The 69,950-nt window shown below is 48.1% G+C and overlaps 4 protein-coding genes and 2 non-coding genes across 7 annotated transcripts; 4 read left to right on the forward strand and 2 right to left on the reverse strand.

Annotated features, from left to right (window-relative positions):
• Positions 1 to 4,328: 4,328 nt before the first annotated feature.
• On the reverse strand, positions 4,329 to 6,891 carry LOC123050560 (transcription factor MYB80). The gene is made up of 3 exons (XM_044473339.1): positions 6,473 to 6,891; positions 6,253 to 6,382; positions 4,329 to 6,149 (listed from the first exon to the last, which is right to left on the reverse strand). Exons 1-3 carry the CDS (start codon positions 6,717 to 6,719, stop codon positions 5,915 to 5,917), a joined length of 612 nt encoding a protein of 203 aa, XP_044329274.1. The 5' UTR covers positions 6,720 to 6,891; the 3' UTR covers positions 4,329 to 5,914.
• Positions 6,892 to 11,847: 4,956 nt separating this feature from the next.
• On the forward strand, positions 11,848 to 16,271 carry LOC123055123 (receptor-like serine/threonine-protein kinase SD1-8). Its single transcript, XM_044479061.1, has 7 exons — positions 11,848 to 13,347; positions 13,431 to 13,759; positions 13,850 to 14,063; positions 14,232 to 14,469; positions 14,572 to 14,722; positions 14,820 to 15,078; positions 16,017 to 16,271. The coding sequence occupies exons 1-7, from the start codon at positions 12,003 to 12,005 to the stop codon at positions 16,085 to 16,087; spliced, it is 2,607 nt and encodes an 868-aa protein (XP_044334996.1). The 5' UTR covers positions 11,848 to 12,002; the 3' UTR covers positions 16,088 to 16,271.
• A 12,019-nt stretch (positions 16,272 to 28,290) lies between these two features.
• On the reverse strand, positions 28,291 to 28,364 carry TRNAN-GUU (transfer RNA asparagine (anticodon GUU)). Its single transcript has one exon. It is a non-coding gene; the product is annotated as a tRNA-Asn (tRNA).
• Positions 28,365 to 30,390: 2,026 nt separating this feature from the next.
• LOC123050561 (cytochrome P450 89A2) lies at positions 30,391 to 33,251 on the forward strand. Its single transcript, XM_044473340.1, has 2 exons — positions 30,391 to 32,590; positions 32,695 to 33,251. The coding sequence occupies exons 1-2, from the start codon at positions 30,673 to 30,675 to the stop codon at positions 32,727 to 32,729; spliced, it is 1,953 nt and encodes a 650-aa protein (XP_044329275.1). The 5' UTR covers positions 30,391 to 30,672; the 3' UTR covers positions 32,730 to 33,251.
• A 721-nt stretch (positions 33,252 to 33,972) lies between these two features.
• TRNAN-GUU (transfer RNA asparagine (anticodon GUU)) lies at positions 33,973 to 34,046 on the forward strand. The gene has a single exon. It is a non-coding gene; the product is annotated as a tRNA-Asn (tRNA).
• Positions 34,047 to 57,137: 23,091 nt separating this feature from the next.
• On the forward strand, positions 57,138 to 60,575 carry LOC123050562 (peptidyl-tRNA hydrolase, mitochondrial). Of its 2 annotated transcripts, none has more exons than XM_044473342.1 (9): positions 57,138 to 57,362; positions 57,799 to 58,010; positions 58,095 to 58,179; positions 58,275 to 58,342; positions 58,513 to 58,563; positions 58,639 to 58,716; positions 59,341 to 59,426; positions 59,505 to 59,581; positions 60,211 to 60,575. In XM_044473342.1, exons 2-8 carry the CDS (start codon positions 57,843 to 57,845, stop codon positions 59,563 to 59,565), a joined length of 597 nt encoding a protein of 198 aa, XP_044329277.1. In that variant the 5' UTR covers positions 57,138 to 57,362; positions 57,799 to 57,842; the 3' UTR covers positions 59,566 to 59,581; positions 60,211 to 60,575. The 2 variants fall into 2 exon arrangements, with proteins under 2 accessions (XP_044329277.1, XP_044329276.1); XM_044473341.1 differs by having other exon boundaries at positions 58,639 to 58,712; positions 59,368 to 59,426.
• The last annotated feature ends 9,375 nt before the right edge of the window (positions 60,576 to 69,950 follow it).

Consider the following 69,950-nt stretch of genomic DNA (forward strand, 5'->3'; position numbering starts at 1 on the left):
GTCACCTGCCAGATGCCTGGACCTGCCATGTATGCATCACAGTACTTAGCCCACTTCTTGCCTTCTTCTAAAATTTCTGAGTAGGTTGGTGTGATCTCCCATCTACATGACTCTGTTTTCTCTCTGGTTTTCTGACACTTGATCATCAACTTTGTTCTTATGCCCTCCAGCATAGTCCTGATTGGCTTGTTCCTAACATCCAATATCATTCTGTTGAAAACTTCACTGAGGTTGTTAACAACCAGGTCAGTTTTGCAAACAGTATCCATTTTATATCTTGCCCATGTATGGTCTGGTATCTGTGACAACCACTGCCAAGCTTCAAAACTTTCTTTCTTCAAATTTTCCATCCCTTTTTCATGACCACTCTTAGTGAAGGAATAGGCAGCCTGATCTAAGTGTTTCTTGAGTTCCTCCCCTCTAAAACCAGCAGATTGAAAGTTGGCATATTTATGTCTAAGACAGAACCTCTGTGGGGAGTCAGGGAATACATCATTGATTGCATTCAACAATCCCTGTTAATTATGAATTAATGATGGCTTAGAATGATGGATAAGTATGATGGTAAGTTTAAAGTGTGGTTGTCATGAGTACTGGAGCACATACCTTTTGCCTGTCAGACATAATTGTGTACTTGCCAAACTTGTTCCCACTTCCAATAACAGTTCTTAGTTGTGTGAGAAACCATGTCCAGCTACCTGTGTCTTCCTTGTCAACAACACCAAATGCAATGGGGAAGATGTTGTTGTTCCCATCCCTGCCAGTAGCTGCCAATATTTGTTGTCCAATGCTGAGCTTGATGAAGCAACCATCTAAACCTGAAAATATGATCACCTTAGTTGTAAATAACATGAATCCAACCATCTTAGATATATGTGTAAGGATCATGTACCTATAAATGGCCTGCGTCCATTCAGAAAGCCCTCTTTGCATGCAAAAAGGCAGTAGAACATGTAGTGGAACCTGGGGGTAGGAGCTGGATTTTCTAGGTCCTCTTTGGTTGTCACTATGCATCTACTGCCTGGATTAGTATCTAGCACACACTATAGATAGTCCCTTAGTCTGTGATATTGGAGTCTGTGATCTCCTTGCACAACTTCAACTGCTTGCCTCCTTGCCCTATATGCCAAGCTTTTAGGCACATGAACACCAAATGTTTTCTTTGTGTATGACATAATTGTCTCAACACCGGCTCCAGGGTTTGATCTAATGGTATCCTCACAAACCTTGGCAACCCAGTTTACTGTAACCTTGGTGCTCTCTCCACTTGCTCCACAAGTGTGATCCAAATTCATCTTCTTGATGCTGAAAGTAGACTCATTAGCTATTCTAGAGGCCACTATATAAAACTGACAACCTTGCTTTCTATCAGAGCACCAAGCAATAACCCTAGTTGGTTCAGTTCTGTGATACTCAAAATTCCTAAGTGTCCTGACATGGAAATTTCTTAGTGCTTCTCTGAACTCCACAACATTTAGGAAGCACAAATGCAATGCAAACTGCTCATGTGCATCAGGGACTGATGGATCATACCACCTCCTCTCCTTCCTCTTCTTCAACCTTCTCTTCCTACCAGAAGGCAACCTTGGAACTTCTTCTTCATCACTAAGACCAAAATCACCTGGAAAGCAGTATTCATCAGGTTCAGGCACCCAATCTTCAAACTTGGTGTGTTCAGGCTCACTGTGTGACTTGCTAGTTGGGCCTGGTTTTCTGACAGGATTAAGCTTCTTTGCTCCTTTCTCTAGTACAACTGAGGGTTCTTCATGTTCAGAAAGGATTTGGTCTTCCTCCCAAAACTCAGATGGTTCTGAGTTTGCTCCACAATAGTGATCTGCAGGTTCTTCCTCTCCCCTAGTCTTATGGCTTGTCCCTGCCTCATCTTCACCCCTACATCAAGCCTTGTATGATATATTCTGCCCTTTGTAATCACCCCTAAAAAACTCAAAATCTGAAGAGGATTTGTCCATCTCATCTTCATCTTCATCTTCATCATGTTCTACTTCTACATCTTCTTCTTCTTCCACAACAATTTTCCCCTTGTTGAAATTACAACTATGTTGTGTGTTAAGATAGGGTTCCTCAGGGATTGCTGGTGCCGAAGTTGCATTATGGAGTGGATACAGGACACCTTGTTGGGAAACACTATAAACAACAGGTTCACCAACATGATCAATGGGGATCTGCTCCTCAAGCATGATGTGATCCATGTTAACATCTGCTGGGCTTGGATTAGTAGGCTTTCTGACAGTGATGTTCAGGATCTTTTTATCAACAAACAAGTCAAGCATTTCCTCTAATGCCTCCTCACTATCCAGGACCTCCACCCCCTCCAAGCCCTCTCCCTCTTCCTTTACATAAGTCAGACAAGCATCCATTCCATAACCCTCCAACTCACCAATGCTAATATGGTCAGATAACTAATGTCTGAAGAAACGGAATACTTTCTCTCCATGTTATCTGTTCCTTGAAAATGTAGCCTCATGTCCCAAATCTCATCATCTAAGCTGTAGGATTAAATTGACAAATAATTAATCTTTAACTCACTAAAACTTAAAACAATGACCAAATGTACTGAACATTACTGAACTTTCTACTAATTACAGTGAATGCACTCACCAAATGAACTAACCAAATGCACTTTCTTCTGCAGTGACTTAACCAATAAAATAAAGTACCATGCCAAGAACAAACAATTACTAACCCTAGTTCTAAAATGAACTAAAGGACCCAGAAATTTGTAATTTGAACTAAAAGTATGAAGGGCCCAGAAATTTCTTACCTCACTCCACCAAAGGATGAAGCCCAAGTGTGGCCGCCATCTGGATCAGCGTGGATGGACTTCGCCACTGCCCTAGCCGCGCGGACTGCCGGATCGACCTCAGCCGCGGGCGGTGATGGCTGCTGCAACCGTTGCGCCGGGAAGCTCGAGCTGCCTCGCCCTGGGGCCACCTCTGGATGTCCACCGCCCTCCTAGCCGGTGACGCCTTGGCTCAATAGCTCGCCGCCGACGGCATTTGGCTGCGCCGCCGCCATCGCCAACCTAGGTCACTGCGGGGGAGAGGGGAGAGGAGGGGGAGACTGAGAGAGAGTGCGGCCCGACCAGCTCCTTTCGTTCCGACCGGACCGCGAGGGCTAACGGCCGTCAACGGCCGCGCCGTGAGCGCGCGTGGCCAGGTGGCCTGACATGTGGGTCCAGACGGTCAGAAAAATGGTTCAATCGCTAGTCACGGGCGTTTTGGGTTTTTTGAAACAGCGGTCCGCGCGGCCTGTAGGTTTCTGAGAAAAATTAAAAAGTAGTAGCTTTTTGAAACTATAGCCTGTAAACTAGTAGTTTTATGCTATTTACTCATCGTAATTAGAGATATACTAGTTGTAGCTAGGCAACGTGGAAAGAGATATTAGTGTTTCTCTTTTTTATTAGAAAATACTACTAGTGTTGAGAACAAATGTTGATTGATTGGTAATTGATAGCAGATGAAATAAATTAGGAAAATAAATATACTTGTGAAAACAGTTTGCTTTTCGAATTACGGCCGTAATGGGTAGTATCATAATTAAGTTAGTATCATGGAATGTTCATTGATTGGCTGTAGTGTTGCATATAATAATTAATAAAAGATGAAATAAAGTATGAAGATAAATATAATTGCTAAAACAGTTTGCTTTTCGAATTACTGCCTGTAGTGGGTAGTATCATAATTAAGTTATTATCATGCATATGATACTATATTCGTAATGCATAGTACTATAGATCAATATCTGAGATGATTTTATTTGTCGCCGCCATGCAAAACCTATAGTAGTACAATATTATTATGATACGCAACCCCTTTCTTTCTTCATTTAATTCTATGACACCTCATCAAAATTATCTCATTGGCATGCATGATACTCCCTCCGTAAAAAAATATAAGAGCGTTCAGATCACTATTTAGTGATCTAAACACTCATATTTCCTTACGGAGGGAGTACTAGCTATGATGCTCCCATTACAGGTAGCCTTATATGAATTCTGTATCGACGCTCATTTCATTGTTAACTAGTTACAACGTGGAGTGCGTTATGTACTCAGAGGAAATGAGGCAGGTCATTTTATTCTATATGATGGAGCTTTATTCATTTAAGTTGTCGCTTTGATCGATACAAAATCAATGAGCACACACCATGCTTCTACATGATTAGGATGCACATAGCCAGACACACGCATACACAGTTTGTAATTTTCTAGGATGAATTAGCTCACGGGCTTGCAACATCAGCTACAAGAGAAACGTGCACCAAGTAGCACTTACAATTGTTCATCCATTTTCTTAGTTTCTCTCACTTGCAACCGATATTCTTTCAAATATAACATCTCAAGGAACGCAACAGGCCAAACGTATCATGTCTTGGAAACTAGTAAAAGTATATTTTAAATTGTAAGACTGCCCATGGAAACCAAAACTGTGTTAAACTACCCAGCGAGCTACTTAGACTTGACCGTGAGAGTTGCAATTTTTTTTTTCGAATGGTCACCCGGGGGGGGAGGGGGGGGGGGAGGATCCCCACCTGAATATATTCAATCGAATTTTCCTAGAAGCCTCGCGGCTCCATACAAGATAGGTTCAAATGAACCAGAGTACACAGGGAAAACAAGAGAAGAGATGCAACCAAAACACACACACACATCCAACAGAACCATCGGAAGACCCGCCGAGAAAAGGGCACACAGGGAGAAGAAGGCCTTTCAACGATCCGAAGCTGGACGCACCAACACCACCGACCGCCATCACAAATCTCATCAGCACAACCTGCCAGGAGGAGGACCTCAACTTACATCTTCATCTGACCAAGTAAGGAGAGCCTTGAACGTTGGTCGTCTGGTCGCCATCCAACAACACCCAGCAGAGGTAGAGGTGTCATATGGGAACGAGGTGATCCATTGAGTAGGATAACGACCCCGCTAACCTGGCTTCGGATGAAAATCAGAACCAATCCAGAGCAAGGCTGAGCCATGATCTCGCATACAGAGCACCACCTCCTCGCCAACAAAGCGCAAACCACCATCAACGCCAAGCCGGCCGCACCACCACAACCGTCAAACCCGCAGCGAGCAGCCACCACAGAGACCAACCGAGCCTACCCCAGACGATGACTTCAAGAAGGGATGCGACACGATGACCGCCGCCATCGTCCGTTCCAGATGGACTTGGAACATGGGTTTCCCCTGGGATGTGAAGGAGTAGTCACCATGACAGCGCCGCCTCCAAGGAGGTTAGCGGCGCCCGCAGGCGTCGCCGGCGCCGGCTCCGGCAGGAGCAGGGCTTTCGCCCAAATGAGCAGACCACCTCCAATAAGCATCAAATTGATCTCGTAGCACCGCTCCCTGCACCACCACAGAGAAGGGTCACTGCAGCCCCATCGCCACACATGACCAAATCCGGGTCGCCGCAGGCCAGATCCGGCAGGATCCAACTTGCCCCCCGCCGCTCCCCACCGGATCGGGCCAAGCCGAAGCCGACAGGCGCGCCGCCCACGCCAGCGCCGCCAGAAGGCAGAACCACAAGCCAGAGCGGACGGCGGCGCCTCGGGGAAGGGCGAGCACCACCACCCCGCGCCTCACAGCGCCCTCCGCTGGACACATCTGAGCCGCAACCAGCAGCCATCCCCGACGCCCACCGGTCGCCAACACAGTAGGGAGACGCTGATTCGGGGAAGGCCAGCGGAAGGGAGCCGCGAACGCATCCGCCCCACTGTCTCCAACCACAATCAGCAGAAGCGACGCACGCCGGAGTTACGCCGCGCCGCCCGCCGCCCCACGGAGCTCCCCCGGCCCGCGAGCGGTCTGCACGAGGAAAGACGGCCCGCCGCCGCCAGATCCGCGCGGGCTTCGCCCGGCAGAAGCTTTTGGCGGCGGCGTCTGCCCATTAGTTCAGGCTGTTGTTGCACCGGATGTGCTACCTCCTGCACCTCGTCGGTTCCGTCGGAGATTAGAGGCCGCGCTTTCGTTAAAAAAAAAAACTAGGGTCCGCCGCTGCTGCTCCTGCAACGCCGCTGCCCCACGGGGTGTCTCCATCCCGGACAGCTTCTTCTTGAGCTTGATGTTCCAGTGGTTCTTGACGTCCCAGCTCGTCCGCCCCGGCAGCTGGGCCGCGATCACCGCCCACCTGCATGCCAACGCCAACGCGCTGATCAGCAAAACACAGAGAGGTGCAGCTAGCTAGCTCTGCTCGGACGAGGAACGAGACGGCGTGGATCATCGTGGGGTACCTGTCGCTCAGTACGGAGTGCAGCTTGATGATGCACTGCTCCTCGGCGTCAGTGATCTCGCCGTGCTTGAGCTTGAGCCGCAGGTAGTTGGCCCACCGCAGCCGGCAGCTCCTCCAGCACCGCTGCAGCCCTGTCACGCGCGGCAAGCAGTGCAACGACCTCGTTCAGCGGCAACGACATTCCACTTCACTTAACCAGAGCGCTCCGCGGACGTACTGACCGGCGTTCTTGGGGATGAGACGCCAGTTGCGCGCGCCGTACTGCATGATGTAGGAGAGCAGCTTGTCCTCCTCCTCGTCCGTCCACTGCCCGCGCTTCACGTTCTCCTTCTCGCAGCATGGGATCCGGCCCATGTCGGCGCCTCCACCACCTCCCGGGCCGCCTTTCGCGCCGGTGGGCGGTGCGTCGCGCGCCCGCGCTGCCTTCTTGCGAGTGTGTGTCTGAATTTTCGATCGGCGTGCGGCCATTGTATCTGCCGGCGAGCTGGGAAGTACATAGATGTATAGGTGCGGGCCGCGCGCTCGGGTGCGTGATGCTGGCGGCACGGGATGGGCGGGCCGGGGCGCTGGGCGAAGGAGGCAACGCCCGCCCAACGCGTGAGCACCCTGGGGGACGGGGCAGGTTGCCCACCCGCACGGCGCCGGGTGTACCCCCAGTCCAAGCAAGCACGGCGGCGTCCGTCGCGTTTTCGCCATCTCGTTGATGCTCCGCTCTTCTCTGCTCGGTCCGCGTGCAAAGTCCCGTGCCGAGTGCGTGCGTGCCTAGAATTGTATACTTACACGTACCCCTTTGTGTCAAAGCTGACCTACAGTCAATTCAGCTCGCGAACAAGCAAGAGAATCGCCGGAGTAGTATCGGATAGGTTTGAGAGATGTTTTCTGCTCTCTTTGTAACGCCCACTGGCTATTACTGAATAACAGAAATATCCTGAATTTTCACAGGTTTCTCGGCAAGCACATTCATTCAGAGAGAGCGAGAGAGACTCCAGATTTTATTTTATTTCAAATACTTTCAGACGTGAATTGATCGTCTACGTGGTTGGCTGGCCAACTGGATTGTGGATTGGTCTATTTTGCAGAAAAAAACCAGAACAAAGCCTACTGACGCTGGGGACAAGCTAATCGAACGAGTAGCAAGTGAGATTTACAAAGCATCACAGGGATGGAGGGCTGGGGTGCTACGGCTGACAGACTGAAGCAGATCGACTTCCTTCCCTGAAGCTTGTCTTTGATCTTATTGCTCTTCTCTGATGAGGCTGCGCCCTCTTGGTCTCTTGCCGCTTGTGGCCCTGATGCTTTGGAAGTTTCTTTGTTATGCTTTGAACTGCTTAGAGCATTTTCAACAGCCGCGCCAAACTAGCGCCGCGACGCAAAATTGCCCGTTTTAGCGCGCGCGCAACTGGTATAGTCGCTCCAGCGGGCGCACAAAAATAGCGCGCGGCATATCTAGTTCAGCGCGCGGGCCAAAACGGGATCACGCGCCGCTTATTTGCTGCGCCCGCTCCCGCGCGCTCGCTCGCAAATCCCCCCCCCCCCCCCCCCCATCCAGCCGCGCCGCCGCCGCCGCCCGCGCCACCCGGCGACCGTTCCGGCGCTTCCCCGGCCTATCCCCGCGCCGCCGCGGCTTCTCCGCCCCCCCTAGTCCTGCCGCCCCTCGCGCGCGTCCGTCGTCCGACGAACAGCGCCCGCAAGGTGTTCGACAAAACGCCTGCAAGGTATGTATTGCTCAAACGTCATGAATTTGGTGCATGTTGATTGTAGTTTTTATAGCATAGTATTGAACATTGTAGATGAGTTCGTCGTATGATTCTTCCGAAGAAGAATTTGATATGGAAGAGGAGGAGGATCTTGCAATGATCCTAGCTATGCATATCAATAAAAAACCGAAGCACGGTGGTTCGGTTATGGGTCGGCAGAAAATTTGGAGGGATAGGATCGATGCCCATAACAGATTGATGAGGCACTATTTCGTGGAGAATCCCACATACCCGGAGTCGTACTTTCGTCGCCGGTTTAGGATGAGCACCGAGTTGTTCAGGCGCATTGCAGAACTAGCGAGCCATGACCGGTTTTTTAGCAAAGGAGGAATGCCGCCGGAGAGCTCGGGCATAGCACCTTTCAGAAGGTGACAGACGCTTTGCATATGTTGGCATACGGTATCCCGGCTGATCTAGTTGACGATCACTTGGCTATGGGTGAGAGTCAAGCCATCATGTGTGTCAAGCGCTTCGCAGTCGGAATTGTGCAAGTGTTTGGCGAGGAGTATTTGAGATCTCCCAATGCTGAAGACGCCGCAAGGCTATTGGCGATGAACAAAGCTCGCGGCTTTCCTGGCATGCTTGGCTCAATAGATTGCATGCATTAAAGTTGGAAGAATTGTCCAAAGGCATGGCATGGGCAATTCCACATGCAAAAAAAAGGTTCCACTATAATCCTTGAAGTGGTGGCCGATCAAGAGACTTGGATTTGGCATGCATTCTTTGGAATGCCTGGATCTTTGAATGACATCAATGTTGTCAACCGGTCACCACTGATGAGTAAGATTGCAAATGATGAGTTGCCACCGGTGCAGTTTGTAGCAAATGGCCGTACATAAAACTATGGCTATTATCTAGCGGATGGCATCTATCCAAAGTGGCAAACCTTCGTGAAGCCGTTGAAAAAGCCGGAAGGTAAGAACAATCTTGATTTCCACAATGCTCAGGCGGCGGCTAGAAAAGATATGGAGAGAGCTTTTGGGATTTTGCAAGCCCAATTTGCTATTGTGAGATGACCGGCTAGATTTTGGGATTAAAAAATGCTTTGGTACATCATGCACGCTTGTGTGATCATGCACAACATGATCATCGAGAATGAGCGTGGCCAAGATTTAGACTACTCACAGTATGAGCTCTTGGGACATCCCGTGCGAGTGCGACGGAGGGCTGAAAGGGTGGCCCGTTTTGTTGCCTCCTATCATGCCATTCGGCGTCTCGCAGCGCACAATAATCTTCAGAAGGATCTCATTGAGGAGTGGTGGGCATGGCATGAACGACAAAGAGCATGATTTGTGCGTTCGACATTGTATTTTTCATGAACTATTTGTTGTGTTTATTGCACTATTTGTTGTACTGAACGATAAACTATTTGTTTGGGTTGTAATAACGAAATTGAACTATTTATTGTTGATTTATTTTGTTATAGTTTGATCATTTTTGCTTCTATTTGAAATGCATATGTTGTTTGTGCGAGTCGCGCGCTGTATTTTTTGCGCGTTGCTGGAGCTGCGCGCGCTGCATTTTAGCGCGGCTGCTGGAGCCAGCGCTGCCCGCCGCGCCAAATCAGGCGATGGGCGCGCGGCAAAGACGGCTGTTGGAGATGCTCTTGGACTGATAGGTCGTTGTTCGATCTAGGGTAACTTCTTACTTGAACTTGGGTTCATGCGCTGGTTTCATTAATGAAATCGGAGGGTGTCCCCCCACCCACCCACCCTCTTTTGCTCAAAAAAATGGGGTTGGCTGGCACATATCATATGTCCAACAGTCCAAGGTTAATCTAGTCAAGCCAGAGTACAGATCTGATATAGAAAGTCAGAGCGATGCCGACGTCGAGCGATGATCTGAAGCCCGTCCATAATGGCCTCAAGCGTGTCTAGGTCCCGCTGGTTTTACTTTAGTGTTTACGTTGGTTTTTTAGTTAGGCCGTTGCTCATCGAGATAGAAAATGTGCAATCTCGGGAAATGCCCTGTCTACAGCCCAAGTTTGCGCATTTCCGGTTTTCCAATTCTAGGCTTGGAATGTGAAATTGGGTGGCCTGCACATTATGACACATGAAATTGCATGCAATTTTTTGTTGCGCAATTTAGTATTTTGCATATTTTGAAAGTTGAATTCTGCACACAAATTTTGTTCAATTGTGGTAAGAAATGTGCCATTTGGCACTTAGAAAAGAAGCCTAATGTTGGTCTTATTTTTATCTAAATTTAGGTATAGAAATAGTATAGGTATTTGTAGCATTTGTATTTGTAGCATTGATAGCATGAAAGGTTCTTGAGTGTGAACAAGAGGAACAAAAGGTAAAAAAACGTTCGACGACAAGTTTAGTTACGCAGGGATGTCAACTTTAATTTTCAAGCATGACAACTTTAGTTTTGCCGGAGTGCCACACACTTGACGTGTAGCACTTATCATTTGGAGAAAAAAGAACGACGAAGTAATCAAGGTACTGCCGATTCATCTCAGGTAGGAATAACACTTGTTACGAAGAACAGAAAAGCACATGCTGGACCAGGTGTCTGTCTTTGTTAGTTGTCAAACCACATTGTACACTCAACGTGTTCTAACAAAGTGAGTAAAAGAATAGTTGAGGAGCAGGTGTTTCTTCTACCGTTGCCATGTATATCCTTATGTTGTTTCCACTCCTCCGATGACTCCTGACCAATCTTGTATCCCTCGCGGCTCTTGCTTCGATTGCCAACTATGATGAGAGAGTGGGCTAGGTGGAGAACTTCAATGGTGTGAATTTAAGGTTCTGTGGTGGTCTCTCTAGCTGCTATTGAGCGGGAAGTTGAGGGTGACACCGTGGCCAACATATAAGATTTGTTTGTCGAGATCACATCCTAAAAATTCAGCTCAATCGTGCACCCTCTACCATCAACACATTCTCCTCCCATATTTGATAGTTGAACTTGAACTCTGATGGGTTGAAATATCATTGTCCTCCTAATTATCCAAGTACAGTTGGCTCGTAACTAGCCTAAATAATTAGTACTAACATTTTTTACACACATTTGTGGGGCCACGGTGCTAGTTTAACGTTATTTAGAAAAGCTACCATGTCAGGTTTGGTGGTTCCAAGCCTACCACAGGCAAAGACAAGAGACAACGGGGGATGAAAGGGAGCATAGACAATAATGCAATGCTGACAGGAATTTAATGAACAAGGTTTCACATGCACCCCTTATGAACAGTATAAATTTAAAAAGAAATACAAGAAAAGGTAAAAATAAAACTGAACTTTTTTTAGCATACATATAGTCAACTCATATATTGGTGTATGAACTTTTACGAAGAAATGACATTCATGGTATTTTTGGCTAAAATGACAAAATAGACGCTATATTAAAAAACATTGTTTCATGAACATTAAGGTCTCGATTGTATTTCTTCACTAAGGATACCACGAGTGTCATTTCTGTACGAAACTACATATGAATAGAATGGTCAACCAAGTTTGATATCCCAAAAGTTCAGAATTTTTCGAATATTTATAGTATTTTTAATTAACTATTCACATGGATACGCGTGGAACCATGTCGCATTTTCGTGCTACTACTAATCTACTCCAATCCAACCAATTTTTTACTACTAGTCAAGCCCATCTCGTACTAATCTACTCCAATCCAACCAAATTTCTACTACTAGTCAAGCCCATCTCGTACTAATCTACTCCAATCCAACCAAATTTCTACTACTAGTCAAGCCCATTTCGTCTCGCTCTCTGCTGCTCCTGCACCAGCGATGGACCCTCGGCGCACAGTGAAGTTCAGTTCCCTGCAGCTACGCCGTCGCCGATGCCGCCATATACCTAACGTCGAACATGTGCGGTCGCGGGTCGGTCGACATACATCACGGGCGCGTAGCAGCCATTTCTCCCAGGATAACCACCACGCGCGTGCGCGCCCATACAGGTCGGCATCCAGTCACACAGCCATGTCCTTACTGGCCTGAGACGGAGAGAGGCCACACTCCATCCAGAGAGCGAGAGAGGGGATGAGGGCGCCGCCGCCCTCCCTGCTTCCTCTCCTGCTCGCCACCGCCTTCCTGTCCCCGTCCCCCTCGATCGCCACCGACAAGTTGGACCAGACCGCGTCCATCGCCGGCAACCAGACGCTCGAGTCGGCCGGCGGAGTGTTCAGGCTCGGCTTCTTCGTCCCACCCGGCAGCTCCGACGGCAGGGCCTACCTCGGCATATGGTACGCCAGCATCCCGGAGAAGACGGTCGTGTGGGTCGCCAATCGCCGGAATCCGGTCGTCAGACCTCCCGGCGTCCTCACTCTCTCTTCCGACGGCCGGCTTGTGATCCTCGACGGCCGTAACGCCACCGTGTGGTCCTCCGACAACGCTGCCGGCTCGGGCGGCGTAGCCACCCGCGCCACCGCGCAGCTGCTCGACAACGGCGACCTGGTCGTGAGCCACGGCGGGGAAAGTCAAAGTGGATCGACGACGGGTCGGACCAGCGTGGCGTGGGAGAGTTTCGACTACCCGACGGACACGCTGCTCCCCGGCATGAAGCTCGGGGTGGACGGCAGGAGCGGCATCTCCAGGAACATCACGTCGTGGCGCAGCGCGGCCGACCCCTCGCCGGGGGCCTACACGTTCAAGCTCGTCAGCGGCGGGCTGCCGGAGTTCTTCCTCTTCCGGGGCCTGTCCAAGACGTACGCCAGCGGGCCGTGGAACGGCGCGGAGCTCACCGGCGTGCCCAACCTCAAGTCCAGGGACTTCATATTCACGGTCCTGTCCAACCCCGACGAGACCTACTACACCTACTACGTCAGCGACCCGTCGGTGCTGTCGCGCTTCGTCCTCAACGGCACGACGGGGCAGGTGCAGCGCTTCTCGTGGCACCGCGGCGGCGGAGGCGGAGGCGGCTGGAGCGGCTTCTGGCACTTCCCGCTCGACCCGTGCGACAGCTACGCCAGGTGCGGGGCGTTCGGGTACTGCGACGTCGGCCAGTCCCCGCTGTGCAGCTGCCTGCCGGGGTTCCGGCCGCGGTCGCCTCAGCGGTGGAGCCTCGGGGACGGCTCCGGCGGCTGCGTCAGGACGACCAACCTGAGCTGCGGGGCCGGAGACGGGTTCTGGACAGTGAGCCGGATGAAGCTGCCGGAGGCGACCAGCGCGACGGTGCACGCCGGCGTGACCATGGACCAGTGCAGGAAGATGTGCCTCGGCAACTGCAGCTGCAGGGCGTACGCGGCGGCGGACGTCAGCGGGGGCATCAACCGCGGGTGCGTCATCTGGGCCGTGGATCTGATCGACATGCGGCAGTACCCGGAGGTCGTGCAGGATGTGTACATCCGGCTCGCGCAGTCCGAGGTTGATGCCTTGACCGCTGCCGGTTAGTAGCACTACAACTCTGCCTCGACTAACTTTTTTTCCAAATTTCTCATTTCAATTCGAGAGCCATGTCGATTTCTTCAGCTAACCGGCGAAGCCATGTCGTGGTTGTGATCGCCGCCGTGGCGGCTATCTCCGGCGTGCTTCTTCTGGGGGCCTTTGCCTTTGGCTGTCTTTGTTTCTGGAGAAACAGGGCGGCGCCGGCCGGCAGTCGGGACAACGAGCTTCCATTAAGGGCCACAAAACTTAAACGCCCACGGGACGATCAGCGGTTCTCCGAAGAGAACAAGATGAGCGGCGAGGAAGATGATCTTGACCTTCGGGTGTTCGATCTGGCAGTGATTCTGGCCGCCACAAACAACTTCGCTGCCGACAGTAAGATTGGACAAGGTGGATTTGGCCCTGTCTATCTGGTAACTAGTAAGATCAAGTAATAACAATGTCGATCACTCAGCTCTCCGTTGTGCTTGCAAATAAAAATGAGCACGTACGTACATGCGCAGGGAAGGCTTGAGGATGGGCAAGAAGTGGCTGTGAAGAGGCTGTCAAGGAAATCAGCACAGGGGGTGGAGGAATTCAAGAACGAGGTGAAGCTCATAGCCAAGCTCCAGCACAGGAACCTGGTGAGGCTGCTCGGCTGCTGCATCGACGGCGACGAGAGGATGCTCGTCTACGAGTTCATGCACAACAACAGCCTCGACACCTTCATATTTGGTGGTCAGTTCATCTTACACACGGTGGTCTGCTCATTCCGCTCTGATGCTACATTTTGAGTTAATAAATGCGTTCTTTTGTTGAAAAGAAGTTCATCTTGAAGAAAGAACTTAATTTTAACCATGCACCCTTAGTTGAATCAATGACAACGTACTAATTTTGGTCATGCAGATGAAGAAAAGCGCAAGTTACTAAGATGGAAAACGCGCTTCGAGATCATCGCAGGAATCGCACGGGGCCTGCTCTATCTCCACGAGGATTCAAGGCTCCGGATCATCCACAGGGATATGAAGGCAAGCAACGTGTTGTTGGACAGAAACATGATCCCCAAAATCTCGGACTTTGGCATTGCGAGGATGTTCGGTGGTGACCAGACAACCGCATACACCTTGAAAGTCATTGGGACATAGTACGTGAGAACCTATTTCTAAACCAGCTGTGTATAGTACTATTTTCAAGCTGGGTGTGTTATCAGAGATATGTGCTGACTTGTGAGATGGCGGTGCATCAGCGGCTACATGTCACCAGAGTATGCCATGGATGGCGTGTTCTCCATGAAATCCGATATCTACAGCTTTGGTGTCATGGTGCTAGAGATCGTCACCGGCAAGAAGAATCGAGGCTTTTACGACGTCGAGCTTGATCTAAACCTCCTCGGTTATGTAATGCACTGCACGAGCATGATTAATTCCCTCGTGTGATTCTTATTTGATTAACTGTGTTACTAATATGCAATCAATCATGTTGATCGTTTTACAGGCGTGGACGTTGTGGAAGGAAGGCAGAAGCACTGAACTACTTGATGAGGCGATGATGGGCAGTAGCTGTGATCACAGCCAGGTGCGGAGATGCATACAGGTTGCTCTCTTGTGTGTTGACATGCATCCTAGGAATAGGCCACTCATGTCTTCAGTTGTCATGATGTTGGTTGCCGAGAATGCCACGCTGCCAGAGCCAAATGAGCCTGGAGGAAACATCAGAAGGAGCACGTCGGACGGAGAATTGTCCCAAACTCAAAGTGAGTTGACCGTAACTATAACGGATACTCGGTAGTTTGGGTGGACTAGTTGAGATGGAGCGGAAGAGGGCATGCTTTCTGTGTGAAGCATACAAATCTAATTGTGAATTTTCGATCACATAGTTGTTGATAGGTTGTTTCTATAGACATATCCTTTACATCGTGCTACATATTAATATCGTTTTTGTATAACTTGATGAGAAAAAGAAAGAGACTCAAAAGCAGTAGTTGTCATAATTTTCTTTACGGTGCTATATGGTGGGCTTACGCCGGCCTGAACCATTGCATTAATAAACCAGAGCACATTTACAACGAAACGGATTGGGGGTAGGGTAAGAAAGTGAAATAGATAAAATTTAGATTAGAATCTCATAGATAAGTGAAACAACATGGTACTCTAGCATATTCGATGCCTGCTCATTGGTGCATCTGTTAGACCAAAGCATGATGCCATCAGCAGCAGAACAAGCGATTAGGTGGGTTAGTTGAGTGTCGTCCCTGATGTTCGTGGAGCGAACTTTATTATGAAGGCCAGTGCGTCAAAGATGACTCATGTCATGGGGAATCACCGGGGCGATAGAGAACAATTCTTCGCATGGAGAGCATTGATTTTGACAGTGAAGCAGCTGGTGGTCTCGAAGCAGCAAGTAGTTGTCATAATACAACAAGAGGATAGCAAATCCTACAACATAGATATGTTACTAAAGTGGAATCACTAGAAGGAGGGCTCAAACCTTGTATTGTCCTGCTATCTCCAGCGTCGGTGTCATGGTGCTAGAGATCTTCACATGCAAGAAGAATTAAGGCAATTAGGATGTCTAGCTTGATATGAACCTCACCGGCTATGTAATACACTACACGAGCAAGATTAACTCCCACATGTGATCCATATTGACTAATTATGTTACTAATATGCAATCATTTTGGTCGTTTTCTAGGCGTGAATGTCGTGGAAGGCTGGTGGAGACTAGAGATCAGAGGAGGTGGGGTTGGACGAAATTATGTCTAAAGATTTTTCGTGATTGCAAGAAGTTCTGACTAGTCTAAGGAAAAGGTTCCTAAAGAAATAGTAACTTTTCGGGACAAAGACCAAGAAGATACATTGTACTATAGCATCTATTATTGACTTCTTGTAAGGTTCAGAATAATTAGGATATGTGTCCTTGTTATTCAAGTTGTTCAACACAAAGAAGAATATAGCATTGAAAAATAAAATTAGGCCATGTTTGAAATGCACAAACTCAAAAGAGTAGAGGTATAACATGAACATATATTTCAATTTCATGTATCTTAAATATCTTTAAATATTTGTAGGAAGCAAACCCATATGAAAACTACAAAAAATGTTCTTTCACGGATAAGAAAAACACATAAATTGTAGGTGAGGACAGAATGTCAAATGGGACCTCATGTTTGGTTTACTCCATCCGGATGAAAATTATTGGAAGTAGGGATAGCCATTTCATTCAAACATATCAGAAGGATTTTTTTTCTATAGAAATTATATCTATAAAAATTCCTAAGTTTGTTTCCTTTGTTCCAAAATGGGAACACAAAAGAGTACCTTTCAAAAACTATCTTGTTTTATTAAAACGTCACCATACATGCAATGCGCTCGCAAAAATATATTTTATCACAAACGTCACCATAACTTTTTTTTAGAAGGAGAAGTTCTAATTTTGGGGGGATGTACGTTGTGTCCTCGCGTGTTCTAAATTCATGGAAATGACAATATGTATCTTGAAGAGAGGCAAAAAAATCACAAATTTAACAAACACTTATTATTTAACTGAGTTATACAATAGGAAAATATTTTCAAATGATATCATCCATGTGCATGCGTGCATGATCATAGTATTCCATTTTGTTTCAGTATGATTATGGCAGGAAAACATTAGATCGAAACAATAAGTAAAAAAATTAAAATGATATCATACGTTTGCTCAGATGCTAATAACATATTTAATAATAATACTAATAGGAAACGCTTAACATCAACCGGCGGATTGCAGCGGCGGTTGGGGAACGTAGTAATTTCAGAAAAATTCCTACGCACACGCAAGATCATGGTGATGCATAGCAACGAGAGGGAAGAGTGTTGTCTACGTAACCTCGTAGACCGTAAGCGGAAGCGTTATGACAACGCGGTTGATGTTGTCGTACGTCTTCACGATCGACCGATCCTAGCACCGAAGGTACGGCACCTCCGCGGACTGCACACGTTCAGCTCGGCGACGTCCCACGAACTCACGATCCAGTAGAGCTTCGAGGGGGAGCTTCGTCAGCACAGCGGCGTGATGACGGTGATGATGAAGTTACCGACGCAGGGCTTCGCCTAAGCACCACTACGATATGACCGAGGTGGATTATGATGGAGGGGGGCACCGCACACGGCTAAGAGATCAATGATCAACTTGTGTGTCTATGGGGTGCCCCCTCCTCCGTATATAAAGGAGTGGAGGAGGGGGAGGGCCGGCCCTCTACGGCGCGCCCTGGAGGAGTCCTACTCCCACCGGGAGTAGGATCCCCCCCCCCTTCCCTAGTTGGACTAGGAGAGAAGGAAGGGGGGAGAGGGAGGAAGGAAAGGGGGGCGCCGCCCACCTCCTAGTCCAATTCGGACCAGAGGGGGAGGGGCGCGCGGCCTGCCCTGGCCTCCTCTCTCTCTATCCACTATGGCCCAATAAGGCCCATACATTTACCGGGGGTTCCGGTAACCTCCCGGTACTCCGGTAAAATCTCGATTTCACCCGGAACTATTCCGATGTCCAAATATAGGCTTCCAATATATCGATCTTTATGTCTCGACCATTTTGAGACTCCTCGTCATGTCCGTGATCATATCCGGGACTCCGAACTACCTTCGGTACATCAAAACACATAAACTCATAATACCGATCGTCACCGAACGTTAAGCGCGCGGACCCTACGGGTTCGAGAACTATGTAGACATGACCAAGACACGTCTTCGGTCAATAACCAATAGCGGAACCTGGATGCTCATATTGGCTCCTACATATTCTACGAAGATCTTTATCGGTCATACCGCATAACAACATACGTTGTTCCCTTTGTCATCGGTATGTTACTTGCCCGAGATTCGATCGTCGGTATCTCAATACCTAGTTCAATCTCGTTACCGGCAAGTCTCTTTACTCGTTCCGTAATACATCATCCCGCAACTAACTCATTAGTTGCATTGCTTGCAAGGCTTATAGTGATGTGCATTACCGAGAGGGCCCAGAGATACCTCTCCGACAATCGGAGTGACAAATCTTAATCTCGATCTATGTCAACTCAACAAACACCATCGGAGACACCTGTAGAGCACCTTTATAATCACCCAGTTACGTTGTGACGTTTGGTAGCACACAAAGTGTTCCTCTGGTATTTGGGAGTTGCATAATCTCATAGTCATAGGAACATGTATAAGTCATGAAGAAAGCAATAGCAATATACTAAATGATCGAATGCTAAGCTAACGGAATGGGTCAAGTCAATCACATCATTCTCTAATGATGTGATCCCGTTAATCAAATGACAACTCATGTCTATGGATAGGAAACTTAACCATCTTTGATTCAACGAGCTAGTCAAGTAGAGGCATACTAGTGACACTCTGTTTGTCTATGTATTCACACATGTACTAAGTTTCTGGTTAATACAATTTTAGCATGAATAATAAACATTTATCATGATATAAGGAAATATAAATAACAACTTTATTATGGCCTCTAGGGTATATTTCCTTCAGTCTCCCACTTGCACTAGAGTCAATAATCTAGTTCACATCGCCATGTGATTTAACACCAACAGTTCACATCACCATGTGATTAACACCCATAGTTCACATCAACATGTGACCAACACTCAAAGGGTTTACTAGAGTCAGTAAACTTAGTTCACATCGCCATGTGATTAACACCCAAAGAGTACTAAGGTGTGATCATGTTTTGCTTGTGAGAGAATTTTAGTCAACGGGTCTGGCATATTCAGATCCGTATGTATTTTGCAAATTTCTATGTCAACAATGCTCTGCACGGAGCTACTCTAGCTAATTGCTCCCACTTTCAATATGTATCGAGATTGAGACTTAGAGTCATCTGGATCAGTGTCAAAACTTGCATCGACGTAACCCTTTACGACGAACCTTTTGTCACCTCCATAATCGAGAAACATATCCTTATTCTACTAAGGATAATTTTGACCGCTGTTCAGTGATCTACTCCTAGATCACTATTGTACTCCCTTGGCAAACTCAGTGTAGGGTATACAATAGATCCGATACACAGCATGGCATACTTTATAGAACCTATGGCTGAGGCATAGGGAATGACTTTCATTCTCTTTCTATCTTCTGCCGTAGTCGGGCTTTGAGTCTTACTCAATTTCACACCTTGTAACACAGGCAAGAACTCTTTCTTTGACTGTTCCATTTTGAACTACTTTAAAATCTTGTCAAGGTATGTACTCATTGAAAAAACTTATCAAGCGTCTTGATCTATCTTTATAGATCTTGATGCTCAATATGTAAGCAGCTTCACCGAGGTATTTCTTTGAAAAACTCCTTTCAAATACTCCTTTATGCTTTCCAGAAAATTCTACATTATTTCCGATCAACAATATGTCATTCACATATAATTATCAGAAATGTTGTAGTGCTCCCACTCACTTTCTTGTAAATACAGGCTTCACCGCAAGTCTGTATAAAACTATATGCTTTGATCAACTCATCAAAGCGTATATTCCAACTCCGAGATGCTTGCACCAGTCCATAGATGGATCGCTGGAGCTTGCACATTTTGTTAGCACCTTTAGGATCGACAAAACCTTCTGATTGCATCATATACAACTCTTCTTTAAGAAATCCATTAAGGAATGTAGTTTTGACATCCATTTGCCAGATTTCATAAAATGTGGCAATTTGCTAACATGATTCGGACAGACTTAAGCATCGCTACGAGTGAGAAAATCTCATCGTAGTCAACACCTTGAACTTTGTCAAAACCTTTTTCGACAAGTCTAGCTTTGTAGATAGTAACACTACTATCAGCGTCCGTCTTCCTCTTGAAGATCCATTTATTTTCTATGGCTTGCCGATCATCGGGCAAGTCAACCAAAGTCCACACTTTGTTCTCATACATGGATCCCATCTCAGATTTCATGGCCTCAAGCCATTTCGCGGAATCTGGGCTCATCATCGCTTCCTCATAGTTCGTAGGTTCGTCATGGTCAAGTAACATGACCTCCAGAACAGGATTACCGTACCACTCTGGTGCGGATCTCACTCTGGTTGACCTACGAGGTTCGGTAGTAACTTGATCTGAAGTTACATGATCATCATCATTAGCTTCCTCACTAATTGGTGTAGGAGTCACAGGAACAGATTTCTGTGATGAACTACTTTCCAATAAGGGAGCAGGTACGGTTACCTCATCAAGTTCTACTTTCCTCCCACTCACTTCTTTCGAGAGAAAACTCCTTCTCTAGAAAGGATCCATTCTTAGCAACGAATATCTTGCCTTCGGATCTGTGATAGAAGGTATACCCAACAGTTACTTTTGGGTATCCTATGAAGACGCACTTCTCCGACTTGGGTTTGAGCTTATCAACATGAAACTTTTTCACATAAGCATCGCAACCCCAAACTTTAAGAAACGACAGCTTAGGTTTCTTGTTAAACCCCAGTTCATACGGTGTCGTCTCAACGGATTTAGATGGTGCCCTTTTTAACGTGAATGCGGCTGTCTCTAATGCATAACCCCAAAATGATAGTGGTAAATCGGTAAGAGACATCATAGATTGCACCATATCTAATAAAGTACGGTTATGATGTTCGGACACACCATTACGCTGTGGTGTTGCAGGTGGCGTGAGTTGCGAAACTATTCCGCATTATTTCAAATGAAGACCAAACTCGTAACTCAAATATTCTCCTCCACGATCAGATCGTAGAAACTTTATTTTCTTGTTACGATGATTTTCCACTTCACTCTGAAATTATATGAACTTTTCAAATGTTTCAGACTTATGTTTCATCAAGTAGATATACCCATATCTGCTCAAATCATCCGTGAAGGTCAAAAAATAACGATACCCGCCGCGAGCCTCAACACTCATCGGATCGCATACATCAGTATGTATTATTTCCAATAAGTCAGTTGCTCGTTCCATTGTTCTGAAGAACGGAGTCTTAGTCATCTTGCCCATAAGGCATGGTTCGCAAGTATCAAGTGATTCATAATCAAGTGATTCCAAAATCTCATCAGCATGGAGTTTCTTCGTGCGCTTTACGCCAATATGACCTAAACAGCAGTGCCACAAATAAGTTGCACTATCATTATTAACTTTGCATCTTTTGGCTTCAATATTATGAATATGTGTATCACTACGATCGAGATCCAACAAACCATTTTCATTGGGTGTATGACCATAGAAGGTTTTATTCATGTAAACAGAACAACAATTATTCTCTAACTTAAATGAATAACGTATTGCAATAAACATGATCAAATCATATTCATGCTCAACGCAAACACCAAATAACACTTATTTAGGTTCAACACTAATCCCGAAAGTATAGGGAGTGTGCGATGATGATCATATCAATCTTGGAACTACTTCCAACACACATCGTCACCTTGCCCTTAACTAGTTTCTGTTCGTTCTGCAACTCCCGTTTCGAGTTACTACTCTTAGCAACTAAACCAGTATCAAATGCCGAGGGGTTGCTATAAACACTAGTAAAGTACACATCAATAACATGTATATCCAATATACCTTTGTTCACTTTGCCATCCTTATTATCGGCCAAGTATCCAGGGCAGTTCCACTTCCAGTGACCATTTCCTTTGTAGTAGAAGCACCCAGTTTCAGGCTTGGGTCTAGCTCTGGGCTTCTACATGGGAGCAGCAACTTGCTTGCCGTTCTTTTTGAAGTTCCCCTTCTTCCCTTTGCCCTTTTCTTGAAACTAGTGGTCTTGTCAACCATCAACACTTGATGCTTTTCTTGATTTCTACCTTCGTCGATTTAAGCATCACGAAGAGCTTGAGAATCGTTTCCGTTATCCCTTGCATATTATAGTTCATCACGAAGTTCTAGTAACTTGGTGATAGTGACTAGAGAACTCTGTCAATCACTATCTTATCTGGAAGATTAACTCCCACTTGATTCAAGTGATTGTAGTACTCAGACATTCTGAGCACATGCTCACTAGCTGAGCTATTCTCCTCCATCTTGTAGGCAAAGTACTTGTCAAAGGTCTCATACCTTTCGACATGGGCATGAGTCTGAAATACTAATTTCAACTCTTGGAACATCTCATATGCTCCGTGGCGTTTCAAAAACGTCTTTGAAGCCCCGATTCTAAGCCGTAAAGCATGGTGCACTAAACTATCAAGTAGTCATCATATCGAGCTTGCCAAACGTTCATAACGTCTGCATTTGCTCCTGCAATCGGTCTGTCACCTAGCGGTGCATCAAGGACATAATTCTTCTGTGCAGCAATGAGGATAATCCTCAGATCACGGATCCAATCCGCATCATTGCTACTAACATCTTTCAACTTAGTTTTCTCTAGGAACATATCAAAAATAAAACAGGGGAGCTAAACGCGAGCTATTGATCTACAACATAGATATGCTAATAGTACCAGGACTAAGTTCACGATAAATTAAAGTTCAATTAATCATATTACTTAAGAACTCCCACTTAGATAGACATCCCTCTAATCATCTAAGTGATCACGTGATCCATATCAACTAAACCATGTCCGATCATCACGTGAGATGGAGTAGTTTTCAATGGTGAACATCACTATGTTGATCATATCAACTATCTAATTCACGCTCGACCTTTCGGTCTCAGTGTTCCGAGGCCATATCTGCATATGCTAGGCTCGTCAAGTTTAACCCGAGTATTCTGCGTGTGCAAAACTGGCTTGCACCCTTTGTATGTGAACGTAGAGCTTATCACACCCGATCATCACGTGGTGTCTCGGCACGACGAATTTTTGCAACGGTGCATACTCAGGGAGAACACTTGTACCTTGAAATTTAGTGAGAGATCATCTTATAATGCTACCGTCAATCAAAGCAGAATAAGATGCATAAAGGATAAACATCACATGCAATCAATATAAGTGATATGATATGGCCATCATCATCTTGTGCCTTTGATCTCCATCTCCAAAGCACTGTCATGATCACCATCGTCACCGGCTTGACACCTTGATCTCCATCGAAGCATCGTTGTCGTCTCGCCAACTATTGCTACTACGACTATCGCTACCGCTTAGTGATAAAGTAAAGCAATTACAGGGCGATTGCATTGCATATAATAAAGCGACAACCATATGGCTCCTGCCAGTTGCCGATAACTTTGTTACAAAACATGATCATCTCATACAATAAAATATAGCATCTTGCCTTGACCATATCACATCACAACATGCCCTGCAAAAACAAATTAGACGTCCTCTACTTTGTTGTTGCAAGTTTTACGTGGCTGCTACGGGCTGAGCAAGAACCGTTTTACCTACGCATCAAAACCACAACGATATTTCGTCAAGTTAGTGTTGTTTTAACCTTCAACAAGGATCGGGTGTAGTCACACCCGATTCAGCTAAAGTTGGAGAAACTGACACCCACCAGCCACCTGTGTGCGAAGCACGTCGGTAGAACTAGTCTCGCGTAAGCGTACGCGTAATGTCGGTCCGGGCCGCTTCATCCAACAATACCGCTGAATCAAAGTATGACATGCTGGTAAGCAATATGACTATTATCGCCCACAACTCACTTGTGTTCTACTCGTGCATATAACATCTACGCATAAACCTGGCTCGGATGCCACTGTTGGGGAATGTAGTAATTTCAAAAAAAATCCTACGCACACGCAAGATCATGGTGATGCATAGCAACGAGAGGGGAGAGTGTTGTCTACGTACCCTCGTAGACCGTAAGCGGAAGCGTTATGACAACGCGGTTGATGTAGTCGTACGTCTTCACAATCGACCGATCCTAGCACCGAAGGTATGGCACCTCCGCGGACTGCACACGTTCAGCTCGGCGACGTCCCACGAACTCACGATCCAGTAGGGCTTCGAGGGAGAGCTTTGTTAGCACGACGGTGTGATGACGGTGATGATAAAGTTACCGATGCAGGGCTTCACCTAAGCACCGCTACGATATGACCGAGGTGGATTATGGTGGAGGGGGGCACCGCACACGGCTAAGAGATCAATGATCAACTTGTGTGTCTATGGGGTGCCCCCCTCCTCCGTAGGGGGGAGGGCCGGCCCTCTATGGCGCGCCCTGGAGGAGTCCTACTCCCACCGGGAGTAGGATTCCCCCCTTCCCTAGTTGGACTAGGAGAGAAGGAAGGGGGGAGAGGGGGGAAGGAAAGGGGGGCGCCGCCCCCCTCCTAGTCCAATTCGGACTAGAGGGGGAGGGGGCGCGCGGCCTGCCCTGGCCTCCTCTCTCTCTCTCTCCACTATGGCCCAATAAGGCCCATACCTTTACCGGGGGGTTCCGGTAACCTCCCGGTACTCCGGTAAAATCCCGATTTCACCCGGAACTATTCCGATGTCCAAATATAGGCTTCCAATATATCGATCTTTATGTATCGACCATTTCGAGACTCCTCGTCATGTCCGTGATCATATCCGGGACTCCGAACTACCTTCGGTACATCAAAACACATAAACTCATAATATCGATCGTCTCCGAATGTTAAGCGTGCGGACCCTACGGGTTCGAGAACTATGTAGACATGACCGAGACACGTCTCCGGTAGTAACCAATAGCGGAACCTGGATGCTCATATTGGCTCCTGCATATTCTACGAAGATCTTTATTGATCAAACCGCATAACAACATACGTTGTTCCCTTTGTCATCGGTATGTTACTTGCCCGAGATTCGATCGTCGATATCTCAATACCTAGTTCAATCTCGTTACCGGCAAGTCTCTTTACTCGTTCCGTAATACATCATCCCGCAACTAACTCATTAGTTGCATTGCTTGCAAGGCTTATAGTGATGTGCATTACCGAGAGGGCCTAGAGATACCTCTCCGACAATCGGAGTGACAAATCCTAATCTCGATCTATGCCAACTCAACAAACACCATCGGAGACACCTGTAGAGCACCTTTATAATCACCCAGTTATGTTGTGACGTTTGGTAGCACACAAAGTGTTCCTCCGGTATTCGGGAGTTGCATAATCTCATAGTCATAGGAACATGTATAAGTCATGAAGAAAGCAATAGCAATATACTAAAGGATCGCATGCTAAGCTAACGGAATGGGTCAAGTCAATCACATCATTCTCTAATGATGTGATCCTGTTAATCAAATGACAACTCATGTCTATGGCTAGGAAACTTAACCATCTTTGATTCAACGAGCTAGTCAAGTAGAGGCATACTAGTGACACTCTGTTTGTCTATGTATTCACACATGTACTAAGTTTCCGGTTAATACAATTCTAGCATGAATAATAAACATTTATCATGATATAAGGAAATATAAATAACAACTTTATTATTGGCTCTAGGGCATATTTCCTTCAGCGGCCGTGTCCGCCACCTTCCCTGGATGGATGCGTCCAGTGAGGGCCTATATACCATCCTTCATGCAACGGGGGCTATGCTTCTGAAATATATGCGGTGCTGCAATGGTCTACGACGGGTTTATGTTTTACAATAAAAACTCTCTTGCGAAAAATTTCTGCAACAAGACCTTAGTTGGAAAAAAAAATTGCAACAAAACCTCAGTTGCAAAAATGTGTGTGCAACAAAACAGTTGTTGCAATATACATGTGTTGCGGAAATATTTCTGCAACAAGACCTGTGTTGCAATGGTGGAGCCACGCTAGGCCGATCGATGCGGCAGATCTGACGGCTCGCGACCCGGCTGATATTTTAAAAAGATTAGCCGATGGACGCGTAGCACGCCCTTATTACTATACACGTGGAAGCTAATTTCAAACCTCTGCTTGCGACATACCCAAACTTTTTGTCATCGCGTCTGATCTGGATATCCTTGTTAGCAATGTGTTTGCCGAGGGCCAAATCAACTTGGCTTTTCTGTGCAACTTAACTGGGCTAGAGCGTGCTTTCTTTAAGGGAAGACCATCATAGCTAGCTTGATCAAACTTAAATAGCGATTGCATAATTTTGTATTTCTTTCAATAGGAAGTTTGGAGGATCATCGTCCCAAAAACCAGAAAACTTTTTCAAAAATCTGAACTTAGCTAGCTCATGAGCTACACCATTAGCTACCCTATTAGAGTGCATATATTTGACGCTCCCAATCAAATTGGATGTATCAAGACCACTGAGTCCCACCATTGTGGATGGCCATTACAGAAATTAATGACTTCAAGAGAATCCGACTCCGCTTCAACATTATTAAACCCCAAAGAATTAGAAAGAATTAGCCCATCTTTCATAGCAAGTGCTTCCGCAGTAGTAGCATTGGCTGCATGGGTTAGATAACAACACTTAGCTGCCAAAACTATACATTATGATCTCGAAATATTGTCACAGCTGTGTCAGGCCCTTCATCAAAGTAGGAGGATGTGTCAACATTCAGTTTCAATGCTCTGGGATTAGGCCTGGACCGTCGTTCATCCATAACTGAGCTAAGCATGCTGCTTGGGAAACACTCCAAACTCAGTTGGGCTACACTCATGTTTTTGCAAACAGGGAGTCTGTCAAATTGGAGCTTCAGGCGTCTGGGATTTTTTTTGTCAAATCTCTATACCCCAAATTGTGCCAAAGTCCTAGGGTGCAATTCATGAAGGCCCTCTGGTCTACGAGGGTTCCACTAAAATTCACACTTTTTTCTGGCGGGCCTCTCTTAACCGCCTACCAACATCGCTTAACCTTCAGAAACGGCGAGGCCTTAGCATCGGTTTTTGCGCCCTCTGCAGTTGCCCGAAACACGTAACACCCCTACCAAATTTCGTCTCATGGACCATAATTTCAACATCACTCTCACGGAGTGGTACAACTACTTTGGCTTCCAAACAACAACGAAAACCTCCGTTACACCTATGACACCCTAGAACCACATACAACTGACTTGTTTGATCAGATGAGCTACCAAGGCTATAAGCTTAGGACAAGTTGCATTGAGTGTCCTGCTATTCGATATTTTTACTATGTTATCACTAACTCGTTGCAGGCACGAGGAGAATTTCCAAAGGTTAATGAAGAGAATATGCTCATTCTTGGGAAAGCTATGATTCCCGACATCACTACTCTCCCAACTTGGGCATGATACTTTTGCTTCACCTTGCATAACAAGGAAATTGTGCACAAGGAGACATCGCTTGCGATGGAGTGATCATTATGTTTGGCCAACTCCCTTCACTTGAACTTCACTCACCTTCGCCCGCTTGTCAGTAATACCCTTGTTAATTTATGTTTTCGCTACGAGCCCGTGGATTTGACTCCGCTCCGCCTGTCGCTCTGAGATCCTGGTGTCTCGGCTTCGACTAGTAGATAGATAGGGTATTAGTCCTCGCAGGGGGAAGCTCGGACGAATGGTGATACTTATTCTTCGACTTAGTCTTTCGAGCTCCAATCCTCCTCAAGCTCATATGTTGGGATGGATTAGACGAAACTCCAATGTAGATTCCTGTCAGCTCCCAAGGGCAAATAGGTTGGGGTTTCTCACCGAGCATACTCAACAACAATATTTGATGTCGGTTTCTTCAAATCGAGTCAAGGATTCAACAACGAAGACTAGGGCTCCGTGGTGATAGTCCTTAGGGGCACATGCACGAAGAGTTCTCGGCTGTTATCGAGAAGGCCAGGCCGGCTCCGGTATGAAACGGCAACAACGGCGTGTTTAGACAACAATAATGGTTGTTCAGTGGTCTATGGACCTCAATTTAATTTTTATTATTTTTTTGAGGTGCTTTGTACTTCCGGTGGATCTTTGAAATAGATTTGTTCCATTTGCGAATAAAAAGAATAGACCTTGTGACATGTCTGTGGGCTTTGTTAATTTAAAGCGGGGTGTTCCTTGCTCCTTTTATATCTGTAAAAGAAGCAGAAATTAACTCGAAGCCAAATATACCAGGAAAACGTCATATGATTTGGTTACAAAATGGGCAATCGATAACTCAAATCAGATGACAGTTTGACAAAGAAAAAAGTACTTAAGAGGAAAAAAATCAAAAAATTTGAAAAAAAGTTAATAAAATCGCTAGAAGGAGGGCTCGAACCTCCGACCTTGTGGTTAACAGCCACACGCTCTAACCAACTGAGCTACTCCAGCTTTGTGTTCAATTAAATATTACTATGCTACATAAATATTTGGTCTACTGCGTGATTAGAAATTGAGTTAGGCAGTTCCAACTGGAGCAGTTCCTGAACCGCGGGGAAGAGTCTGCCACAGCCGGGGAGGTTCTTGCGTCCCTGGCGGCCCCGCGGGTGCAGTTTCCTGATTTGGTTGTATTGTTACTAGTCGAACTTTTGCCGTTGCGTATTGCAGATTCTTTATTGTAACCATTGCAAAAAATAAGATTCTTTATTGTAAATTTTGTTGTATGGTGTACGTGAACGAACAGAGAAATAGGAGATTTGATTCCGATTTTTCACCCGCAAAAAAAAAAAAGCTAATTTGATTCTGATTCCCTACCAAACAGAGAGTAAAATCATAAGGTTGTCTTGCCAATGAGATTCCTTAGTGTTATTAAAATGGTAAAGAATTTATATTACATGACTGGTTCGAAACAGTATGCAAACCATAGAAATGCCGTTTAAAATTTGAATACTATGAGTATGTTGCTAGCTAAACATGCAAAGAGCTATACTTGTTTAGATTGTACATGATGTCCATGTAAGAGGTAATCTCACCACTGTTACGAAAGAGGCGCGTTTGCTGCGGCGAGGTGTTGCATCGCGATGGGCGTGGTGTGGTGTCAGCAATAGATGGCGTCCTGTACATTCAGATTTTTCTCCTAAACTAGAATTTGGTGACACCAGAATTATCCCAGTATCAACAAACTATTATTACATCATCATGACTTGGCTGGAGTCTTATGTTCTTTTGCATCTTTTGCTTTGAACCTAGGTCGACTCGGCCATAAAAGAGGGTGGAGACATCCTGAAGAGAATTATTACATAAAACCACCGCACTTGGGGCTAGGGTAACAATTTGGTTTCACATTTGTGTCAGGGCATAAAAAACCACAACTCTGCGCCTAAACTATAATATAACACGGAGCACTGATGGTCGAATTTGCTCGCGAAAACACCGAAACTGACTTATTGGGCCCACCTGTTGGGCTGACGAAGACCAAAATTTTAACCATGTGGCAAATGAGACTTAGTCCCCACCTGTCAATGACCATATGGTCTTCTTCTTCATATAACTGTTTCTATGGGACATTCCGTCGAGCACTTCTAGGCGCCCAGAGAGCGGCGGCGTGCTTCCCGTGCCCTGAGTCCTCGTCTGCTCGCCGCAAACCTTGCCATGGGTGCTCTGGATGGACGAAGCTCGTCGTCGGCCCTCGAGTGTTCTGCATTTAGATGAACTCCAACGGCACCATGGCGACGTCCCTCGCGAGCGCGCCAGCGAGCCGGAGCACGAGCAGCGGGCGAGGCCCTTGGTGAGCTGCGCGTCGGAGTGAGCCTGACTCCACATCCGGCGCGGCGAGGACCAGGAGCTGCGCGGCATGGCTCCACCTCCGGTATGGCGTGGACCAGGAGTTAGGCAGCGTGGCTTCACCTCCGGCGCCGCATGGACCAGGAGCTGCGTGTCTGAGTCAGCTTGGCTCCACCTCCAGACATGGTTGGCATCCCTTTTTCATCGTCGGATACAGGGGCGGCGTAGGCGAGGAGGACGCCGTGGACGGCGGCGAGGCAGCGATCTGGGCGACGGGGTGGATGGGCGCGCGGCGCGGCCTCCGCCGGTGGGCCCTTCCTGTGCCTCCTCCCTTTCCTCCCGAAGACCATCTCCGGTCAATGCGCCCGCGCGCTTGCCTCCGCTCCGGACCAGCAGTCGCAGGGAAACGACGAGGAAGAAGAAGATAAAAAGGAGAAAGACAAGGAGCGACTGACTGGTGGGTCCCCCATCCACCTCAGCTCGTCAAGTAGTGACTTGGATTAGTCTTCGCCACGTCAGCCCGACAGGTAGGCCCAACTTGTTAGTTTTGCTGTTTTCGCAAGCAAATCAGATGATCAGTACTCTCTGTTACGGACTAGGCGCATTTTCAATCTTTTTGTGCCCTGACTAAAATTTGATACCAAGTTATTATCATAACCCTAAGTGCGGTGATTTTAGATAAATAACTCTCCTGAAGATGGTGGTCACCAAGGGTGTGACGGAGGCGGCAAGAGTGGCTAACGTGGATCAGAAGTATAAGCATCTGGTGTCACATGACCAGCAGTTCATGCAGCAATGCATACTGATCTGAGTCTGACGTGCTCTTCCAGTGTTATCCAGGGCCAAGAATGGTGCGCTGACTTGAAGGTTTTCCGCATGCACGGGCTGTAATCTTCAGCTTGGCATCTTTCCTGTAGATGAATATATCTTCAGCTGGTCTGATGTGATCTTCGTACCATGTTGATTCCACGTCTCCATGCAACCGCAACCGCACACTCCATCTATCGGCGGCGGTCGGCGTCGGCACCACCGTGGCCGACTCCATCCATCTGGCCCCGGCCGCTTAACCCAGCGCCGCCACCTGTCCCGTCCCCTGCACCGCCTGCGAGATCACCGCAGTGGATTCGCGCCAACGCACCGGTCAGCAGAAGCGGCGTGCCAACACAACACCGGTGAGGCGGTCACCGCTGATCAGCGGCTACGTATAGATAGCCATGGCAGGCACGCAGCTCGTTGCGGCACCGGCACCCGTGCTAGGAGAGCAGCTGATCGACCAACAATGGAGGCCGCCGTCGCGTACCTCCTCCTCCTCCCGCTCGCCACCTGCGCCATGCTCCTCCCACTCCTCCTGCTGCTCCCGGCCCTTCGGCCGTCCAAGGCCAGCCGCCTCCCGCTGCCCCCGTCCCCGCCGGCCGTCCCGGTGCTCGGCCCGCTGCTCTGGCTCTGGCGCGCGCGCTCCCGCCTCGAGCCGGCCATCCGCGAACTGCACCGCCGCCACGGGCCAGTCCTCTCCCTCGGCTTCCTCTCCCCGCGCCCCGCCGTCTTCGTCTCCGGCCGCCGCGTCGCCCACCGCGCGCTCGTCCAGCGCGGACACGCATTCGCCAGCCGCCCGCCCGCCATCGCGCCCTTCGTCGTCCTCACTTCCGCCCAGCGCACTGTCAGCTCCGCGCCCTACGGCCCGCTCTGGCGCTCTCTCAGGCGGAACCTCACCTCCGGCGTCCTCCACCCCGCACGCGTCGCAGGCCTTTTCGCGCCCGCGCGGCGCTGGGCGCTCGCGATCCTCGCCTCCGACCTCGAGGACGAGTCGTCCCGGAGCGAGGGAGGCGTGGTGACCGCCGTCGAGTGCCTCCAGTTCGCAATGTTCTCGCTGCTCACGTACATGTGCTTCGGAAGCAAGCTGCCGGCCGGCCGCGTACGGCAGATCGAGGCCGTGCAGAGGGAGCTCTTCTCCTCCTACATCGGCTTCCAGGTCTTCGCCTTCTGCCCGGCGCTCACCACGAGGCTATTCCGGCGCCGGTGGCGGAAGGTGCTGTCCATCCGCAGTAAGCAGGAGGAGCTGTTCCTGCCACTGATCACAGCAAGAAGAGAACGGAGCGTGCTGACGGCTAACGGCGACGACGGCAGCCTGGCGCACTGCTACGTCGACACGCTCCTCGCGCACCGGCTCCCCAAGGAGGAAGAGGATGGCGGCGAGCGCGCGCTGACCGACGCCGAGATGGTGAGCCTATGCACGGAGTTCCTCACCGCCAGCGTCGACACCACGGTGACCGCACTGCAGTGGATCATGGCGAACCTGGTCCGGCAACCGGAGATCCAGGCGAGGCTACAGGACGAGATCGACGCGGCGATCACCGACGACCATGACGCCGTCGCGGAGGAGGACCTCTCGAGCATGCGCTACCTGAAGGCGGTTGTCCTGGAGGGGCTGCGGCGACACCCGCCGGCGCACTTCCTGCTGTCGCACGCGGCGCCGACGGAGGCGTCGCTGGACGGGCTCCGCGTGCCGGCGGCCACGTCGGTGAACTTTTCGGTGGCGGACGTGTCACTTGACGAGGAGGTATGGGGCCAGCCAGAGGAGTTCAGGCCGGAGCGGTTCCTGGACGGCGGGGAGGGCGCCGGGGTGGACCTGACGGGGAGCCGGGAGATCAGGATGATGCCGTTCGGGGCCGGCCGGAGGATCTGCCCCGGCCTCGGGCTGGCGATGCTGCACCTGGAGTTCTTCGTGGCCAACCTGGTGAGGCGGTTCGAGTGGTCTGCTGCGGAGGACGGCGGCGGCGTCGACCTCGCCGAGAGGCCGGAGTTCACGGTGACCATGGAGCGGCCGCTGCGCGCGCGCGTGGCGCCCAGACGCCCCCGGGAGTTATTTACCCAAAACCATCACACTTGGGGCCAGGGTAACAACTTAATACCACATTCAAGTCAGGGCACAATAAACCATCAAAAATGCGCCTAATACATAACGCGGAGCACTAATGCTGGAATTTGGTCATGAAAACAGCGAAACCGACAAGTGGGGCCTGCCTGTCGGGCTGACGTGGTGTGCCTAGGTGGACAATTTGCTGAGTTGGATGGGGTCCCACATGTCAATGACTCGAGTGTTTATCCTTTTTTCAATTTTCTCTTTATTTTCTCATAGGCATTTCAACAAACAGGCTATGTGCGTGTCTGTCAGGGGCACCACGACCAGGCGAGGACGCGCGGTGGCGCACTGGGAAGCCGGCCGATACAGCTGCGGCAAGAAGATGCTCGGGGGCGCCCATGGTGGTCTTCCATGGTTGTCAAGGCGGCGGTGGGCTCGAGCGCAAAGGACGGTGATGTAGTGCCAGGAAGACGATGTCAGACTCGCCGCCGCGGCCGGAGATGCCTTGCACGGCGCGCGCTAGCGCAGGCGCGGCCAGAGCCTCCCTATGCACCGCCGCGGTGTCGACGGACGCTGTACAGCAGCTCCAGCGCCGCCCGCGTGCGTGCTCCGAGCCCAACGCGCATCCGCCTCCATTAGCCCGAGCAGTACGCCCCGCACTAGTCGCGCCGCCCGATGCTTCTTCCGCCACCCAGGCCAGCCACTAGTCGCGCTGCCGGTCGGCCGCCTTCCGCTAGTCGCGCTGCCGGTCGGCCGCCTTCCGCTAGTCGCGCCGCCAGCCACTGGTCGCGCCCCGTTCGGCCGCCCGCCGCTGGGCCCGATGCTGCATCCGCCATTGATGGAGGCAGATTGAGTTCCAACGGGGTGGTTCAGCACGGATGGTAGGTGGCTATGGCGGCCGGGCGCCTCGCCGGTGGTGGGATGGCTCGCCGGGGTTGGGCTTTGGCGGCGGCGTGGGATATGGCTATGGTGCGGTTTTTTTTTTACAGGAGGAAGGAGGAGGGGGAAGAAGAGATGCATCTGACAGGTGGGGCCTTAGGCCACCTCAGCGAATTATCCACATAGGCAGGCCATGTCAGCCCGACAGGTGGGCTCAACTTGTCGGTTTCGCTGTTTTCACGGGCAAATAAGATAATCAGTGCTCTGCGTTACGCATTAGGCACATTTTTGATGTTTTTTATGCCTTGGCTTAAATATGGTATCAAGTAGTTACCCTAACCTCAAGTGTGGTGGTTTTGGATAAATAATTCCGCCCTCGGCTAGTTCGGCCAGTCTGATTGATTGTGTGTGATGGTTACACGTATGGGTAGTGTGCACATACGTTGAAACCTGAAACTAGTACTACTGCTAGCTACTTGTATCGTTGGCCATTGTACAGACGTATCAAATAAATTAGAATATAAATTGAGCCACAAAGCTGGAATAGCTCAGTTGGCCAGAGCGTGTGGCTGTTAACCACAAGGTCGGAGGTTCAAGCCCTCCTTCTAGCGAATTTAATTTCTTTTTCTATTGTATATTTTTCTTGAGTGACAAGATATTCTTTTTTTACAAATATTTGTCGTTGCGATTGATTTATAGTTTTATACATATTAACTTCCATTCTCCATTTTTTTCTATTGTATATTTTTCTTGAGTGACAAGATATTCTTTTTTACAGATTTTTGTCGTTGTGATTGATTTATGATTTTATGCATATTAACTGCCATGCATGTATGGCATAAAAGAAATCCAAATGAATTACTGTATTTTATTATCATGTTTCATTATTTTTTTAACTATTGCTCAACTTTGCAAGAGAATAAGTATTTGTCGAAGATGCGCAAATTCTCCTCTTTTTATATATGACGCCTTTTCTAGAGAAAATTTTTGGTTAATTTTTCAAGATTGTGTAATTTTCTTGAGTGGCAAGATATTCCTTTTTACAGATATTTGTTGTTGCAATTGATTTATGGTTTTATGCAAATTAATTTTCATGCATGTATGGTATAAAAGAAATCCAAATAAATTATTATAATATCATGTTTCATGATTTTTTTACTATCGGTCAACTTTGCAAGAGAATAAGTATTTGTCGAAGATGTGCAAATTTTCCCCTTTTTATATATGACGCCTTTTCTAGAGCAAATGTTTTTGTTAATTTTTCAAGATTGTTTAATTTTCTTGAGTGACATTCCTTTGTACAGATATTTGTTGTTGCGGTTGATTTATGGTTTTATGCATATTAATTTTCATGCATGTATGGTATAAAAGAAATCCAAATGAATTGTTTTAATATCATGTTTCACGATTTTTTTACTATTGGATAACTTTGCAAGAGAATAAGTATTTATCGAAGATGTGCAAACTTTCCCCTTTGTATACATGACGCCTTTTCTAGAGCAAATTTTTTTGTTAATTTTTCAAGATTAGCATCAGAAGGTGTAAGGGCATATTAATCCCTAAAGTGTTTTGGTGATTGATGACAATGCTTTTGCGGACTAATCGTGTGCCTTGAGTATTTCAGACGTTTCGTCACTAGGCACAAGACGGTTCGGTGCTCCTCGAAGACTAGTGAAGACAGCGTTTTTCTACGTTTCTTTTCGGTGGATTTGATGTTGGGGAACGTACTAATTTCAAAAAAATTCCTACGCACACGCAAGATCATGGTGATGCATAGCAACGAGAGGGGAGAGTGTTGTCCACGTACCCTCGTAGACCGAAAGCGGAAGCGTTAGCACAACGCGGTTGATATAGTCGTACGTCTTCACGATCCGGCCGATCAAGTACCGAACGCACGGCACCTCCGAGTTCAGCACACGTTCAGCCCGATGACGTCCCTCGAACTCCGATCCAGCCGAGTGTTGAGGGAGAATTTCGTCAGCACGACGGTGTGGTGACGATGATGATGTTCTACCGACGCAGGGCTTCGCCTAAGCACCGCTACAGTATTATCGAGGTGGACTATGGTGGAGGGGGGCACCGCACACGACTAAAAGATCAAACGATCAATTGTTGTGTCTCTAGGGTGCCCCCCTGCCCCCGTATATAAAGGAGCAAGGGGGGAGGTGCGGCCGGCCAGGAGGGGCGCGCCAGGTGGAGTCCTACTCCCACCGGGAGTAGGACTCCCTCCCTTTTCCTAGTTGGATTAGGAGTGGAGGGGAAAGAGGTGGAGGAGAGGAAGGAAAGGGGGGCGCCGCCCCCCTCTCCTTGTCCTATTCGGACTAGGGGGAGGGGTGCGCGGCCCTGCCCTGGCCGCCTCTCCTCTTCTCCACAAAGGCCCACTATGGCCCATTAAGCCCCCGGGGGGTTCCGGTAACCCCTCGGTACTCCGGTAAAATCTTGATTTCACCCGGAACACTTCCGATATCCAAATATAGGCTTCCAATATATCAATCTTCATGTCTCGACCATTTCAAGACTCCTCGTCATGTCTGTGATCACATCCGGGACTCCGAACAACCTTCGGTACATCAAAACATATAAACTCATAATATAACTGTCATCGAAACGTTAAGCGTGCGGACCCTACGGGTTCGAGAACTATGTAGACATGACCGAGACACGTCTCCGGTCAATAACCAATAGCGGAACCTGGATGCTCATATTGGCTCCCACATATTCTACGAAGATCTTTATCTGTCAGACCGCATAACAACATACGTTGTTCCCTTTGTCATCGGTATGTTACTTGCCCGAGATTCGATCGTCGGTATCTCAATACCTAGTTCAATCTCGTTACCGGCAAGTCTCTTTACTCGTTCCGTAATACATCATCCCACAACTAACTCATTAGTTGCAATGCTTGCAAGGCTTAAGTGATGTGCATTACCGAGAGGGCCCAGAGATACCTCTCCGACAATCGGAGTGACAAATCCTAATCTCGAAATACGCCAACCCAACAAGTACCTTCGGAGACACCTGTAGAGCACCTTTATAATCACCCAGTTACGTTGTGACGTTTGGTAGCACACAAAGTGTTCCTCCGGTAAACGGGAGTTGCATAATCTCATAGTCATAGGAACATGTATAAGTCATGAAGAAAGCAATAGCAACATACTAAACGATCGAGTGCTAAGCTAACGGAATGGGTCAAGTCAATCACATCATTCTCCTAATGATGTGATCCCGTTAATCAAATGACAACTCATGTCTATGGCTAGGAAACATAACCATCTTTGATAAACGAGCTAGTCAAGTAGAGGCATACTAGTGACACTCTGTTTGTCTATGTATTCACACGAGTATTATGTTTCCGGTTAATACAATTCTAGCATGGATAATAAACATTTATCATGATATAAGGAAATAAATAATAACTTTATTATTGCCTCTAGGGCATATTTCCTTCAGTCTCCCACTTGCACTAGAGTCAATAATCTTGATTACACAGTAATGATTCTAACACCCATGGAGCCTTGGTGCTGATCATGTTTTGCTCGTGGAAGAGGCTTAGTCAACGGGTCTGCAACATTCAGATCCGTATGTATCTTGCAAATTTCTATGTCTCCCACCGGGACTAAATCCCGGATGGAATTGAAGTGTCTCTTGATGTGTTTGGTTCTCTTGTGAAATCTGGATTCCTTCGCCAAGGCAATTGCACCAGTATTGTCACAAAAGATTGTCATTGGACCCGATGCACTAGGTATGACACCTAGATCGGATATGAACTCCTTCATCCAGACTCCTTCATTTGCTGCTTCCAAAGCAGCTATGTACTCCACTTCACACGTAGATCCCGCCACGACGCTTTGTTTAGAGTTGCACCAACTGACAGCTCCACCGTTTAATGTAAACACGTATCCGGTTTGCGATTTAGAATCGTTCGGATCAGTGTCAAAGCTTGCATCAATGTAACCATTTACGATGAGCTCTTTGTCACCTCCATAAACGAGAAACATATCCTTAGTCCTTTTCAGGTATTTCAGGATGTTCTTGACCGCTGTCCTGTGATCCACTCCTGGATTACTTTGGTACCTCCCTGCTAGACTTATAGCAAGGCACACATCAGGTCTGGTACACAACATTGCATAGAGCCTATGGCTGAAGCATAGGGAACATCTTTCATTTTCTCTCTATCTTCTGCAGTGGTCGGGCATTGAGTCTTACTCAACTTCACACCTTGTAACACAGGCAAGAACCCTTTCTTTGCTTGATCCATTTTGAACTTCTTCAAAACTTTGTCAAGGTATGTGCTTTGTGAAAGTCCAATTAAGTGTCTTGATCTATCTCTATAGATCTTGATGCCCAATATATACGTAGCTTCACCGAGGTCTTTCATTGAAAAACTCTTATTCAAGTATCCCTTTATGCTATTCAGAAATTCTATATCATTTCCAATCAGCAATATGTCATCCACATATAATATTAGAAATGCTACAGAGCTCCCACTCACTTTCTTGTAAATACAGGCTTCTCCAAAAGTCTGTACAAAACCAAATGCTTTGATCACCCTATCAAAGCGTTTATTCCAACTCCGAGAGGCTTGCACCAGTCCATAAATGGATCGCTGGAGCTTGCACACTTTGTTAGCTCCCTTTGGATCGACAAAACCTTCTGGTTGCATCATATACAACTCTTCTTCCAGAAATCCATTCAGGAATGCAGTTTTGACATCCATTTGCAAAATTTCATAATCATAAAATGCGGCAATTGCTAACATGATTCGGACAGACTTAAGCATCGCTACGGGTGAGAAGGTCTCATCGTAGTCAAGCCCTTGAACTTGTCGAAAACCTTTTGCAACAAGTCGAGCTTTATAGATAGTAACATTACCGTCAACGTCAGTCCTCTTCTTGAACATCCATTTATTCTCAATTGCTTGCCGATCATCGGGCAAGTCAACCAAAGTCCACACTTTGTTCTCATACATGGATCCCATCTCAGATTTCATGGCCTCAAGCCATTTCGCGGAGTCTGGGCTCACCATCGCTTCTTCATAGTTCGTAGGTTCGTCATGGTCTAGTAGCATAACCTCCAGAACAGGATTACCGTACCACTCTGGTGCGGATCTTACTCTGGTTGACCTACGAGGTTCGGTAAAAACTTGATCTGAAGTTCCATGATCATCATCATTAACTTCCTCACTAATTGGTGTAGGCGTCGCAGAAACCAGTTTCTGCGATAAACTACTTTCCAATAAGGGAGCAAGTACAATTACCTCATCAAGTTCTACTTTCCTCCCACTCACTTCTTTCGAGAGAAACTCCTTCTCCAGAAAGATTCCGAATTTAGCAACAAAAGTCTTGCCTTCGGATCTGTGATAGAAGGTGTACCCAACAGTCTCCTTTGGGTATCCTATGAAGACACATTTCTCCGATTTGGGTTCGAGCTTATCAGGTTGAAGTTTTTTCACATAAGCATCACAGCCCCAAACTTTAAGAAACGACAACTTTGGTTCCTTGCCAAACCACAGTTCATAAGGCGTCGTCTCAACGGATTTTGATGGTGCCCTATTTAACGTGAATGCGGCCGTCTCTAAAGCATAACCCCAAAACGATAGCGGTAAATCAGTAAGAGACATCATAGATCGCACCATATCTAGTAGAGTACGATTACGACATTCGGACACACCATTACGCTGTGGTGTTCCCACATTGCTTCAAATGAAGACCAAACTCATAAATCAAATATTCTCCTCCACGATCAGATCGTAGAAACTTTATTTTCTTGTTACGATGATTTTCAACTTCACTCTGAAATTCTTTGAACTTTTCAAATGTTTCAGACTTATGTTTCATTAAGTAGATATACCCATATCTGCTTAAATCATCTGTGAAGGTGAGAAAATAATGATATCCGCCACGAGCCTCAACATTCATCGGACCACATACATCTGTATGTATGATTTCCAACAAATCTGTTGCTCTCTCCATAGTTCCGGAGAACGGCGTTTTAGTCATCTTGCCCATGAGGCACGGTTCGCAAGTACCAAGTGATTCATAATCAAGTGGTTCCAAAAGTCCATCGGTATGGAGTTTCTTCATGCGCTTTACACCGATATGACCTAAATGGCAGTGCCACAAATAAGTTGCACTATCATTATCAACTCTGCATCTTTTGGCTTTAATATTATGAATATGTGTATCACTACTATCGAGATTCAACAAAAATAGACCACTCTTCAAGGGTGCATAACCATAAAAGATATTACTCATATAAATAGAACAACCATTATTCTCTGATTTAAATGAATAACCGTCTCGCATCAAACAAGATCCAGATATAATGTTCATGCTTAACGCTGGCACCAAATAACAATTATTTAGGTCTAAAACTAATCCCGAAGGTAGATGTATAGGTAGCGTGCCGACCGCGATCACATCGACTTTGGAACCATTTCCCACGCGCATCGTCACCTCGTCCTTAGCCAATCTTCGCTTAATCTGTAGCCCCTCTTTCGAGTTGCAAATATTAGCAACAGAACCAGTATCAAATACCCAGGTGCTACTGCGAGCATTAGTAAGGTACACATCAATAACATGTATATCACATATACCTTTGTTCACCTTGCCATCCTTCTTATCCGCCAAATACTTGGGGCAGTTCCGCTTCCAGTGACCAGTCTGCTTGCAGTAGAAGCACTCAGTCTCAGGCTTAGGTCCAGACTTGGGTTTCTTCTCCTGAACAGCAACTTGCTTGCTGTTCTTCTTGAAGTTCCCCTTCTTCTTCCCTTTGCCCTTTTTCTTGAAACTGGTGGTCTTATTGACCATCAACACTTGATGCTCCTTTTTGATTTCTACCTCCGCAGCCTTTAGCATTGCGAAGAGCTCGGGAATCGTCTTATCCATCCCTTGCATGTTATAGTTCATCACGAAGCTCTTGTAGCTTGGTGGCAGTGATTGGAGAATTCTGTCAATGACGCTATCATCCGGAAGATTAACTCCCAGTTGAATCAAGTGATTGCAGTACCCAGACATCTTGAGTATATGCTCACTGACAGAACTATTCTCCTCCATCTTGCAGCTGTAGAACTTATTGGAGACTTCATATCTCTCAATCCGGGCATTTGCTTGAAATATTAACTTCAACTCCTGGAACATCTCATATGCTCCATGACGTTCAAAACGTCGTTGAAGTCCCGGTTCTAAGCCGTAAAGCATGGCACACTGAACTATCGAGTAGTCATCAACACGTGACTGCCAGGCATTCACAATGTCTGCAGTTGCTGGCGCAGGTGGTACACCTAGCGGTGCTTCCAGGACGTAATTCTTCTGTGCAGCAATGAGGATAATCCTCAAGTTACGGACCCAGTCCGTGTAATTGCTACCATCATCTTTCAACTTTGCTTTCTCAAGGAACGCATTAAAATTCAACGGAACAACAGCACGGGCCATCTATCTACAATCAACATAGACAAGCAAGATACTATCAGGTACTAAGTTCATGATAAATTTAAGTTCAATTAATCATATTACTTAAGAACTCCCACTTAGATAGACATCCCTCTAATCCTCTAAGTGATCACGTGATCCATATCAACTAAACCATGTCCGATCATCACGTGAGATGGAGTAGTTTCAACGGTGAACATCACTATGTTGATCATATCTACTATATGATTCACGCTCGACCTTTCGGTCTCCGTGTTCCGAGGCCATATCTGTTATATGCTAGGCTCGTCAAGCTTAACCTGAGTATTCCGCGTGTGCAACTGTTTTGCACCCGTTGTATTTGAACGTAGAGCCTATCACACCCGATCATCACGTGGTGTCTCAGCACGAAGAACTTTCGCAACGGTGCATACTCAGGGAGAACACTTATACTTTGATAATTTAGTGAGGGATCATCTTATAATGCTACCGTCAATCAAAGCAAGATAAGATGCATAAAAGATAAACATCACATGCAATCAATATAAGTGATATGATATGGCCATCATCATCTTGTGCTTGTGATCTCCATCTCCGAAGCACCGTCATGATCACCATCGTCACCGGCGCGACACCTTGATCTTCATCGTAGCATCGTTGTCGTCTCGCCAATCTTATGCTTCTACGACTATCGCTACCGCTTAGTGATAAAGTAAAGCATTACAGGGCGATTGCATTGCATACAATAAAGCGACAACCATATGGCTCCTGCCAGTTGCCGATAACTCAGTTACAAAACATGATCATCTCATACAATAAAATTTAGCATCATGTCTTGACCATATCACATCACAACATGCCCTGCAAAAACAAGTTAGACGTCCTCTACTTTGTTGTTGCAAATTTTACGTGGCTGCTACGGGCTTAGCAAGAACCGTTCTTACCTACGCATCAAAACCACAATGATAGTTTGTCAAGTTGGTGCTGTTTTAACCTTCGCAAGGACCGGGCGTAGCCACACTCGGTTCAACTAAAGTTGGAGAAACTGACACCCGCCAGCCACCTGTGTGCAAAGCACGTCGGTAGAACCAGTCTCGCGTAAGCGTACGCGTAATGTCGGTCCGGGCCGCTTCATCCAACAATACCGCCGAACCAAAGTATGACATGCTGGTAAGCAGTATGACTTATATCGCCCACAACTCACTTGTGTTCTACTCGTGCATATGACATCTACGCATAAAACCTGGCTCGGATGCCACTGTTGGGGAACGTAGTAATTTCAAAAAAATTCCTACGCACACGCAAGATCATGGTGATGCATAGCAACGAGAGGGGAGAGTGTTGTCCACGTACCCTCATAGACCGAAAGCGGAAGCGTTAGCACAACGCGGTTGATGTAGTCGTACGTCTTCACGATCCGACCGATCAAGTACCGAACGCACGGCACCTCCGAGTTCAGCACACGTTCAGCCCGATGACGTCCCTCGAACTCCGATCCAGCCGAGTGTTGAGGGAGAGTTTCGTCAGCACGACGGCGTGGTGACGATGATGATGTTCTACCGATGCAGGGCTTCGCCTAAGCACCGCTACAGTATTATCGAGGTGGACTATGGTGGAGGGGGGCACCGCACACGGCTAAAAGATCAAACGATCAATTGTTGTGTCTCTAGGGTGCCCCCTGCCCCCGTATATAAAGGAGCAAGGGGGAAGGTGCGGCCGGCCAGGAGGGGCGCGCCAGGTGGAGTAGGACTCCCTCCCTTTTCCTAGTTGGATTAGGAGTGGAGGGGAAAGAGGTGGAGGAGAGGAAGGAAAGGGGGGCGCCGCCCCCCTCTCCTTGTCCTATTCGGACTAGGGGGAGGGGTGCGCGGCCCTGCCCTGGCCGCCTCTCCTCTTCTCCACAAAGGCCCACTATGGCCCATTAAGCCCCCGGGGGGTTCCGGTAACCCCTCGGTACTCCGGTAAAATCCTGATTTCACCCGGAACACTTCCGATATCCAAATATAGGCTTCCAATATATCAATCTTCATGTCTCGACCATTTCGAGACTCCTCGTCATGTCTGTGATCACATCCGGGACTCCGAACAACCTTCGGTACATCAAAACATATAAACTCATAATATAACTGTCATCGAAACGTTAAGCGTGCGGACCCTACGGGTTCGAGAACTATGTAGACATGACCGAGACACGTCTCCGGTCAATAACCAATAGCGGAACCTGGATGCTCATATTGGCTCCCACATATTCTACGAAGATCTTTATCGGTCAGACCGCATAACAACATACGTTGTTCCCTTTGTCATCGGTATGTTACTTGCCCGAGATTCGATCGTCGGTATCTCAATACCTAGTTCAATCTCGTTACCGGCAAGTCTCTTTACTCGTTCCGTAATACATCATCCCACAACTAACTCATTAGTTGCAATGCTTGCAAGGCTTAAGTGATGTGCATTACCGAGAGGGCCCAGAGATACCTCTCCGACAATCGGAGTGACAAATCCTAATCTCGAAATACGCCAACCCAACAAGTACCTTCGGAGACACCTGTAGAGCACCTTTATAATCACCCAGTTACGTTGTGACGTTTGGTAGCACACAAAGTGTTCCTCCGGTAAACGGGAGTTGCATAATCTCATAGTCATAGGAACATGTATAAGTCATGAAGAAAGCAATAGCAACATACTAAACGATTGAGTGCTAAGCTAACGGAATGGGTCAAGTCAATCACATCATTCTCCTAATGATGTGATCCCGCTAATCAAATGACAACTCATGTCTATGGCTAGGAAACATAACCATCTTTGATCAACGAGCTAGTCAAGTAGAGGCATACTAGTGACACTCTGTTTGTCTATGTATTCACACAAGTATTATGTTTTCGGTTAATACAATTCTAGCATGAATAATAAACATTTATCATGATATAAGGAAATAAATAATAACTTTATTATTGCCTCTAGGGCATATTTCCTTCATTTGAGTCATAGGAAAGCCATACTATTAAGAGGGGGTTCGTTTTGGAAAGGTTCGAGTGGAATCATCACGTACACGTCTACTCATTTTGCACCGCCTTTCCTTTGTCACCTTGGAGCATCCTCCGTCTTTTTCGTCCATGCACTTGTCTTAGGTTGTTGAGCTTGGGCATGCGTTAGTACTGCTCCCTGGAGCGGTAGTACCGCAGGCCCTTGCGGTAGTACCGCACCGGGTGCGGTACTACCGCGGGAGCCCACGGTAGTACCGCTCCTCAGGAGCTGTAGTACCGTGGCCCCCAGGCCAAGTGCTACTGTGCAGCGGTAGTAGGGGCGGATGTAATTTTTTACATCCGCGCCATACGCGGTAGTACCGCGCCCTGCGCGCGGTAGTACCGCGCGCCCTGGCCTGGCTCAGCCACCACGCGGTAGTACCGCTCCTCCTGCCGTACTACTGTGTCGGATTTTTGCATCGACTCTAACTCAGCGGAAGTTGCTACGGATGTAATTTTTTATGTCCGTGCCTCCCCGTTCTCTGGACCTTCTCTGCCTTGCGGTAGTACCGCAAGGTGGTGCGGTAGTACCGCATGTTTGGTTCTACCACTCTCCGCTTTAGTGCGGTTGGGCTGGCCAAGTCTGTGCTGCTCGGGCAGTAGTACCGCAAGGCCCCGCGGTAGTACCGCGTGTGCTTGCGGTAGTACCGTGTCCGTGGCGCGGTAGTACCGTGCTGCGCAGAATGGGCTGGTGGATAACGGTTGGATTTGTCTCTCCACTATATAAGGGGTGTCTTCTTCCCCGAGTTGACTTCCTCTTCCAACCCTAAGCTCCATTATTGCTCCAAGCTCCATTTTCGCCCGATATCTCTCCCTAGCCAATCAAACTTGTTGATTTGCTCGGGATTGGTTGAGAAGGCCACGATCTACACTTCCACCAAGAGAAATTTGATTCCCCCACTAATCCCTGCGGATCTTGTTACTCTTGGGTGTTTGAGCACCCTAGACGGTTGAGGTCACCCCGGAGCCATAGTCCATTGTGGTGAAGCTTCGTGGTGTCGTTGGGAGCTTCCAATTAAGTTGTGGAGATTGCCCCAACCTTGTTTGTAAAGGTTCGGTCGCCGCCTCCAAGGGCACCAATAGTGGAATCACAGCATCTCGCATTGCGTGAGGGTGTGAGGAGAATACGGTGGCCCTAGTGGCTTCTTGGGGAGCATTGTGCCTCCACACCGCTCCAACGGAGACGTACTTCCCCTCAAAAGGAAGGAACTTCGGTAACACATCCTCGTCTCCACCGGCTCCACTCTTGGTTATCTCGTGCCTTTACTTGTGCAAGCTTATTTGTGTTATATCCCTTGCTTGCTTGTGTGCTTGTTGTTGTTGCATCATATAGGTTGCTCACCTAGTTGCATATCTAGACAACCTACTTTGATGCAAAGTTTAAATTGGTAAAGAAAAGCTAAAAATTGTTAGTTGCCTATTCACCCCCCTCTAGTCAACTATATCGATCCTTTCAATTGGTATCAGAGCCTCGTCTCTTTATTAAGGACTTTGTCGTCTGAAGAGTATGGTTGACGTCGTAGACGGTGTGGAGGAGCACTCCGGTGCGAATCCGGTCTCGTCTACGGGCGATGGGGGAACCGCGGTCTCTCATGAGGAATTCAATGTAGCTTTGGACACATTGAAAACCTCCATGACGACCGAGGTTGAAAGCATGTTTAATAAATTCATTGAAGGGCTTAAACTTTCCACCGCACCGTTGAAAGTGGGTGGTCCCACTAACAAGGTGACGAATGCTAACTCCGACAAGGGGGAAGCTACTAGTGAAAAAGCTCCTTCTTCTAGTGGTAAGAATGGCACCGGCATATTTGCCCATGTGGAACCTCCACTTGTTTATGGTGGACCGATTCCTTCTACTCATTTGAATCATGTCGGTCCTCCCTCTAAGATTGTGAAAAATGAGGACTTTGATTCTTGGGTTTATCGCTTTAAGCGTCATTTAAATCATGTGAATACTAATCTTTGGAGAATCATTGAAGAAGGTTTCTATCCAAATGACCGAAGCAACTTCACTCCTAGAGAAGCCGCGGATAATCAATTCAATTAGAATGCTCTCTTCATCATCCAAGATGCAATTCCACCCGAAGATCTTCCTCACCTCCGGCCCTACGCCATGGCCAAAGATGCTTGGCACCAAGTTGTTTCCCTCTACCGGGGAAGTGCAAGCATTCAACGCTCCAACTATGAAGTGGTGCAAGATGAAGCCGACGAGTTTGCAATGAAAGAGGATGAAGAACCTCGTGAGCTTTATCGGAGAGTAACCAAACTCGCGGTTTCACTCCGAGACCATGGAAGCAAGGACACGGATGACAATTGGATCAAGCGCGAATTCCTCAAGGCAATGATGCCTTACCACAAGGCCATGTCCTCCGTCATTCGTCAAAGGCTGGACTTCCACACTTTGTCCTCAAGCGAAGGGTTGGATGAGTTTGTGGCTATGAGCATCTTGGACAAGACCGCTGACAATGCGGTGCTACGCTCTCAAAGGGCAAAGAAGCCCAACCTTGCATTGAAGGCCAAGGTTTGTGTTGAAGAAGGAGAAGAAGAGGAAGAAGAGGAAGGCAACCTCGAAGATACAAAGTATGCTTATCATGAACACATGGCTCTTGCTTCAAGGCAATTTTGGAGCAAGAAGAACTCAAGGCCCAACTTTAACAAGAGCAACTCAAGTGGCGCGAAGGTCAAGCAACGTGTGAGGACTTGCTATAATTGTGGCAATGTGATCCATTTTGTTGCGGAATGCCCTTATGAGAAAAGAGAAGACAATGGTGGCAAGCTCATCCAAAAGGACAAGGCCAAGTCTTTCTCTAACAAGAGAAACTTCACCAAGAAGACTCCTCCCAAGGCGTTGGTTGTACAAGAAGAGTACAATGAGGATGATGATGATGATGAAGATGGTGAGTCGGTTGCCATGGCCTCCGTTGCCATTGCAACAACTCCACGGGCTTCTCTCTTCGACTCACCTAATGAGAACATCACCGCCAAGTTCCTCATGGCTAAAGCCACCAACAAGGTAACCCCCAACACCAAAACTACCATCATTAATAATCCCTCTTTGACGGATTGCATTGATGAACATGAGGGGTCTAGTGTGGAGGAGAATGAGTTTGAGTCTTTTATGAACAAACTCAAAGGTAAACCCAAGAAGCACTTCGTTGCTCTCTTGGAACAACTTGGTGAAGCCAATGACATGATCGAGGCTCACGAAGACACCATCTCTAAGATGGAGGGGCATAGTCGTGACTATGCCGATGAGATTCCGGATCTTTCCAATGCTCTTGAAGAAGAGTGTGGTCTTCGTTTGGCTCTTAAGGAGTCACACAACGATGACCATGCTAAATTAAAGAAAGATCTTGATCGTGCTCTTGTTGTATCTCGTGTGCTAAATTCCGAGAAGGCCAAACTTGGGGTTGATCTTGCTAGACTCGAGGAGGAGTTTGATATACTTTACAAGGCTCACAAGGCCTTGAAAGGTGTTCATGCTAGCCTCAAGGAGTCTCATGATCAACTCCAAGTGAAGCTAACCAAGGAGAAAGCCACCTTTCCTCATATGGTGTTAATTGATAATGCAAATGCTACTAACCCTTGTTGTGAGCATGTGCATCTTGTTGAGGAGAATGCTAAGTTGAAGGAGCAACTTGAGAAAGGCCTTGTGTCGTGCATTCAAGGTGAGAAGAACCTCAACGACCTTTTGAGCAATCAAAAGGAAGTTGTGGCCAAGGAAGGGATTGGGTTCGCACCCATGCCCAAGAACAAGAAGAAGAATGACAAGACCAAATGACCTCCCCCTCTCAAGCAAACCTTTGTGAAGGAGGGAGAGGGTGCTTCCAAGGAGAAGAAGAACAATGTGAAGGGTGGTGGTGTCAAGAAAGGCAATGCCACCCCTTCCAACAAAGCCGGCGACTTTAACCCTTCTTATGTGTTGTGCCGTGCAAGTGATGGGCATGTTTATGCCAAATTTATTGGTTCTCCATATGAGTACATTGAGTGGTCTATTTGGGTTCCTAAGACCCTTGTTACTAACGTCAAAGGACCCATTACAAAATGGGTACCTAAAACCAAGCATTGATTTCTTGTAGGTGTTTGCTTCCGGTGGGGGATCATGGTTGCTCGATAGTGGAGCAACTAATCATATGACCGGGAGCAAGGACTTGCTGGTGGATGTTCACAAGATTCCATCTATGCCCACCAATGTCGAGTGGGGTGATGCCTCGTCCTCCAAGGTATTGGGACTTGGCAAGGTTGTCATTTCTCATGATCTCACGATCGAGAAGGTCATGCTTGTTGAGTCCCTTGCATACAATTTACTCTCCGTTCGTCAACTTGCACTCATGGGTTTTGCCACTTTCTTTGATATTGATACCGTGGCCCTCTTGTGGAGCAAGACTCTTAAAGTAGCCTTTGTTGTGCATGTCAAGAACGGTCTCTATGTGATTAACTTTTCAGAGCGACCCACTAAGACCGTGACATGCCTAATGGCTAAAGTTGACGTGGGATGGCTTTGGCATCGCCGTTTAGCCCATGTCAATATGAGATCTTTGCAAAGTCTTCTCAAGGGGGACCATGTCCGTGGACTAACGAATGTTAGTTTTGCTAAAGATCGTGCTTGCAGTGCTTGTATCGAAGGAAAGCTACATGAGAAGGTTCACCCTCCCACGACTATCATTTACTCGAAGAGGCCTTTGGAGCTCCTTCATTTGGATCTCTTTGGGCCTCCATCCTTTGATAGTCTTGGGGGTAGGAAGTATTGCTTGGTGATTGTGGATGACTATTCAAGATACACTTGGGTATATTTCTTCAAGAGGAAGAGTGAGACCCAACAAACCATCACTGACTTTGCAAATGAAGCCCAACGTCAACACAATGCAGAGATCTTGACAATAAGAAGTGACAACGGCACCGAGTTCAAGAACTACACCTTGGATGAGTTTCTTAGTGATGAGGGGATCAAGCATCAATACTCCGCACCTTACACCCCTCAACAAAATGGTGTAGCGGAGAGGAAGAACCGGACGTTGATGGATCCGGCAAGGACCATGATGGCGGAGTTCAAGTCTCCATACAACTTTTGGGCCGAAGCCATCAACACCGCGTGTCATGCATCAAATCGGCTCTATCTCCGCAAAGGTTTGAACAAGACTCCATATGAGATACTCACCGGTAACAAGCCCAACCTCAAGTACTTTCGGGTGTTCGGGTGCAAGTGTTTCATTCTCAAGAAAGGTGTTCGTTTGTCTAAATTTGAGGCTAGAGCTTATGAGGGCATATTTGTTGGTTATGCTACAAACTCTCATGCTTACCGTGTCCTCAATAAGTCCACGGGTCTTATTGAGGAGACGTGTAACGTGGAGTTTGATGAGAATAACGGCTCCCAAGTGGAGCAAAGTGGCAGTTGTGATGTAGGTGATGAAATTCCTCCCCAATCCATAAGAAGAATGGGAGTTGGTTTTATCCTACCCATTGAGGAACCCCTTGTGGCCGAAGGAGAAGGACAATGCTCCACTCAAGTGGAGCCATCACCAACCCAAGGCCCACACGCTTCCGAAGAACAAAGTGAAGGCCCTCAACCTCATGAGCAAGACCAAGGGCAAGATCAAGCTCAAGACGGTGTTGAAACACCAAGTGATGACCAAGGTCAAGTTCTCTCCTCCGAGCAAGTTCAAGATCAAGAACAAGCTCAAGACGGCGCTCAAGATGATCAAGTGACCGCTCCTCGACTCTCCCCCGAGAAGGAATTGGAGCGTCGTGCCGCCAAGATTGCTTCCAAGCACTCCACCAAGGGCCATCTCATGAAGAATGTGCTTGGAAGCATCCAAAAGGGGGTAAGCACTCGTAGACAATTGGCAAACTATTGTGAACATCACGCGTTTTTCTCTTGTGTTGAACCCCAAAAAGTATATGAGGCGCTCGAAGATCCGGATTGGCTTAATGCCATGCATGAAGAACTCAACAACTTCGAGTACAACAAGGTGTGGAGATTGGTGCCAAGGCCAACGGGGAACCACAATGTTATTGGAACCAAATGGATATTCAAGAACAAGCAAGATGCTCATGGGACCATCGTTCGCAACAAGGCAAGATTGGTGGCTCAAGGTTACTCCCAAGTCGAGGGTATCGACTACGGTGAAACCTTTGCTCCCGTTGCTCGCCTTGAATCCATTCGTCTGTTGATTGCTTATGCTTCTCATCACAACTTTAAGTTGCAACAAATGGATGTGAAAAGTGCTTTTCTTAATGGTCCTATTAATGAGTTGGTATATGTCAAGCAACCCCCCGGGTTCGAGGATCCCTACTTTCCCGATCATGTGTATCAACTCGATAAGGCACTCTATGGCCTTAAACAAGCCCCACGTGCGTGGTATGACCACCTTACCGAGTTGTTACAAGACCGTGGATTTGAAGTTGGGCTAATCGACCCCACTCTTTTTACTAAGAAGGTCAAAGGGGAGTTGTTTGTGTGCCAACTATATGTTGATGATATTCTCTTTGGTTCCCCTAACAAAGCTTTCAATGAGGAATTTGCCGCTCTCATGACCTCAAAGTTCAAGATGTCTTCTATGGGAGAGTTGAAGTTCTTTCTCGGATTCGAAGTGAAGTAAAGAAGAGAAGGAACCTTCATCAACCAAGCCAAATACACTCAAGACATGCTCAAGAGATTCAAGCTAAGTGATGTCAAGCCGGCTTCCACTCCAATGCCCACCAAGTGCCAACTTGACATTGATCCCAATGGTAAAGCGGTGGATCAAAAGGTATATCGCTCCATGATTGGCTCCTTGCTTTACCTTTGTGCATCTAGACCGGATATCATGTTGAGTGTGGGAATTTGTGCACGGTTTCAAGCCGCACCTAAGGAAAGCCACTTTGTGGCGGTCAAGCGAATCTTTCGATATTTGGCTCATACCCCAAACTTTGGCTTATGGTACCCAAGGGGAGCAAACTTCAAGCTTGTAGGATATTCGGACTCCGATTGGGCGGGAGACAAAGTGGATAGGAAGTCCACTTCCGGAGGGTGCCAATTTCTTGGTTGCTCTTTGGTGAGTTGGTCTTCCAAGAAGGAAAGTTGTGTGTCTCTCTCGTCCACCGAAGCGGAGTATGTCGCGGCCGGTAGTTGTTGTGCACAACTCTTATGGATGAGGCAAACTTTAAAGGATTACGGTGTCATTTGTGACAAAGTGCCTCTTTAGTGTGACAATGAAAGTGCCATCAAGATTTCTCTCAACCCGGTGCAACATTTCAAGACGAAGCATATTGAGACTCGGTATCACTTCATCCGGGATCATATTAGGCGAGGGGAGATCGAGCTCAACTATTTCAACACCCATGACAACCTTGCAGATATTTTCATGAAGCCCTTGGACGAAGCAAGATTTCGCGAGTTAAGGCATGAGCTAAATATCATTGATTCGAGCAATGTGACTTGAACCCTTGCACAACCCACCACACTCAACTTGTTGTCTAGTTTAGATGTAGGCATGGACATAGGGGGAGTGTTGTTCTCTCAATGAACTCTCCCTCCCCCCATTATGCATAAATTGATCAACTCTTTCACATTAGCCATTTTTTATGGTACTTGTGCTTCAAAGACGAGTTTTGGTCATGGGCCCAAGGATAATTCTTCGCGGTGCCATACCAATTAACTCAAACATAGGTGGCTCCGGCCACCGCCCTCTCCGTGGAGAGGTTGTGTCTTGTGGTTGGTCTTTGTTGTCTCTTGCCTTTCTTTCTTCGTGTTGAGCGTGTTCTTGTGGTGTCTCGTTCGCTTGAAGTTTCCTTGCGAAGACCCTTTCTCTTTCGTTTGAAACTTGCATCTTCTTGAGCTCACGGTACTACCGCGGCCTGCCACGGTACTACCGCATGTGGAGCGCACGGTACTTCCGCACCCAGTGCGGCAGTAATTTTTTACTGCCGCCTGGGGGAGCGGTACTACCGCTTCGGTGCGGCACTTCCGCCCAAGCGGTACTACCGCGCTGCCGAGGGCGCGTGGGGTTAAGACCCGGGCAGGGGGAGTTCCAACTCCCCCATACCCATTCGTCTGTTTCTCTCCCCGCCACCTCTCTCTCTCCTGCTCAAGAACGGCGCCGAAGACCCTCGCCGGATCTCCGTCTCCGGCCGCTCTCCTCGGATTCCGACCGGTGGGATCGTTCCCCACCACTTCCTCTTGCCATGGAACAAGGTTTCTCCCCAAATCCCTCTCTTTCGTGTTTGTTCTTGTGCTTCTAGGCTTTTGGGGAGTTGCATGTTGTTCTTGAGATTTTAGGCCAAATCTATGCAAGAGGAGGTTGTAGGAGAGTAGTGTTGCGTAGAAATTGTACTTGATATGTTGTCCCGTGGCAGATTTGATCAACCATAGTACCGCCTCGTTTTCGCGGTTGTTCTCAGATTCGGATCTGATGCCGTGCGGTACTACTGCCCCTTAGGTGCGGTACTACCGCGCGAGCCGTGGTACTAAAGTCCTACTACCGCTCCAAGCCCCGGTACTACCGTGCCTCCACGCGGTACTACCGCGACTAGGAGCGGTACTAAAATTTTAGTACCGCGCGAACTAGCTGTACTACCGTTGTTGTCCAATCTTCTTCGTGGCAATTACCAAGTATGCTTTCTACTTGTTTCCCGTGTTTTGCTGAGGTCTTTGCATTGATCCTTCTTGCCTTTTTGTGTGTGTTTTGTGTTCTGTGTCTTAGGTGGTGGCTCCGGTGCTCCTGCTCGCCGTTCCAATCCCAGCCGTGACACAGGTTCCAAGCGTCTGCGCAACCAAGATGAAGCACAAGAGGGCTCCAATGCCCCCCGACGCAGGACCAAGACCACCGCCACCAAGCAGAAGGAGCCCACCATGGGCATGGATGAGATCCCACTGGCAGAGTTTATCGCTCGGAGGATGATCAACCCGTATGTGAATCCTCGTGCCAACATCAGAGGCAATGATCTGTTCTAGACCAAGCAGCAAAATCTCATCTATCTGGATGTGATCAAGGGCAAGCAGAACACTTATGTGGATGTGCACTGGATTGATATGCATCACATGAGGGAGGAGAAGCACCGTGCCTACTTTGGTGAGGCCTTGGATCTCGTGGAGCAGTTTGCCATTGAGGATGTGATCTCTTTTCACCTGGACTATGATCCCGAGATTGTGGCCCAGTTCTTTGCTTCGGTTCACTTTCACACTGAGGAGGATCGGAGGTTGACCTGGATGACCAATGGACGACAGCTGTCTGCTACATGGCAGGAGTTCATGGCTTTGCTCAATGTACCTAATGAGGGGCTCAACACGCCCGTTGGTGTCCGTCCTCATGCCAACCCCGAGTCTTCCAACAAGAACAAGCTTATGCCATACTATGTTGAGAAGCTCCTTGCAAGCGGCAAGAAGCCCTGGGTTCTGAACCCTTTCCTTGACATCATGCACCGGATCTTCCGCAACTCTCTCTTCCCACGCATTGGGGACAAGGACAAGGTGCATGCTTATCTTGTGGATATGTTGCTTCTCTGTGAGGAGGCGCGGATCTCTCAGACACAACCCTTGGATGTCTCTCACATCATGTGGTGCGAGCTTCGCTTTGCGGTGTTCAACCGTAAGGTTCCCATCTATGGACCTTACCTATTTCTGCTGATCTCGAAGACTTGGGAGCAGCAATTCCCTCAGGATGAGTTTCTGGCCCCTGACTAGATCCGTCATGACCCCATAAGACTTCGCATCAAGCCCCAGTGGGCTAACACTACTACTCGGGCTGAGGCAGCGGCTGCTAAGATGGCTGTGGATGGGGAGGAAAGTGAGGAGGAGAATGCATATGAGGACCGCCCTACTGGACATGCCTCTTCCTCCACTGAGCCCTCTTGGGCTAAGAAGCTGAAGGACAAGATGAAGACTCTGTTCTGCATGCAGGCAAAGGGACAGTACAGGACTCACGTTGCCTCTAAGGAGAGTCGCCGTTGCGACAAGAAGATTATGAGAGTCTTTGGAGAGGAAGTTTCTGGCGGTTCTGAGGAGATCATCACTCCAGAGGCTGAGTGGATGGCAAAACAAGGCTCCAAGTGGACTGACTCTGAGGAGGACAACGAGGAGACCGTCCCCGCTGCTGAGTCTGACGGAGAGCGTGCGAGTGACTACTCCGCTTGAGCCACCACTTGTGTTGTAGGTGTCCTCTCTGCCTTTTTGGCGTCTCGATGCCAAAGGGGAAGAGAGTGTAGAGATTTGCGAGTCTTGTGTTTGCTTTGCGTGCGTTTGTTCCGTTGAACCTTGCTTGCTTTGGTTTGGTTTGGTTTGCTCGTAAGACTTATCTATCATATGGTGTAAGACATATGCACTCTATCGTACCTTATTGAGCTTATGATATTTTGTGCTATTTATGTTATGCTCTTGTTTACTATCTTGCTTAGTGTTAGCCCTATTGTTGCAAGATATGCCTTGTCTATAAAATATAGGGGGAGTGTTGATCCTACATGTCGTGCAGTCCAAAGCACTTATCTAGATAGCACGTATCTAGGGGGAGCCCGTCTATATTTTAGAGATGTTGGGTTTGCTTATGATCCATATTATTTCCCTTTGTGCAAATCCCGTATTGTCATCAATCCACCAAAAAGGGGGAGATTGTAAGGGCATATTTATCCCTAACTGTTTTGGTGATTGATGACAATGCTTTTGCGGACTAATCGTGTGCCTTGAGTATTTCAGACGTTTCGTCACTAGGCACAAGACGGTTCGGTGCCCCTCGAAGACTAGTGAAGATGGCGTTTTTCTACGTTTCTTTTCGGTGGATTTGAGTCGTAGGAAAGTCGTACTATTAAGAGGGGGTTCGCTTTGGAAACGTTCGGGTGGAATCATCACGTACACGTCTACTCCTTTTGCACCGCCTTTTCTTTGGCACCTTGGAGCATCCTCCGTCTTTTTCGTCCATGCACTTGTCTTAGGTTGTTGAGCTTGGGCATGCGTTAGTACTGCTCCCTAGAGCGGTAGTACCGCAGGCCCTTGCGGTAGTACCGGACCCCGGTGCGGTACTACCGCGGGAGCCCACGGTAGTACCGCTCCTCAGGAGCTGTAGTACCGTGGCCCCCAGGCCAAGTGCTGCTGCGCAGCGGTAGTAGGGGAGGATGTAATTTTTTACATCCGCGCCATACGCGGTAGTACCGCGCCCTGTGCGCGGTAGTACCGCGCGCCCTGGCCTGGCTCAGCCGCTACGCGGTAGTACCGCTCCTTCTGCCGTACTACCATGTCGGATTTTTGCATCGACTCCAACTCAGCGGAAGTTGCTACGGATGTAATTTTTTATGTCCGTGCCTCCCCGTTCTCTGGACCTTCCCTGCCTTGCGGTAGTACCGCAAGGTGATGCGGTAGTACCGCATGTGCGGTTCTACCGCTCTCGGCTTCAGTGCGGTTGGGCTGGCCAAGTCTGTGCTGCTCGGGCGGTAGTACCGCAAGGCCCCGCGGTAGTACCGCGTGTGCTTGCGGTAGTACCGTGCTGCGCAGAATGGGCTGGTGGATAACGGTTGGATTTGTCTCTCCACTATATAAGGGGTGTCTTCTTCCCCGAGTTGACTACCTCTTCCAACCCTAAGCTCCATTGTTGCTCCAAGCTCCATTTTCGCCCGATCTCTCTCCCTAACCAATCAAACTTGTTGATTTACTCGGGATTGGTTGAGAAGGCCACGATCTACACTTCCACCAAGATAAATTTGATTCCCCCACTAATCCCTTGCGGATCTTGTTACTCTTGGGTGTTTGAGCACCCTAGACGATTGAGGTCACCGCGGAGCCATAGTCCATTGTGGTGAAGCTTCGTGGTGTCATTGGGAGCCTCCAATTAAGTTGTGGAGATTGCCCCAACCTTGTTTGTAAAGGTTCGGTCGCCGCCTCCAAGGGCACCAATAGTGGAATCACGGCATCTCGCATTGTGTGAGGGCATGAGGAGAATACGGTGGCCCTAGTGGCTTCTTGGAGAGCATTGTGCCTCCACACCGCTCCAACGGAGACGTACTTTCCCTCAAAAGGAAGGAACTTCGGTAACACATCCTCATCTCCACCGGCTCCACTCTTGGTTATCTCGTGCCTTTACTTGTGCAAGCTTATTTGTGTTATATCCCTTGCTTGCTTGTGTGCTTGTTGTTGTTGCATCATATAGGTTGCTCACCTAGTTGCATATCTAGGCAACCTACTTTGATGCAAAGTTTAAATTGGTAAAGAAAAACTAAAAATTGTTAGTTGCCTATTCACCCCCCCCCCCAGTCAACTATATCGATCCTTTCAGAAGGATAAAAGTATTCTTTTAAAAATCAATGTGTTTTCCTGCAATATTTGTCTTAGTGTCCTTTATAGATATTTGTCCGCGCGGTTTATTTCCGGTTTTATATCAGCTTTCGTGAGCCTCCCGGCACGCATATGTTATAAAAAATTATTATTTTAATATCATCTTTTCCTGCTATATTTATTTTACTGTTGGACAACTTTGGTAGAGAATAAGTAAATGTTGAAGATGTGTGAATTTGCCTTTTCTATATAATATATATAATGCATTAGTATTCTCCCTGAGTTTAAGGACACATGATAACACAATGTATATCACCGCTTTGTTCCAAAAATGTTAAAACTTTTGTAATGAGAAGAGAACATTTGCAGACGGTGGCATGTACGGTGACATACTACATATGATCCCATTTTTCAGCACATGTAAAGGCACCACATCATCATAATTTTTTTATTTTTTATGTTTTAGCAACAAATTATTCTGCCAAAGCTAGAAGATCATGGGGGCACCCCATCATTGTCAATCTTTATTTTTGTTATAAAAAATCCTGCCACTGAAACCAGAAGATCACGAGGCTTCTAATTTTGTCCTCGACAAATTTATTGCTATAAATTCTTGCAGCAATCTAAGTGGTATTATCTAGTGTTGTAAAAGCTTAGGATTTTTCAAGGATGGTACTTATATAGATATATTTTTTGCAGAATATAGATATTTTCAATTTGACACTTTTTGGAATAAACAAATGGCTATCCTTGATTCCAATGAATTTCATATTCACACGGTCTCACTTTATATTCTTTCATCGCCGTGTCTACCATTGTGTGTCTCTCCTATATGACATCCAAACAACATGTGTGAAATTTTCATGCCAGTTTTTTCGTACATGTATTTTTTTAAACTTTTTTTGACATAAATGTTTTTTTGACATAAATGATATTCACTAGTTGTAGCTTTTTGAGTTTCTGTCCGCGTTCAAATCGGGGCCTATATTTTAGGCCCATACACAATGGGTTTTAGCTTACCACTCTCTCTGGAGGCCCAAGCACACCGGTGAGCGACCAAATTCTCTTGCGCACACAGCGGCGCGCGACGGCGAACCTCTCGGGAAAGAAAAAAAGCGACGCGACGGCGCTGGAGCCGGCGGCCACTCCACAACGCGCTGACGGGAACAAGCGGATCAAGACCAGGTGCACCGGCCGTGCCCCCTGCTCCGCGACGGTCTTCACCGGTGCCGTGGGGATCGTGCCCTCTGCAGCCGACTTGTAAGCATTCTCTGGTCCTCACCCGCACTTGAATCTCCGAATGTGGCCGGGGAGCTGTCATTTTGGGAGCTTTTTAGCATTTCGAGCACGGAGTCTAATTAGAGCCGATGGTATGATTGAATCATGATCTAGAGTTCAGGATAGTTTTGCAGCTCAGGCATTGGGATGAGGCCGGCACATGTTATTGTCTAGCAGCTGTATGATGAAATGCTTAAGCTAGATGCTGCGATTGTAAAAGTGCTTTCTTCCATGATTGTTCGAGCTCTTTCTGCCTTGGATACTTCTGTGTTCTGCTGTGGCCAATGTGCGTCACTACTCACTAGATATTGGCTTGGGTCCAATATGAATATCTGTGTGTTTTGGCCTCTTGTTTTGCTGCAGCATTGCCAGTGGTCACTCACAGAATTGGTTTACCTCACGGATTATTTTCCATCAGGTTTTGCACTTATGGCAGTTTGGACTCCTATGATCAAGTAAATCATGCGGGCAAAGCTTCGGATGGGATTTGCTCCCTTCCTTTCAAAGCTTTACATCTCCACCTGCCGGACATCCTCACTACCTCCATCTTCATCGAGCTCGGTAATACAACCATGGCTTTTTATTGGCCTCGGTAACCCCGGTGAGAAGTACCAATCCACCAGACACAATGTAAGTTCTACTTCTCATCTTTTGTTTGGAATTCAGTGGCTCGGCTTTATTCTCAGAGCTCTTTTGTGTTGTTTCGCCTTGCAGGTTGGGTTTGATATGATAGATGCATTTGCAGAGTCTCAGGGCATATCCCTGACAACGCATCATTTCAAAGCACTATTTGGTGAAGGTTTGGCTCCATCTGTATATCCCTCAGAAAGTAATGCATATTCTGTTTTCAAAGTACAAAGAGTTGAATTGAATTAAAGTTCCGGCCTTCCGCAGTGGTGGTAGATGGTGTCCCTGTTTTGCTTGCCAAGCCTCAAACATACATAAATCTGAGTGGTGAATCTGTAAGCAACAGTTTTGGAAGACTTCTTCAAATTTAATACTATACATATTTTCCTTCCTATACATTTTTCATGCGATGCAGTTCATTTTGACTGGCTTGACCGTGAACCATGACAGCATGTTAAATGCTTGTGACGCTGACACCCCTCTGTTTTTCCTTTTCTTATTACAGGCTGGTGCACTTGCTGCCTATTATAAACTGCCACTTCACCGTGTCATAGTGGTAAGCGCTTGTTTTCTAATCTTCATCGGCGCCACCTTATGTGGTGATCTGATTTCTCTGTTTTTTGAGTCTTAGGCATATGATGACACGGACCTGCCGTGTGGAGTTCTCCGTTTACAACCTAAAGGAGGATATGGACGTCACAATGGGTTGGTAAACCTTAACTTTATGTGCTCTCTGAAAGAGTTTTATTCCTGTGTCAGAAGATTCCAAAGGGAAAACCATGTGTTCATGCGTTGTGTTTAAATACAGAAATAATGAAAAGCATATATCTGTAATTTATCAGTTTAAAATTTCAGATCGTTGTCTTGGACCTCTAATCTAGTTTGTTGGTATTCCCTTAGAAGATACACTGTTTCAGTGAACTGGTAATCATTATGCAAATTATCTTTGAGAAACAGAGATTGCCAGAACTTCTCTTCTGTTCTGTAGATTTTTTTACAAGTGGGAAAGCTTGTTCATTTCATTGATAAAGCAGGTGTACCATCTTAGTAATTATACTTCATGTTAGTTGTTGTATTCCTGAATGCACACGTTTCTTCTTTTCATTTCATCATGCCACCATGATCCTTTTAGTGCACTTGTTTCTACTTGCCATTTAACAGACTTTGACATTTAGTCAGCTACTGAAAATCATCTTCCAAACATGAGCACTCTTTAATTAGTGTCATAGAATTCTCCATCATTAAATTTGGTATTTGCGTATGGATGCAGACCATTGGCACTCTGAAATCTGTGTGTGTTCTGTCAGATGAGGGCTTTTTTTTATCTTGACAGGAAACATTTACCTTGTTAGTTTATCAGGTTGAAGAGTGTGATCTATCATTTTCGCAAGAACCGGGAATTTGGTCGATTAAGGATCGGTAGGTTTGACAACAGCAGGATTCAGATTTTATTTTCCTTTTCTGGACAAAAAAAAATTCATAGTTTGGCATATGTAGGAATTGGACGACCTCCTGGTCAGATGGATCCCAAAGCTTTTGTGCTTCAGAAGTTCAATAAGACTGGTCGGGAACGGGTAAATCTTTATTGCTTTTACCATGTAGTTCCAGTTTAATGCAATGCTTCTTTTTATTATCGTGTCTTATTTGTTATTAACTCTTAATAAACTAATTTAAAACTCCTTCATTTGTTCTGTGGTTCCATGGTCATGTCCATTAATCTGCTAGGACAGGTATGACCAAACAATATTGTATAAGCAAGCTCTTGATTTAATATGATTCAGTTAAACCTTGGTGAGTTTTTGCAAAGTTTCTTGCAAGTGGCAAACACCTTACTTATACCGGCAGTTTTAATCGAGTAGCCCATTTTATGACTGCATTCGTCTGTTGCCACCATTTTTAGTACTCCAGAGTCAGCAATCAGAGGAATCCTCGACATTCAGATGGTTTCCAAAACTTAAATTGTGTGATCAGTGTATTCTGAGACAAGTGAATTTAACCATATCATCTTCATATGATCGAACTAGATGCACATAGACATAGATATTGTGCTTCAAACTGAACATAGTCTGACTGACTGACTGGAGGCGTGTTGGGCGTTCCACACTTGGCCGAAAGAAACATACTGAAATAAGCTTATATATTGAGTGCCGCATACATCAACCGGAGGCTTATTGTGTTTTGTGTCTTCCTGTTTTGAACCTAGATTGATTCGGCCATAAAAGAGGGTTGCGACATTCTGAAGATGGTGGTGACCAAGGGTCTGACGGAGGCGGCGAGAGCGTCAAACGTGGATCAGAAGTACAAGCATCTGGTCTCACATGACCAGCAGCTGTAATTGAAAGATGGCTACAAACCGCTTGGGCCTGGAGAAATACTGTATGTATGATTTGCTGTAAGCTCTGATGTGCCTGTTTTCTCCTAGAGTTCTTGACAGGCCCCATTCCAAATGTGCTTGTGTGGCAAGACTTAGGCATGAACAATGTGGATCTGGACGTTGTACGGGCCGGGGACCTTCGTCCCTATCTCCTGTCGCAAATAAAACTTGGCAGAAGTGTCGGCCCCCTTTTACTACAATCTGATCTCTCCACGTAGGAAACGCAGATCACTCGCAGGTGCCATTCAAAACGCAGACCCTAGAAATGGCATGAAAAAGGCAGACCAGCAATATGTCGGCTTAGTGCCATTCAAAATTCAAATCCTATGATCTTATAAAGAATCCCAGCCCAAAGAAGTCTCCAGCTGAGAAGGATGGGCAGATGTGTTTTCCCTTTGCTGTACGTGTGAGTATGGGAGCAATTCCATTCAAAGTTTTCAACAAGGAGGGAAGCACACTGGACTGGACTGGACTGGAGCAGCAGCAGCAGCAGTGCCTGTGGTGTGGGCATGGCAGTGTCACCTCGCCCACACCAACACGTCTCATCTCCAGTGAGTCACAGACCAATACTACCATGATGACCACCCGGCACTCGCAAGGGGCAGACGATCGATGGATGGAAAAGATCACGGCAGGCACACCACTGCCAGTGTGTGCCTGTGCCGTGGGGTACCGCTGCCGGTGTCCCTAGCTCGCTGCTGCCACTGCTCCGCGCACGATCCCAGTGATCTCCCTCCAGCCGCGTCTGCCACACGGACCCCGGCTGCCCTGCCCACACCAATGCTCCGTCCGTCCGTCGGGGTCGGGTCGGGCCAACCCACACGGCGCGCGCTGCCACCGCCCGGCCCAAACCATGCACCAGTGCGTCCTCCCGGAATCCAAAGCCACCCATGCGTGCTCGGCAGCGGCGATCCGACCCCAGGGCTGGCCGCCTCATCACCGGGGTTAGTGCTACGCTAACCCTCTGCTTTTACTGATCCCGACCCGACCCAGCCCCACCCCCACTGGCTCTGGGTGCAGCGCGGCCGGGGAAGAAGGCGTCTGTAACACCATCAGCACACACACCATGCATGCAGATGCAGTGCAGTTACCCCGTGCAGCCACAGTGTCACACCACGCGCTTCTCCGTCGGGTCAGCTCTCATCCCTCGCGTGCATCCCTGCATGCACCGGACGCGCCGGTCCGGTCCGTGTCATCACGGACTCACCAACAGCGAGGTTCCTCCTCGTTTTCCCCCTTGGCCCCTTCCTCCCTCCCTCCCGCCCTCGGAAAAGACCAGTCGCCCCGCCGGCCGGGCGTGCGCCAGCAGAGTTACAGTCAGTCTTACAGCGAGGCTACCAGGGAACAGTGCCGGTTTTGGACGGGCCATTACGGCTCCACCGATCTCCATCTCTCTCTCCCGGGGATCCACACGCTCGCCCGGTAACGAGTGAAGAGGCCTTTCCGAGCACTCCCACGGTGCTTGCTCCTAAGTACGCCGCAATTATTCAGCGATCTTGACCGGGGTTTGCTATAGCCCATAGCTGCGTGCATGCGTGCATGCATAGATCCACGGATTGTGGGGGGTGGGGGGAGATCGATGGATCAATGATCAATCATGCAGCTTATAGCCTCCTAAAAGCATTAAGCTCCGAAAGGCAGAAAGAGCCATCGCCATTGCTGCTGATAGCTGGTAGGGCACCCGCCGTTTTGAGATGCATGGCACAAATGCCGGGCCATGCTGTTCTACGTAAGCACTGATGCATGGGTGGCAGCTCGATGGAAGCACTGCCGTCGTGACGCAACGGTCGGTGATCCACAGAGGAGGAGGATTCCTCGGAAACCCCGAATCATATTTTTGAAAATTCCACGGGCAAGGGACCGACCGCACCGGGCGGCCACTGCTGGACTGGTGCGCCGCGGCGGCAGCGTCTCGTGGAAATAGGGGAATCTCGACCCTCGCGCAGGGACGGCCGGCCGGGCCCTCTTGCCACTCCTAGATCGACAGGGCTAGGAAGAAGGGGAAGCAATGGCGGATTTGGGTGGTGGACGGGGACGCATGCCTGCTCCGGCCGGCCTACCCCTCTACGCCTAGTGCGAGAGGAGAGGAGGGGGATGGTGCGTGGAGTGGCGTGCGGGGTGAATTATGGACGAATGATTTGGAGGAGGCGCCAAAAGCTGGGGAGCGCGGGAGCCTCGATTGGGGTCGATCCGCAGGGGACCATGGACATCAAAGCTTTTCTCAAGATAGATTTGTGGGTGCGCGCCATCTGCGAGTGCATGCGAGGTGGGGGCCTCCGCCGTGGTGCGAGTGAAGATGTGGTGTTTTCGAAATGGATGGACCATTCGATCATTTGTGCTTACCAACACCGTGAGAGACCGTGAGTGGTTATTTCATGCCGTGCCTCTTCCGTTGGGTCTTGAGGAAGAAGATCCCAGTCCATGGCCGAGTATTTTTTCAGTCGTTTCCTTCTTGTGTCAAGAATGAGGGACTGGCCAGGGTCCCTGCACCCTTCCCCACCCCAAACCGTTAAGTTTCTTACTTGCCTACGCCGGCTGCTGTCCGCTGCAGCTCGCTCCTGGCCGAGGCCTTGCCGGCATCCCCAGGCCTCGCTTCGCTCGCCCGGGCGCCGCCAGTCGCCTCCTTCCTTCGCTCCCGAAATCAACTGACCCTAGTTCTATTTCAGGCCACACACACATTCTTGTGACACAATATTAGCGTCACGGTTGAATCTTCGCGTCTTCGGACACTGATGAACATATTCAGTGCAACCCATCACTGGAGCCCGGCAATAGCCCGAAACCATAGTCAAGCGCATAGTTAGTGGTAGAATGCTAGATTCAGTGGTGTATGTGCCTAACTGCCTATGGAGCAAGATGTTTTTAGCAAACAACATCATAGATGGTATTGTAGTCTTCCCATCGGCCCACCTCCCTAAAAGATTAGTTGGTTATTGGCATTATGTTTCCTTTTTTTAGGCAGCGAACATCACATACTAAGCAGTATTATGTTTTCCTTTTTTTTTTGGTGGGTGCGTTGTGGTGGATGTTGTTGGAAATATGAGCAATTTACCAAATGATTTTATTAACAGAAATACTAGATAAAGCATGACTAATATAGCCGCGATAAAGCAAGTCATGCAATCTGACGGAGAGAAAGTAAATAGCATCTGCATATATGAACTTGAACTAAACACATCTAGAACAGACACTAGATGAAGTTGCATATATGAAGTAGAACCTATCATATGTAGGGCAGAAACTAGAGTAAAGAACTGTGTTATGACATCTAACAGAAAGAGCAAGAACACGTACGGGACAGCAGCAGCAGAAGCACTCGACTTGGGGTCGACATCCTCTCCAGCCATGTCGTTGCTGAGGTAGTCGACGTCGGGGAAGAAGTCGTCGTCGGGGAAAGTAGTCGTCGGAATCCGTGATGAAGAAGCCAGTAGTCGCGCAGAGCGCTCCCCAAAAACCTCAAAAGGTGCGGTTCAGGAGGCTCATTCACGCAACCCGCGGCGCGTCGTGGCGAGGCGGGCGGCGAAGGAGGAGCGCACGTGGATGTCCCTCTTATTCTCATGCTCATACAAGTGGGGAAAGAACCTCCCTTATAAAGAGGTCCAACTCCCTCTAAACTAGCAATGTGGGACTAAACTTTTGTTCCACCTCTTGCCTTGCACAAATGGGCTGTGTGGGCCTCTAGGATTTATTAGGAATTTCTGAAACTGCTATTGGGCTAGGCCCAAAATAGAAAAAAATTCAACAGATGTGTGCACCACAATTATGCAAAGGTTGAGCATGAATCCATTGTGCTTCACCTTGATGCAATGTTATAAGTCGATAAAACACACTCTTTTAAAGAAGTTGTATGACCAGAGATCTTACATGAACATGCCCTCGCCCCGCTTTATAGATAAAACACAAACTAAAATACACGGTCGAATGATACAGGTTAGTGAGGGAGCCCTCTTAGAAAGCAGACCCTGAGATAACCGAACAATATAAACGCACACGGCTACATTGTCGAGAAATAATACATACATGCCTGGATACAACGCCAAGTCATGGCTAGTACACCTAAACTCCACGACAACACCCTTCAGAGGGGAAACAACGCAAAGTGTTGCCGCTGCCTAGTCCGACATGGACAAGGGTCTTCACCCGGAACCCTGACACAGAGAGAAGAACTACAACGATGCCCTCAAGAGGATAACAACAGCGCGGAGTTTTCATTCGGCAGCCCACCCGTGCCACCATGAGGCACCCAGGAAACCACGACGTGCACCAGCCTCCAAATTCGGATCAGGGCGACGCTCCTGCTAACGAGAAAGAACGAGCCCGAGCCACCCCCGGCTACACTCTCGCCGCCCAAACGACCAAGAGGCATAGCCACCACCGTCAAGCCAACCATGTGGACCGCCCTCCTAGACCGCCGCCCTGGCATCCAAGGCCCAAGACACCAACAGCTACGCACGTCACCGTGCACCCACCCATATGTATGTATAGCGTCCCATGTTAGGTCCCAACCCGTATAATGCAGGAGAATTTTATCTGATTTTATTTTGAAAATATTGTGATGACAACAAAAAAAGAATAGTAGAAAGGAAGAACCGAAGTGTTGAACATGAAGCATCACCTAGACAATAGCTTGACCGATCAAGAAACCTAGATTCATCCATATAGTACACATGATGTGTAAGAGCATCTATAGCTGGACATAGCAAATATGACTCCTTAGACGCTCACGGACACGCCCGGTCAGTGACCGGGCATGTCCGATTTGAGCCCCTATTTATCTGTCCGCGCAGCCACACTTCTCATTTTTCTTCTTATATATCCGGTCCATTGCACGTGATTGATGAAGATGAAGAGAGAGAAGTAAAAGAATGAATAAAGAAACAGAAAAGGTGGTCCGCGTTGGGGTCACGTCCTACGTGGCGGAATGACCGGGCGCGCCCGGTCGCGTCCGCGAGCCCTCATATCCTCCCCATATTTGAGATGGATATGAGGGTTGGCAGACAGCCCGAGTGTATAAGGATGATATGAGGTGTCCGATTGGGTCGCGTTTTTCCTTCTCTCTCTTGTCCGGTCACTGGCCGGGCGCGTCCGCAGGTGTACGAGGGATGGTTTGAGGAGTCCGGCTGTAGATGCTCTACTATTTTCATCATATTACAACTAGTTCATCGTATAGTAATTGATATAAAACTATGAAGACTTTTTTTGCGGGTATAAAAACTGCCAAGTGATGTAATGGTATTGATTTCGTGTTGTGAATGGTGATATATTTTTCCATGTAGTTGGTCAAACTTTAAGTTTGACTATCAACAAATTTTATATGCACACTAAAAAGAAAATGGGTGAGTATATGTTCATCATATTTACTTTCAAACAAAAAATCTAACAATTATTGTCAATCCGCTACTCCGAAAATCAGATATTTGCATTAGATTACTCGTAGAGGTCGAGAAATGGTCGAATTTTTCCACGAAAGAAATGCATGGTTATCTGCAACATGGTTACACGTACCTGCGCTATTCTGTCTGAATAAGAAGTGTTGAGTTACATATGGGTTTCGTACAGGGGTGTCTGAATAAGAAGTGTTAAGTTACACATGGGTTTTCGTACAGGGGTTAAACTTACCCCATGCCGTGCTTTCAGCGGGATCACGAACTCGCGACGTAGATCCAACAAGAGAAGTACGAAGTCGCGAGTCTGATGAACTGTGGAGGCGTCAAGAGTTGTATGGAGGCTCCCTGTGCACAGGCATGGGCCTCTGTTCACCACTTCTGTAGACACATGCTTCATTTGGAATGGCCTGGCACGAAGGGACGATTCATCGACCACTGTTCACCCGTACTCCCCATGTGCCAAAATCCGTCAACCGTACGCCGATCGTCTAATCGCTTTGATTGATGCGTACGCTCACGCCGAGGCTTAACATGTTAGTAGAACAGAAGCAGGAGGAATACATACACAGAAGAACACCAGGAATCAATGCCACTGCAGTGCTACGTACTCGCGAACAGCGATCGATCGGCCGATGATGCCGTAGCATGCACACCGGTATAGTGACGGTAGACAGTGAGAGCTCGCGATGCATCCATGGCGTGAACAGTTCATCTTCTTGCTTTTGATACGTTCAAAACTGGGTCGAGAGGGAGAGAGAGGGGCGGAGGCTGTGCGTATGCACGTCGCACGTGCACGCGTGGGTGAGCCGGCCTGGCTGACTACAGGTTGGGGAGAACTGGCGGAGATGGACGGATCTCGCAGCTAGCCAGCATGCAGGTCAGCAGGTGCAGGTGCAGGTCCCCGCCCGGCGCCGGCCGGACCACGGCAGCAGTGGCAGTGGCGCCACCCCACGCGCGTGCGGCAGGGGCAGGCCGGCCGGCCGGTACAGGAGCAAGTGACACGGCCCTGGCCGCCACTACAGCGCCCCGCCCCTTTGTTGACCTGACCCGGCGGGGACTGTTGTACTCCGCCGGCCAGTGGCCACGCGCGCGCGTGCGTGCGTGCATGCAGGAAACTTGACGCGCACAGCGATCGCGCGCACGTAGTACTACCATGTATGTACGCTCGAGATTCACTGGCTAGTGGAGCGGGGAGAGACACATGCACGGCCGGGCGCACGCACGCGTACGACCGTCGCCACGCTCGCCGGCCGGCGCGGTCTCCCGGTCCCTATTATTTTACTACGTACTACCTTATATATCGATGGCGCGGGTGGCGGGGCCGGAGGGGTGAGGCGGGGGCGTGGGCGGGGCCGGGCGCACGGCGGTCGTCGGCAGGGCGACGGACATGGGCAGGGGAAACTGATCCAGTCGAGCGGCTGAGGCGAGCCCGGCAGCCTTTGGGGCAGCGCGCGGGGCCGGGGCCGTGGAAAAGCCAAAGCCGGCGCTGTTCCCTCGCAGCGGTGGTGGCGCCCGCGGCGGCCCGATCGGCGATCGCGATCGATCCTACTCATGCCTGCCTGGGTCTGGCCTGGGTGTGTGGACGCCGTCCATGGCCTCCCACCTGGTGGACCGCGCGTCCCTCCACCCCGCCCCAACGTACGAAACGAAACCACTCGACGGATCCATCGTGCACAACTTGCAACAGCCACTTGCCCGAGCCGTACATCTGCTTTGCTCTCATCAGCGACGGGAGGCACGCACGTCCTCGCCGGCGTACGGCTGGTGCGCCGTGCGTGCTCGTGCATGCATGCAGGCAGGCAGGCCAGTGAAAACACGAGTTGTTTTACACTGCCAAGCCACATCGATCATAGATCGATCGATCAATCGATCTAGAGCCAGCTCGCACACAATGAAACTAGTATATATTGGGCCGTGATTGGGCTCTAGAGGCAGCCTGCAGGAGGTAATTTCCCATCAGCGTGAGGTGATCTATCTCGATGTCGATGGGGCCATGGACCACTCGTCGAGTATCTGTACGCACTGCCTAGGCATCGCTAGACCGAGAGCATTTCCAAGCCGACGTAACCCGCCCGTCGCTGCCTGGTCTACGCGACAGGAACCATGGACGACGAGTATACAGGCAACACGCCCAAAACACGCTACTCCACCTGCTAGCTAGGTGCTGCAAGTGTGCTGAGTCAAGTGCTGATCAGTAGTGGTGCAGCTCAAGTCATGTGGCTACCATGATACTATATGCTCAACTTGGTTACATATACATGTCCAATAAAATAACAGATGAGCTCTCACTTGCATGCGAAAACTAACACTTTCAGATTCCTTTTTGTCACAAAGTATAGAGTACGGTAGTAGTAGTAGTGAACATTGTCTTTAATAATTTAGAGTAAATAAACAAGGCGGTAGAGAGCGTACGGGCTGGCCAGCTCCACCTGGCCGTTTTCTGGGTACACCTGACATGAGGTGCTAAGCGGTAGCGGTAACTTACTACTACCGGACGATTCTCACTGTCACACTGTGCCTTTGCACTTTCCAGGACGGGCGGGCGCTTCTTTTTGAAAACGCCCGGACAAGTAAGTCCTTGGATAGGACGATAGGCCAAGTACAAGAGCTGCCTTAAATAAACAAGAAGAGGTGAGCATAAAAAAAACTGAAAGTATTCCCGCCATGTACACCACCATTGACTAATACGGAGCGAGTGTGTGTACAGACAGGCCGGCCGGCAAGTGGAGTACACGTACGCGCTCGCGCTCGAGATCCAGTCCTTAACTAAACTGCCAGCCGCATTAGTATGATAATAATGCTGGACTGGGCCGGTCAAAAGCCGTGGCAGCGGTACGGATGGCACGGCCACCTCTCGTTTTCTGGACTCATCATGACCCCTCCCCTGTCTCCCATTGGCGACCACTAAAATTAAGACCCTGATAAGCAAGGATCTGCTTTACTATCGTTCACTCCCAGCTCAAGCCTGTGTTTTCGCAACACACACACACACACACACACACACACAGCTTGTGTGCGCATCATGAGCCCCACCTGTCATGCTGCGCTTTTTAAGGTATATGTATATATTTCCTTTACAAAGTTGAAAGTTACGGCACAGGGTTATCATAGGTAGCGGCACTGTTGGCAGATGCCGGAAGTTGCAGCCAAAGCAACGGTCGAATCCGCATAAAGCAGTTTCACTGGTGAGCTCAGCCCACTCTTGTGAACCATAGAGTCTATCTAGAGAGCTGCTAAGTACTCCTAGCCAGGGAGGTTAAGCTAGCTTCCGCCGTCCAGTTTGAGTGCACGGCAGTAGATTACGCCGTAAACTTTTTGAGAGTATTTTCCACGGTACGGCCGATCCTCCTCCTACCCGTACTACCTTCCACGGCCTAGCAGTAGGCAGCGGCGGTAGTTTTCCGCAACGCGCAGTAAAAAGGTGAAAGACGCCGGGAATATAGCTGCGCCTCCGCCACCGGCACGTCGCGTCGACGTACGGGCGTACGTACGTACGGGTCCGATCGATCCAGCATGTCTCTCACTCCCTGCTTCCTCCGGGTCGCGTCACCTTTATTTTTTTCCCTCTCTCTCTCCCAGTCGACTCGACAGAAGCGCGCTCGTGCCGGCACGGACGAGATACTATTTGTTTATTACTAGTACATTTCATTTATATTTCTCTTGGGTGGTCACGTCACGGTACGAGCGGCATGTCGCGCGCAGTGGCAGTGGCAGCGGCAGTGCACTGATGAGTGGACGTGACATGATCGGCTCCGTACCCCGTACTCTTTTTCCTTTTCTTTATTTAGTGCGCCGTGCTGTCACGTACGCTAACGCTGTGCCCGTGTGCTAATCACGGCCCGGATTAGGGGGAGACAACGCTGTTCGGAGGACGGCCGGTCACCGGTGCTGTGGCTCGTGCGGCGAGTGGTTGCGGCAGGCAGGTGACACGAGTTAACTAACGACCGGCCGCCCGCCGAGTTTAGCACTCTACGAGGTACTGTAGTAATAAAGACATTAATAAACAATGGTTATCATATCCGTCGTCCGTTTTTTGTGGTCTTCGCCGCCAAAGATGCCGCCATCATGCGAAAATTCCACCCTTTGCCGGGCAAAAAAAAAAACGTCGAAATTCCGCCGGCTTATCGTATTAGTCCCGCGGCCGGCAGCTCGACACGAGGATGGGGCGCTTTAGCACCGCTT

Source organism: Triticum aestivum, chromosome 2D, assembly GCF_018294505.1.
Source record: "Triticum aestivum cultivar Chinese Spring chromosome 2D, IWGSC CS RefSeq v2.1, whole genome shotgun sequence".
NCBI classification, from domain to species: Eukaryota; Viridiplantae; Streptophyta; class Magnoliopsida; order Poales; family Poaceae; genus Triticum; species Triticum aestivum.

Excerpts from the sequence above, each read along its gene's own strand:
- LOC123050560 (XM_044473339.1), bottom strand. The coding sequence starts at position 6,719 with ATGGCCGCACGCCGATCGAAAATTCAGACACACACTCGCAAGAAGGCA. Across the intron at positions 6,383-6,472 it reads TCTCATCCCCAAGAACGCCG|GGCTGCAGCGGTGCTGGAGG; the intron begins GTCAGTACGTCC and ends CGCGCGTGACAG. Across the intron at positions 6,150-6,252 it reads CACTCCGTACTGAGCGACAG|GTGGGCGGTGATCGCGGCCC; the intron begins GTACCCCACGAT and ends GTTGGCATGCAG.
- LOC123055123 (XM_044479061.1), top strand. The coding sequence starts at position 12,003 with ATGAGGGCGCCGCCGCCCTCCCTGCTTCCTCTCCTGCTCGCCACCGCC. Across the intron at positions 14,470-14,571 it reads TTGAAAGTCATTGGGACATA|CGGCTACATGTCACCAGAGT; the intron begins GTACGTGAGAAC and ends GCGGTGCATCAG. Across the intron at positions 15,079-16,016 it reads AGAATTGTCCCAAACTCAAA|GCGTGAATGTCGTGGAAGGC; the intron begins GTGAGTTGACCG and ends GTCGTTTTCTAG.
- LOC123050561 (XM_044473340.1), top strand. The coding sequence starts at position 30,673 with ATGCAACCGCAACCGCACACTCCATCTATCGGCGGCGGTCGGCGTCGG. Across the intron at positions 32,591-32,694 it reads CCATCACACTTGGGGCCAGG|CGAAACCGACAAGTGGGGCC; the intron begins GTAACAACTTAA and ends TCATGAAAACAG.
- LOC123050562 (XM_044473341.1), top strand. The coding sequence starts at position 57,843 with ATGCGGGCAAAGCTTCGGATGGGATTTGCTCCCTTCCTTTCAAAGCTT. Across the intron at positions 58,011-58,094 it reads ACCAATCCACCAGACACAAT|GTTGGGTTTGATATGATAGA; the intron begins GTAAGTTCTACT and ends TTCGCCTTGCAG. Across the intron at positions 58,564-58,638 it reads CACTTCACCGTGTCATAGTG|GCATATGATGACACGGACCT; the intron begins GTAAGCGCTTGT and ends TTTGAGTCTTAG.